Here is a 72,089-nt window from a genome sequence, read left to right on the forward strand (position 1 = left end):
GCTCCTCCACGGGCATCTCTGTCCTCTTGGGATTCAGACCATTTGGTACTTCCAGAAGAGATCACAAGGTAGAAGAAGATGGTTTTGTCCTCCACAGCATTGTAGTTCGACTTCTTGGAAAAGGTGGAACCTGGGTTCTAGACCCTCCTCAAATGTGTACGTGTACATGTACATGTATGTGTGTGTGTTCATGTGAAAGAGTGGGGGGGGGTGGCATTGTTGGGGGTGGCATGGTGGCAGCTCCTAGTTTGAGGTAGAGGTTCTGCTCACCTCCCTGCTCCTGGGAATATCAGATAGTCTCCATCCCTTTTGCTGAAATTTGAAGTGACATCAAGGGACTTGCAGCAAAGGGGTTTTTTTCAGTTGTGTAAGAAGCAGTGTTATTCTGTGGCCACTAGGCTATACTGTCTACTGGAAAATGAAAACCATTCTTTCACACCTTTGTGGGGTAAAGGATGCCTGCAATGCAACAGCAACCAGTTTGTCCCTGGAGGTCAGTACGTAACGTCAATTTTCTTAAGTGCTAATAATGGGTCATTCTTTGTGTTCTTTTTTTTCAGTGCCAGTTGGTAACATCGTCTGTTAAAGATGAACATTACACACTTATAAAACTATAAAGAGATCATTTCTAAACAGTGACTTGTGTGACTCAAAGACATTGATGACAAAAAAGGTATTTTACATACTTTATTGGTAGTGAAAATATTCCTCAAAGACATGATTCCAGTTACAACTTGCACAGCTCTGTCAAGAAGGAAATAAAGCTCCTCTCTTTTCTCTTACTTGTTGAATAGATTGAATATCTACAAACTGAGGAGGATGTTAAAATTATGTCACCAGAAGTAGTAACATCCTCTTAAATACTGCTCAATGTTCTTGTGAAGTAGAAAAAATGAAATCAAAGACTTAAGAATAGTCTTGAAAAGAACTTTAAGGAATAAAAACATGTAGAATTTGTAAAAAAGCTAGACAAATAATACTTTAAAAACCCTGACCTTGAATGATAAAATACTGTAGTGCTACACTTAAAGCATGTATTAGAATAACTCTTAAAAAAGTGTACCCTGCTTCTTGCACATGTCAGGTTTTCTGTTTGTATTGCTGCATTAAGTTCAAGGCACAGTTTTTATGCTTTTCGGGTTTTTTTGCAAAGAAAATTATACAAAAATACACTACTAGTAAGGCAAATATTAAAAATAGGATTAAATCCAGTATACTCAAATATCCATTATCAGGTATCTTCTGGGCATAGACCAGAAATTAATATAACGTTGTCCACTCCAATTTCTCCAGTTTTGCCCTTCCCACGTTCTGATTCAAAGGTTACCTGCCATAAGAAAAGAGATGTATTGTCAAAATGTCATTTATCCAACCATTTAGCAACTCTCAATGTTAATTAGTAATAATGCTATATTTGAGGAATGTTTTATCACAATACAAGACTTAATGACTTAAATCCTTGCAGTTTTTAGATTTTCTGTGTATTATTTGAACTAGATTGATAATTCTCTGCACAGATTTACAATACCAAATGGATTCCTTTAATAAGATTACTTCTTTTCATTGTACAAAGAAAATGCAAATTGGGTGAAATCCTATTATAATAACATAGTTTAACTGCAGTATGTGATGTTAGTGTACTCCTTGAAGGCATTACAACTGTTTGTTTTCAATCTATTTGGATCCTTAGTTTTGAGGTATATGTACTTTAGATATACTACATATATAGTGTATATACTACGTATATTTACTCTCTATCTATAGTATGTATAGGTATAGTACAATATGTATACTATATCTAGAAAGTAGGTTCATTTTTATGAATACGATGGCTGGGTTTTTATTTTATAGTCTGATTTTCATTTATGTAAGGCTTTTCTACATCATTCCACCAGTGCAAAGAACCTTGAAAAGAGCTTGCATTTGATTTATACTCCCAGTATTCAATTATGCAGCGGAAGCCTTTACACAGCACTGAAAACGTCCAGTCACATAAATGAAAACCAGACCCTAGAATCTGAAGGAGAAACTTACTGAAGCTCTGATTGAGGCAGTTTTCAGACATACATCAGTGCACAGTGTTCCCGGTTGGCTAGTATGTCCTGCTTCTAGGCTGATTGCCCACCCTTGGTTATACATGATGTCTCCTTTTGCACTAATTTTCTGGTTTAGTGTGGTTTGAGAGCATCCTCTTCTATGAAAAAGCGATAATTTTCATTTTTCCATCAACGTATGTATGTTTCTGTTGCATGAGATATTAAATAGAGATTTTCATTGTTTGTGTTAATTTATCGTCTCATGCAGTTTTTACAAAATGACAGGATTACTGGCATCAGTGTTCTAACCAACTGGGGTAATTCAGTTCTGAAATTACAACCAGATAGTAACTTTTCTGCCTCCTAAAATCTGTGCTTCTGTTTCCCATTTCACATAAGCCTTTCAATTGCCAGTAAGTGATGCCTATAAAACAGTTGGTGGACCACTTGAGGATTAGGAAATTAGGCTGTTAGGTTGATTATGGTAGTTGGCTTAAAAATTATGCTACACTTACACTGTTGGTTGTTTCAGCCCCCTGAAATATATCTATTTTTCCAGTTCTCCACCTTTCATCTTTTCCTTTGTTCTGCTCCCAGACAGGAGTGGTTTTTTTGTTTGCCAGGAACACTCGAAGTTTCCCCACTCTCTCACCGGCAAGACGATAACTGAAAATCAAGCAGTAGCTGCTCTTTGGTTTGAGGTCAGTGAGGAGAAGTTTTAGACGCCCCATATCCTTCTTGTGCCCCACAAAGGCTGGAACAGCCATGTAGTACCCATCACCTTGTAACAAAAAAAGAAAAAGACAAATGCATGTTTAATGAACTTGTGTTATTTATTAGCAAATTGAATATGTATTTGTTAAGAAAATATGTGGAAACTGTGTTAATTGAATAATTTAAAATCAGACTAGAGAAAAGCAGCAGGAAGCGTATTTTACAAGGAATAGGCTTGCACCGCTGGAAGTCAGATCAGTTTACAGAGGAGATGAGTTCATATTTCACTGGCAATTACAGTCATTCTTCCTTGTGCTATCTTTCAAAGGCAAAATCATCTCAGTTTTTCAAATGCAACAGCCTGAAACGTGCTGCTGTGCCTCTGTGGTCAGACCATTTTCAGTACTTGAGCTAGCTCAGTACTTTCTCCACTGTCCTCTAAAGGAACTGATAATTTGTTCCCCAGATCCTGGAGGACCAATGAAATGACAGAGACCCACAAGGTGATAAAGAGCTAAACTGTCTGGGCCCATAAATAAAGTCATAATCAGCAGATGCAAGTTTGGGGAGACAGGGTAAGGTCAAGGTAAACTCTTCCTGAAAGTGACAGGACAGAGAAGGGACTTGGGAAAAAGGAAATATACACAGCAGGAGAGGAAGGATTAGTGAAGAAAGACTGGGACGGAAAGACCATGAGGGAATGTGTGTGTAGGAACTGGAGCAGGTAGCCTGCAGGATCCACCAGTCTCTACTGCAGTGTCTTCTGCAGCATTTCCTCTGTCACAGGGGAAGAGGCATCCTTTCAAACATGTTTCTTCAGCCCTACCTTTTTATATACATCAGCACAGCAGTCACCCATTGCACCCATGGAGCTCTTTCTCAGGTTTTAGCAGGCCTGGCATGGGTACCAGGTCAGGTATCAGTTGTTCTTGAACAGCCCCTTGCCCTTGGTTCATTCCGAGGAATGCTGTCACTAGTTTGTGACTAGTTTGCAGAGCTTGAGATTTCTGAGCCGTTATCACAATGTTATCTAAGCCATGTGAGTGACTACGTTGCCACCTCCATCTACATGGCAGACGTGTGGTTAATTGCCCTAACAGTCTTGGAGAGACACAATGCGTAACTAATAAGGTTTCCACTGCCTTGTACCTTACAGTTCTGAGCAGTTATATTCTAATCCCTTTTCTCTGTTTGTGTTGAAATATGATAGTGATTACCAGTTGCCAACTCGACATTTAAAATAAACAATTTCCACTCCCAGCATTCTCTGCCTCCTTTTTTTTTCTGTTATAAAGATAACTCACTGATAGGAAAGCTAATTCCTGATTCTCTTTTCCCCTCCGTCCCCCTGTTTTTGGAGGGGGTGAGCCATCAAATCAAAGCATAGCTAGAGGACAGATATTTAAATACCTCTATCTCGATCAGCAGGATTCCAGTCAAAGTCATCATCAGCATCTTGTTTCCAGTCACAGACCCCTCGACTGAAGCTGCAATCAACTGAAAAAAAAATTGACAATGGAGACTCATAGATAGAAGGAGCACTATATCATAAGTACTGATAAAAGCAATTTGCTCTTTATTTACCCAGTTATGAATTCATAGGTCATTCTAAAATGATCTACAATCTGAGCTCAGATAGCGTTGACCTACATTAAATTGCAGACAGCAAAACATTAGAATTTACGTAGTAATTCTTTCTTTAACTCATAGGAAAATCTGCTGTGTCTTTTTACTGCTGATCTCCCATCTGCACATGAGTTTATATGCTGTGACTTCTCTATGAGTGTTTGCCGATCAGCAGGTGTAGTTGGAGGTGTTAGTTTTGAACTCTAGCATCGTAAATGGTTTAGGATCTGCCAACTTTAGAGCTTTCCTCTCCCCATTTGTTGCACTGCTGTAGTTGTAATCAGCTGAGATGCTCGAGCTCCGGTTTTATCTATTGAAAGAAAGGTTGGCCCTCCATGAGAGGAATCCTTTATGTCCACACTTGATACTTATACTTCATGGAGCTGGCAATAGCCCAAATCAGTTGAGCTTTAGAGTACACTGAAAAAGGGTGTCACCCAGAGCACACCACAGTCTTCGTGACTGTGGAGATGAAAAGCATCAGATACACAGAGAAAGAACACTCTGCAATGCAAGCAAGACAGATCAGATTAAGAATAGTACGTCAGCCATCTGAACTTCCTCAGAAAGAAGCATCCTTCTTGTTCTTTTCATGTGTTTTATCATGAGATGGAGAAGTGCAGTACATGGCATTTAGAGAGCTTTACTGTATAAATCCATTGATTCTGAGACTACTGCTTTCTGAATTGGAAAAAAAACAGCATCTGATCCTTAGTGTCATCCAGCACACGAGTCTGGTTTGTTTTGTTGTATTTTCTTTAAGATTTGGAAGCATTTGTGGATTGCTTTTGGGTGAAACCCACCTTGTCCTAAAAATAATCTCAGTTCAGCCGATCCCAGCCTTTCACCCCCTGCCCACTTGGCTGGTAGTTCCCCAGGAGGATGCTGTTGCCCTGTAAAGGCATCAGCTCAATACAATCTCTCAGTCTCCCCTTTTGGATTCTGCTTTTTTTTTTTTTTTTTTTTTCTGTGGCTCTCATAAGCAGGTCCTTATAGTCAGCTCCATGATTCTGTCCATCATAGGGAAACTGTTTCCCACCAGGAGAGAGGGGGACAGTGCCCTTTCTTCTGCTTTTATGCTCTGCTTTGACCAGAGCTAGGCTGCAGTCTGTTGTAGTTCCCAAGAGGCAGTGAAGTTTTCTGTTTGAAAATGCATGAAGCAGTTTCCTAAGGCATGGCAGAAGCTTTAGTTGTTTGTGAACAAAAATTGGCAGGTCTTGGACCTTGTATCAGTCAGCTCCCCTGACAACAATTTTTTAATGTGAGAAAGAACAGGTGGTATCATCCTACTCTGATATCCACAGGACTTACTGATGAATTGGGCACTATCATAAATTCACAGCCAGGCTATTTAAGATTCAGGGTAAATATTTATTCCACCTTGTTCAGGGGAAACTCCTATTGACTTCTGACAGAGGACCAGGAGAAAAAACAAGAGAATATGGCTGAAGGACATTGTTAAAGTATGTTTTGAAAAGGACAGAAAAAAAGCTTCTCACATTGGAACTGGCAGAATGATTTGGCCAGATACTGTCCCTAATGCGCTCACCTAACCTTTGTTTTATGTTAAAGGCTTTTAAACTGGTTCTGGCTTGGCTAATATATGTTATGAAAACACACAATGCACAGGAAAATAAATACTGTAGAATAAAAATAATCTACCTTCTTGCTCTGGTCTCGACACTGGAACCTTCCTCTGTGCCAGGAGAGGTCCGAAGGCAGCTGCTTCTTTCACCTTGGGAACTAAGGAAAACAACTTATCAAGTGCTGAGTTATCATGGGAACAGAAAATGGAACTTTATTCCTTTACACCAGTTGCCATCATTTATTTAAAATGGTTGGGGTATGTGTTTTCCACTCCACCACCACATTCACATTCCTAATCCCAGTTGGATCGAACTCTGAATTTTAAAACTTTGTTTAAATTGCTGTTTTCCACAGCACTGTGCGTCTAAGCTGTGGGCAATGGAGCTGTAAGATTTATGAGGTGATAAAACATTGAACATGATCTTTCTTTGGTGTGGTGATCTGCTTTCTTGCTACAAAACTGCAACCAAGGATCAAAGTACCTGAACTCTACCAGGCAGCAAAGGTGTCTGGTAGAGCTTGGCAGCACTTTTCCAACAGCAGCCTCAAAAAATGGGTAATGTCAAAGACTTTGTAAAAGCCATAAACATTGATGCATCAAAGGCCCACAGCTCTGTAGTCAGGTAAGTGATAGTTGGTGCTCCTGTAACAGAAGCCCCAGAAAATAATTTCTCTGAAGCCATACTCTCTTCTGGAGTACATGTTCTCCTGTAAACCTGACCAGCTCTGCTGTCTGTTGGGAAGGAAGGCTGCAGCAACTGCCCTACCTCTTCCTCACCCTCCCTGCAACAGCTGGCAAGCACAGCCTGATGTTTTGATAACCAGTCCTGGTGGAAACCCCCAAACAAGTTCTGTGGTAAAAATTCGTTGACGTGTCTTATGCCAAACTGGATGAGTCAGTAGAGCAGCACAGTCAATGAATGTCAGGTGCATTCTCTAAGACAATTACTCAAGAAGGAGTAACTAAAGGAGAGAGTTACTCAAGAAGTACTATGTTTCAGCAGCAGCCCCAGAGACCAAGCCAAAACCTCTCCTGTCTGATGAACTACAAAGATATAGAAGCTTGCAAACTCTTATTTACTCTAAGTAATACTCTAAAATACTAAGTATTTTTAAAGTTCTGTGATTAAGCTTCTTTTGTACTATTTTAAGTGATTGATAGAGAAGTGCACTCACCAAAAAAATAAAATAAAAAATAGTCTTGACTTCTTTATGCAAAGCCTGTGTGAATAATTAATCACACATGAGATAAGGGGAAGATCTGCTTTCACTGGCAGAGGATTCTATCCTTCGCAAACACATATGCAGATGATACCTATGATATATGACACCTATGAAAACAGGAGGAGCTTAAATGTGCCATTTTAGAGGAGGACTGAGGAAGGAGCCTTTGGATTACTGCTTACAAAAGAAGTTAGTGGAAAGCCTGACAGACTAAAGTTCACTTTTCAGCCATACCACGTGGGCAGCGCTAAGAAAAGCTTAGACTTCCTCAATGCCAGATGATAGGAGCTATGGAAATGGAAATTACTTTTCAATAACTTTTCCCTACTCAGCATTATATCATACATGCTATTAGAAAGTCACAAATGCCAAATATTCTAAAAGTTATTACTTTCACATGCACACATGTTTGTTCAGAGGGGAGTTTGTTCCCGAGTTCCACTGAGCTAGGGCTTTCCATCGAAATGCTCCAACATACCCAGTCATAAACACATACTCAGTTTTAAGAATATACTTACAACCTAATGCAATCCAGAGCCTCCTAGCACCATATAGACTACGCCATCTACTTAACCTTTCTTCTCCTTCAAAACTGTCAAAAATTGCTCTGTGTGTACACCAGAGGAAATACACTAACGAAGAGGCCCTGGAGGCACTTCCAGAGCTGCTGAATTGAGCCAAGAAAGGAGACTCATGCAATCTTAAGAGCTTTCTGATGAATTGCCAGGAGCGTGTCCTCTCTTGTTGCCCTTGCAGCCTTCCTCTCACCCAGACCTTTGCTTAAATCACCTGGATAATATTCTTACTTAAGGCAAGGATTAATATATCTTTCTCCAAATTAATATATGTCTACATATACACATTTAGCAACAGGCACATAGAGATTAGGTGTTAAGTTCACTGTCATGCCATAAACTTGGCCTCATACTTAGTGAAAGAGGCTCAGGTTGTGAAAACCCTTGCCAAAATGAAGAGAGCTATTAAAATATGATCAGTTCTGGAAAGAGTGATTTAACAGAAGACAACAGCTGCCAGAATGAATTATTTATTGAGTTATTAAATTACACTTGAATTCACTTGAGGGATATACATGCAGGTGTAGCTGTGTGCTGCAGATGCTTCAAGTGAAGAATTTTCATGCAGATAAGAAGAACCAAATTTTGTATTCAAATCTATTTTTGTTTTCAGTGTCAGGCATTACACTCAGGTTCTCCACTTACTGGACGATATCACTGCATATTATGAGAAATTGTAAGCTTCAGCTTACAGAAAAGTTTCCAAGAAACCTTACTTCTTGGAATGGGCCTACGTTTTACATCAGACCATCATATGACATACCCAGGATCCAAAGTTTTTCCTCTCCTAAGTACTAGGCAGGAGTTAGGATTGCTCCGTACAGCTCTGCTGCTGTCAACTGGTGCTTTCAGAAAGGCAGGCCTCATCTCATGTTCCCTAAGAACATACTCTCACCAACAAAAGCTCACATACGTCCCCCTTTAGGCACAGCAGAGTCTATCCTTCTTTCAATACTGCTGGTGCCCAGCCATCTACTTATCTGCAGCACTATCTACTATATAATCTCTACATATACAACCCTTCGTACCGTGGTGCCACACACTTCTATCCATTTATGTCATCATGATACTCTTACGAGGTAAGACGGGTTGATCATATGACCAAGAATTAGTGGCAGATAGAACTAACACCCAGGTCTTCAGAGGTATCTATCTAACTAAATACCACCGATTTCCATAGGAGTTGTGTCTATGAATGTCTGTGATAAGCTGACCATAAGTAAGTTGGTGGCGTTCTGGTCATGAGAACAGCCACCTTGTTGCTAACACAGGTTCATTTGTCTGCAAGAAATTCAACGTTGCTGTCTGAGACATGTATCTGAATATTGCCCCTGTTCTGAGGAGGGACAATCTCGTTGAGCCATGTGAGATGCAGTTTGTCTATTGTATTATATATCAGAAACTGCAGCAAGGAAAGAGACTTTCTGCCAAATAGAATAGCCCCAGCCAGCTCTATGTGGATGAAAGTCCTTCCCTGAAAAATAATAGAGGACTCACATAGAATCATAGAATGGTTAGAGTTGGAAGGGACCTTAAAGTTCATTGAGTTCCAACCCCCCTGCCATGGGCAGGGACACCTCCCACTAGAGCAGGTTGCTCAAAGCCCCATCCAGCCTGGCCTTAAACACTTCCAGGGATGGGGCACCCACAACAACTCTGAAACTACTGAGGATGTCTGCAATCATGGAAACACTTCTTAGCAATAGCCTCAGAAAATAAGAAAGTAGGAGCATTGAGACATTGTTCTGGTATAAATGAGCCTAAATACAGTGTCATGAAGGGGATTTAGGAACAAGTTTATACATGAAACTAGAATTCCACTTTAAAAACACCAGGCTTACTGGGAGTGCTGCACATAATGAAATAGATGAGGTTGGAGAGCCACCTCCTAGCCATCTCCCTGTCCGCGGACTTTTAGATAGCTAACTAAAGGAAGATAACAGACTGCCACTTAAAGAGCTAGTTAGGTTCAAGCGTATCCTTTCATACAGTGCACAGCAGGGTCCTCTGAGAAGTGCAGGCAGACACCAGTTCACTCTGCCTGTCAAACAGGTTTGTTAGCACTGGTCTGCCAGTTGTGCCAACTCTGATTACATGAATTCTTGTTTGAAGCTGGCCTGCACCTGGTTTGCTTGGAGCACAACTGGTGTGAGCTCAGGTCCACCTGAAAAGTAGCACGTAGATAGACCCTCAAGTCAGTCTATAAGTCAAATAAGGGGCAACGAGATCAAAAAAGCAATAGGAAGCATCAGGAGCACATCTGGAAAAGCACTGCTTGGACTAAGCTGCAATATTAAAAGGTTCAAATTTAAAAAAAAGAAAAAAAAAAAAGAAAAAAAAAAAGAAGCCGAAACCCCAAACCCAACAGGCAGAAGCTCAGTAGAATAGGTCTGAAGAGCACTGTTTTATGGGCACCCTTCAGAAGCAGTACAAAAGCACTGGTAAGTGACCGGTAAGTGACTTTGTGCTAAAAGAACTTACTGAAAACACTGATAGATTTTCCTTTATGTGCACTTGGTTTCACCTCCCTGCTTTGCCAACTGCTGTACATAAAATTACTCCTGTGCATTTGGAAATGACATTTTTGTCTGAAAAATATGGCTTGGTTTATAGCTTGGAAGTAATTTTCTGTTTGTCTGCAGTAATGCATGTGCTATCCTCAAGCTTTAATTCCCTGTTTTTTCTTTCCTGTTAGTGGGACTGTATTTCTTATAAATCATCTGTGGCATCACACTGAGCTCTTGCTGAGGTAGCTGTACTGGAAGAACAGATATACGGCAGAATATACATATAGAATATGCACACGTATTTAAGTGTGCTAGTTGTGGGCAATGTGGTATATTTTTATTTCTTGTTACAGCTGTTTGATTTTTCTGTCCCCTGGAAAATGCCTATGCCTGGTTTTGCCTAGGTAGGTTAGTCTACATGTAAAAAATGAATGTAGTTATTTTGTTAGTCTAAAGGTAAAAATAAAATACAAAATTTGGGAAAAGTAACTCACTTTCGGTAATTCTAACACATAGAATTCTAAAGTGCCTGCAACTGCAGCATGTGGGAACTCTCACAAAAATGGTACTTGCTGTCTTTCCAACACTGCTCTCTGATGTTCAAAGCTCATAAAAAACCCTGAGAAATATAGAGTGGGCACTGTAAAAAAATCAAATGAAATACAAGAGTTAGTAAAATGAAGACTAGCTTCCTATATATATAGTACATCACTACGTTGTACTGAAATGAATATGCCACGTCTCTGCTACCGCATCCTCCTCTGAAAGAATTACATTCACCAGACGCCTGACATCTTTTGAGCCTATACAGCCTAGACATCTATAGCTGTGGACTGAACTTTGGTCTGAGCATTATTTGCTTACACAGTGGTCTAATTATCAGAAAAGAATAAAAGCAAACATCCTGATTAACTGAGAGAGTGCTCTCTTTCAGAATTAAGAGCCTAGAACCTATAAGGGAAACAGCCCACTTTCAGTATTGCCAAATAAACCAGAAAACCAAAACCTTTTTATCATTCTTGGTGCTACCAAAGGAAGAGACTCTGTAATTTACGTAGCTGGCTACATGATACTAGGGGAGTGTTTGAACCATGATATGAGTTTTGTAAATTGATAAAGTACAGAATATGGAATTAGTTGCAGTTGGCAATACCATTCTGGATTATCAAAGGTCCACAAAAAGCAGCGAAACATTAGGAAATGTCGGAATTAAGGTTGTGCACTATTAATTCACCTCTAGCTTGAGTGTAGCATCTGTACAGTCATTGCTTATATAACCAAGCAATTTGGTCCACTTCTCTGTGTCTTCTTCCTCATACAGAGAGGACATGTCTTCCAGAGTAAGAAGCTTTCCAGTGCTTTGGTTTACTCTCATTTTCTACACATCTGCAATTTTTGCAATCAGTAGGACAGAGTCCTATTTATTAATCTGCTCCTTCTTTCACACTGGACAAGGTAAGGTAACCATGGAAAATAGTCATATAAAGTCATTACAGACTGTATCATAAGGTATAAAAATATAAGAAGAAAAAATTAAGTTTTCACAGATGACCTTAATTTTGACATTTCTTCAACGCTGGGGGCTTCACATTGCTACCTTTAACTATTGTGGTTTTTTAGAAAGCTGTGAGTAGTTGTCTTCTTGAAGGTCCTGTATTTTGGTAACTGGCCTATTTTAATAATTTCAATATCCATACAGTAATTGCCTTTTTCTCTACAGTATTTTTCTGTAGCTCCCGATATATTTATTATGTAGTAAAACTACTATGATAAAATAATATGTAAATTTAAAAATAATAATTAGGATCTCTAAAAAGCACAACCTATACATTTTTCCTAATTAATCATTCTTCCTAAAAAACAAATACCAATATTAATAATACAAAAGGCAGATGCTCTGTGAATACTTGAGGGCATTACATGGAGTGACATAATGTGGTAGTAAAGGAATCACTGCCGAATAGACATCAGCAGAGGAGGAAAAAAAAACAATGTGTAAATTTACTAGCTGTAAATTTGAGCTAATCATGTACTCCAAATTATCATTAAAAATGAAAGTTTTTAAAGCCAATTATGTGCCTGAATCATGACTGAATTTTTATAATAGCAAGAATCAACTATAGCATATGAAAATTTAAAAGGAAAGGAAACACAGTTAACATATGCAACCCATTCTGAAAGAAAAATGCAAATGGAACAATGCCTTAAGTGCTATACATAGTTGATATCAAGCAAGAAAGCCATAAATAATACAAGTTCACATACTTAATGAAACTACATCTTGGGCAAACTAGTATGCACATCAACCTTCTGCCAGTATTCCCTGGTGAAATAAAATCTCTCTGGCATCTTCAGCATATAAATCCCTTATATTAATAATGGAAAATTCCAGCCAAATGTGACTGGAACAAAGACAATATAGGCAACAATACAGATAAGCCACAGTGCTTTAATATTTTCAAGCAATCATATTAATTATCATTGCTGTCAGTTTTAGTGGCAATTTTGTAGAGACGAGTAGTCTCTGCCTAGCCCAGGTATATGGTGTTCAAATGTCCTGGTTTGGTTGAGAAAGTCCTTGAAAAAGAATCTCACCATATATCACAGCAAAAACCTCTTGTATATTATTTTGACTTGGCTTTCCTATGGACAAAATTCTTCCCCGCGTTCCCTCACTCAAACTGAAATCTGGGAAATTAATCTATTCCAAATAGTGTAGCATCAAGTATTCAATGGGAAGGTTATATGATCCACGTTTTGCAACTGCATCAAGTCACGTACAGGAGAGCACATTCCCCTTGTCACACCAGGCACAGAAAGCAGAGTTCTATGTCCTTTAAACCAAAAAAGACAGTAACCCTACCCTGGGGGCACTATTTCTGGCATCCTGAGCATTCAACCTGAGTATCTTGCTGTTCTCTTTTTCTGTTGACCTGTATGCCTTCTGTCAGTCAAAAGGTTTGAAGAGAGCTCTCAATCCACCAAGGTCCCACCATGGAAGAGAGAGCTCTGTGTATCATTCCCTCACTTTGGTATTCCCACCCTGAGCTTTTCTTCTTTTGCAAGGAAGGGCTCAATGTGGAATGTCAGTCCTGAATATTTTCACCATTTGGTCCACCTAAGACATGCAGAAGTGTATTTTTGCATGTGGCTAGGTGGCAGCTGTTTTGATATTTTGGAAATATCACTGATTGTGAGCTTATGTGCTTACAGTACCAGAGGGGCATCAAAGCATCTTCCAGGATGCAGGTCTACACACACTGGATACCACTATTTTCTCAATTGCTTTGAAATGCTCTTTTGAAGGTATAGAATGAATCATAGAAACATGTAAGTTGGAAGGGACATCTGTAGGTCACCTAGTCTGATTTCCTGATCAGGAGATTGCTCAAGTTCCAGCTCAGTCATATTATGAATATCTCCGAGGATGGATATTTCACCACGTCTCCTCATACCTGTACCAATTTTTGTCCATTTTCATTGTAAAATATTCTTTTCATTATATCTAATTAGATGATTTTTTTTTGTTCCAACTTGTGTTCATTACCTCTTGTCCTATTGCTGTATATTTACAAGAAGAATCTGGCTGTGCCTTCCCTGTTGAAGACAGCTATAGCATCTCCCCTTAGCTTTCTCCTCTTCAGGCTGAAAAAAAAATTACTCTCAGATTCCCTTCATATACCATGTTCTCCAGGCCCCTGACCTTGGTAGAACACTGCTAGACTTATGCCAGTATGTCCACATCTGTCTTGTAATGGAGAGCCCAAAACTGGACATAGCACCTCAGATGTGGTCTCACACGTGCCAAAGAGAGGGGAAGAACCACTTCCCTTTTTCTGCAAAGCTTCTTCCTAAGCAGTCATCCCATGTCTGTAACAAGGTCTGTAAAACCCTCTGCATGAGGCTTTTCTCTCCCTTTGCATTTGCTTTTGTTGGAACTTCATAATGTTCCTGTCAGCCCATTGTCACAGCCTGGCCAGATCCCTCTTAATAGCAGCTCTGCCCTTTAACGGAGGGGTCACTCTCTCCAGTTTAGAATTCTCAGCAAACCTGAAATATACCGTTAAGCACTCACTGTTGATATTTACAGGAAGGAAGGAGTTTGGGGAACAAAGACCTGACTCGTTGACCTGACCTGACTCTGTTTATCAGCTCGCTAGCATAATTCGGGCAAGCAATATTTATTAGTCTATATCCTTAGCCTGAACTGAAGCAAGCCAATTATCACTGAAAACCAAAAAAAGGCAATTTTAGGAAAATAGTGCCTTTGGCAAAAAACCTTATATTCTCAAATGTAATTAGGTGAATAATCACATTTTTTCTTGGCTTTCTTACAGAGGCAATATTACAGATCATTTTTTCCAGAGGACTTTAAAATCATCTTTCCTTTAAAAAGATTATACTTGTGTATCTTTTCAAATCAAATAGCAACAATTTGAATGCTAAATTAAACTTCATTTGTGTGGATTTTTATCATTATGAAATACGGTGAATAATTTTAATTGCTGTGAGATAGTATTTATTATTTTTCTATACTTTGGAAAAGAGAAAGCATCATGAACAAACTACTAGCAGGGTGGCTTTTTCATGTTACATATTTTCTCCACTACCTTAAAGAATGTTTGACTGAGCCAGATGTATTAAAAACCAATAAAATGCATTTGAAAACTTTAAAGAACACAGCAAGAAATCGCATAGCATGCAAGATAATAGTTAGAAGGAAACATCTGAAAGCAGACTGAGGTAACCTATATCAATCTTCCTGATAAATGACTGATGTCAGAAATTAAGCAAGACTCCTGCTCAAATACCATCAAATGCTTTAAATGTGAGCGTGCCCATTCAGATAAAGTCTGACATTTAAACAAAAGGGATAAAAAAAAGCTCTGTGTTTCACACTGTTATTTCTCTGTTGGGAATGACATGAACAACAGTAGTACCTATTAAATAGTCTATACTATTTGAAACACAAAACACCAAAGTCTGTGTTTTTCCTCTGAACAACGCACACTACTTAGGATGATGACTATGCCTACCACGAATCAAAGCTAATTATTGTCTTACTCGTAATGAAGCAGCACACTGTCTTGTTTTTGCTGGGGCTTCTGTGAAGAAAATGGGGAGAAGCTGTGTGCTACATTTAAGCTGCTCTGAAAGCAACAGCCTGCAGAAGGGCTGTCAAGACAGCACAATCCCTCTCTGCTCACATTGACTGGAGACAGATTACCCTAAAAAGGAGATTAGGTACCTTTAGTCTCACCTGCAGGTACGTTAGGTCGATTCTCACTCTCTACAAGTAAATTCTGATAAAATGGCTGTAATGTTTCGTGATGATTTTGTTAGTGTTTATATGTATTTTTACATTGAAACCAGATTTTTTTAAAAATGAAGAAACTTACAAAAGACATCTCCTCTAAGGCTTCGCTCATGCTCAATTTGATTCTCAAAATCTTCCTTCTCCTCTTCGTCTGACTCTTCTGCCTCCTCTTCTGTAGTAGCTTCAGTTTCTTTCCCTTGCCTGTAGCTTCCGCCAAGATCAATACCACCTTCATAGTCCAATAACTGCAAGTGGGTCTTAGAAGCTGGTGTCACGGCTGCTTCTGGGATCACGTTCTTGATTGTTTCATGCTTTTTCACACTGTTTTTATGTGCAAGAAGTTTCTTAATTGTGTCCTTAGCTGTTCCAGGGATTCTTGCAATTTCCTTGACTGACTTTTCAGGGATAACTAGAACCAAGAAGAAAATATTAAATATTCATCTAAGGAATGGCAGCATTTATAAATGGCACCATGGTGTCCTTACAATGTCCTGAGACCCATGCTGCCAAATTCTCTACTATGAGATATAAGCTCAGCTCTGCACAGAACTGAATATGCATACACGTGTTTAGCTCTTGTATAGACAACCCTCTGAGTTACAAGAAGACCAAAGTGACCCTCTATTCATAACCTCATTTGGACTCCTGTGTAACACAGGCCATAGAGCTCCTTACATTAATTATTTTTATATTGGAGCTAGGGTTAAAAAAAAATATCCGTCTTCAATACATGGACTACTAAAAATTGTCCACGGAGGTACAATTCCCTACAATTCCCTTTGCTACTAGCAAAGAGCATTTTTCTTAGCTGTCTTTTGTGAACTTCTCTGGCCTAACTTTACTTGCACCAAAAGCTGGAAGCCACTGAAATGGAATGCATTTTGAGAGGAGATACCTCAAGCAGCTCCACCACATTTTACTTAGCTCTAAAGAATATTTAGTTTTAAGGGTAAACCCCCAAAACTTCAGGGAGCCCTCCGAGAATGCCAGATTTTTATCCTCTTGTAATTCCAAGGTGGACTAGAACATAAATGTAAAATTTCCTGAGATTTTTACTATGTTATTATTCCTCTTGGCTAAAAAATACTAAAAGGATAACCAGCCTTATAGTATCTTGCAACTTTCGATTTCGCTGAGAATCATAAAGTCTGCCAGAAATAAAAAACTTAGGAGTGGGGTAAAAGTCAATTGAGATTGTCCAAACCTGTAAAATGAAAAGAAAAAAAATCTGAATTTGGAGTTTTCCTTATTATGAAGTATAATGAAGACAAATATCCTCTATATCCAGGCAAAAAAATTCAAAACATTAATTGTTAAGAGGACATTTTTATATTTATATGGCAGGACTGACTTTCAAATCATGCTTTTCTTGTCAATGCATTGAGCTCCAAGACACAAGCCTTTAATTTCTTTTAAAATTCAATTTTTCTCTCTACAATCATCAAACTATGTTTGGATGCTTGAATGAGGGACATTTTTCATAGGAACCCGCTTGAAGATGCATTTCTAGGGATGTGGGGATGCGGGATTGATTTTCCACCAGTGGTGGGACCCAGTAGCAGCACAAAGGGCTCCTTTGAGACAGTGTGTTGGCCAGCTGTTCTCTGTGTTCTCTTAAGATAGGAAAATTGTCAGTTTGCATGAAATTAGGAGAGATTTCAGTTACATATTATGAAAAACTTGCTTACTGTCCTTGCTGTAGGATAGTAAACCACAGGATTATTTGAACTGTATCACTAGAAGTTTTAAAAAATTGTTACGCTATGATCTGTCACTAATATGCTGGATGTGATCTGCCTCAGAGGAAAAGAACAGACTAACTGATCTCTTTTAGTCCCTTCCAGATATACTCTTCTGTCATCTGACAAAGACTGATGGCTCTTTGTGCTGATGGCCAAATCATAATTGAGGGATAAAACCAGGGCTATTCAAATCAGTTTGTTCAAGGTATGTGTACACTACAAAGCATATTCACAGGAGAAATTATGGCAATACTGCAGTTGTTGCTTTTTATCAGCAACATTAGTTGCTGCTCAATATCAGTAGAGGAACATCACTGAGCGAAAACTAGGCCTGGAAGGGTTTGTGTGAAAAATATGCAAGTTTTAGAGAAGACATAAATCTGAGGAGTTCTAGTTTATGAGATGATACCACCCCACCATAAGGATTCCATGAGAGTTAGCCAAGTCCCTACCTGTCATAGCACCAGAGCTACTGAGGAAGAGAGTGTCCTTTAAAGGGGTTTAAAGTCCATGGCAATGGACTTTGAGACAATGAGGCTTTTGAATCAACTCAAGATTTCATGACTGCTATGACATGACCATGCAATTATATACTCAGCACTCTAACGTTGGCCACAGCCTGAATCTTTGTGGGTTGGGAAGAAGGACTGGTAAGTAGGATAGCACAACCATATCCTAAGCTACTGCAGTTTGACAGCGTTCTGCAGTTTGAGTCCTTTATATGAAGTATAAAGGACATGGAAATAATGAGAGCTGAGCAGTTTCAGTCTGCTGAACAAAGACTCTTCCATAGATGGAGACCACTTCTACCAGTGTGTCAGAATGGCCTTATATACATTGCTTCCTGTCTTTGGTTCTCCATCAGTATTGATGCTATAATGCGTACAGCCTTTTGGGATCACAAATGGTAGGGAAAGTCAGCTATTTTTATTTCCCTCTGCTTTTGCTGTCTAGTGATTGCATTATCAGGGCAAGAATGTGTTCCTATTTTGCTCCTCACTTTGTAATAATAAAAACCTTATAGTAGCATTTTGGGACAGATGGACTGGATTTATAACCTTGGATAGGACTTTTCTCCGTGTGCTTCTTTTCATAGAAAGCAGATGCCAACCTCCTGTCCCTGTGCTGTGTTGTGTAAAAATACTCTGGGGATGATACAGGAGAGGGACAGACAGTGACCTGTTTTCCTCCCACACATTCTGTGACTGCAGCCAGTGCTGGCTGGGGCTCTGAACATAAGGGGACTGCAATAGGAGACAGCTTGCTCTGCACTCCAGCAGGCACCGCACTACTTCCACCTTCATACCCAGCAATATATTTAAAAATTCGGTAAGTGACAAGCCCAGGAGATTGGCTTACAAGTCCTTTTGTAGCTCCCTTTGTAGCTTCTGTATATAAAAGCTGGAGAGGGGATGACAGACACAATCATTTACCATATTTAGGGGTCTGTAGATGTGAGTAAAGATTAGATCAGCAGGACACAGTTTCAGAAACCAGTCTAAAAAGTCCTCAACCTCAGAATGAAAGATACCTCTTTTAGAGAGTCTTAAGAGAGTCTGAAAGTTTTCATAGATACATTAAAAAACAGATTATAGACTATTATTCTTTTTTAAGCACCATGGAATATAATCTACTAATATATATTCCTAGCCTGTTTTATTTCTAAAATTTTTACCATCCTATTTAGGGAAGGGTGCTTTGAGAAATCAGGGCAAGTTCATCATGCTGAACTGTGCTTAATACATGACGACACCAGCCAGCAATGTTTCCAGTAGGAAATGTGGGATGACAAAAGTTAAAGTGTTATTCATTAAAGGATGACTGCAGCATTGGCTCCATAGTGAAGTGAATCATAAGAATTTCACAAGTGAGAGGACCAGAATCACTTTTTAAGTTTTGAAATTTTATGATGTCAAACCCAACTCAGGAATGGCAAGGTAGTAAGAAAGCAAAGTCATGTATGAGTTTTTTGGGGTTACCCTATGAGTTAAAAAAGGAACCTGAGTAATACAAGAGGGACAAAGAGAGCTGTTGTAACTGTATGGCCATTTATATATGCAGCAAAGCATAATGAAGAATAGTAATCTCTTCCTCTAGCCGGGCAATAACAAGAGTGCCATTGTTGAGCTCCAAAGAGTAACGCCTGAAGGTTGTAGGCTTTAAGTTAATACTGCTTTTTCCTGTTATTTTGCAGCTTCCTACCAGAAACATGAATTAAAAATAGCTTCATTTTTCCCAAGGAATCTTAATTGCTTATGGAACCTTGTGAGACCCTACTCTTAAATAAAAGCTGGAATAGACATAGAAGCATGCGGTGAGGGAAATGTGGTTTTTCAATGCACAATAGGAAATCAGGAAACACATGAACCTGAGAACAGCAACAGATTGCAGCAAGATAGAGGCCAGATGTGGAAATGGCTAGGACCCTTTTGGGGAGCATTTGAAAGGTTATACCTCTATGAAGTCTCAAATTAAATGTGTGCTAGAGACAGTGCAGCAATAGCCTCCAACATTTCATGTGTATAGGAGTATTGAATGACAAAAGGGTGCCTTAACAATCACAAGTCATATCCGTACAAGCAGCACTGTTTGCAGCCTGATGTTTCAGCAGCTTTCTCCAAGTTAGTATACTGACATACAAATTAAATTTCCCCCACCTTCTATGCAAAGGTGAATTTTACATGACCTCACTTATCAGGTTATTTGTTAGCACGAGGAGATGTAGCCATAGAAGTTTCATTACGAACAATGAGCTTAGTTACTCTCATTTCTTACTCTGAAAATAACACTATATATTAAAATGCTTTTCATTTGTTATAAAAAGCTAACACTGCTGCCATGGTAGCCAAGTTGTTATATACTAGAGACAATTGCTATAACGGACTAATGGTTCGCCGTGGAAATGAGATTCCCACCCTGTGAGGACAATAATATGGAGTAGTGAGGGTGTATTCACTAAGCCTTTCTTTTAGCTGCAGCACAGTCCCAGGCCCATTTGTTGGGTGCTGGGATGGGCTGCAGGAGCTGCAGCTGCTGCCACCAAAAGAAACGTGAAGCCACAGCCTCCAGCCCCCAAATTCTCAGGATGGTGTTACCCTGTTAAACCCAACAGCAAAACTTTCTTTGATTTCAGTAGAGCCAAAGGTTTTCCACAATTGCTGTATGACACGGAGAACACAGCATTTCAGTGTAGGTTGGTACATCTAATTGGTGTTTGTGTCACTACTCAAAAAAACATTTTCCCTAATAGCAAAGCACATGTCCTACCCCCATCAGTTATGCAGATCAGACTATTTTGAGGATTGCAGTAACAATCAACTACTGAAGCGTTCAAGGTTAAAAGAACCTCCTCTTCTTTGCTTAAAAAAACCAAGGTGTATGTGTGGGAATTACCACCAGAGAAATTTAGCACTGACTGTATTTTTCCCCCCTCTACTGTTCCATACGTCTTTCTAGCTAGACCCTTGCCTTTTGACCTTCTGCTTATGGCTCTGATTTCTCTCATTATTGTGTTTTATTCTTCTGTCCTCGCTTGTATTAAATCTTTTTTCCATTTAGTATGTTCTGCTAAGTTTATGAATGCACATCCTCTTCTAAATATCTATCCTCTTCTAAATAACTATTGGACTTCAGTAATTGGAAATATGACATGAGGAAGTATGCACAGAGACAGCAAAGAATTTTATAGACACACCAGTGAGAAGAAAGAAATCATCTGTCTTCAGCACTGATTTTTTTTACAGGGCTAGACATTAAAAAATGTGTCATATCCTCTCCACAAGCTAAAATATTTCCTTTGTTCATATTTAAGCAAGCATTCCTGTTGAATCATTTCTGCTTGAGGAAAGAATATTTTATGCATAGATTTAGTCAAAAAGAGAATTTCCTTTGAAATTTTCAGCTTCTCATTAAAAAGAAAAAAAAACCCAGACCTTTTTGCTCAAAGATGTATTTGTTTAACATTTAATCTATGGTACATTTGTTTTAACAGAACCATACAAAGATGTGTCGTGACAGTTTGCTTTGATATTCAAGTCAGGTCTCAAGCCCCATTGCATCCTTCTGTTGCAGTGAGCTGCAGTGACATGTCACAAGGGATGTGGTCTAGCAAGGAAACTGGCTCATAACACTGAATTTGAGCATGAAGAACCTTCTAAACAGCTCTACTGTGACAATCTGTGTCTGAAACAACCCTTTCAGTACTAGTCAGGCTTTTGTATGTTTAGTTTTTCTTGCTAAAAGTCAACATTTTTTAATGGAAGGAGAAACTTCATGAAAGTTTAACTATTGGTGTGATATTGGAAATTTCAATTACTATTATAATGGGAGTGGGAACATGATTACTGTTAATGTCATGAGAGAGACTCATAGACTATATCTCTAACCATGAAGTATAATTATAATACATATCTGATCAAGAATTACTTGACAAAGACCCAGGAAAAAAGGTTTATACATTACGTAGGCTTCATTTGCTATAGACAAGAACTTTTAAAGTTTTCACAATGTCTTTTATTCAAAAAATTTGAGCAGGACTTAGAGGTCCTCCTGAGGAAAACATCCCAGGATGTTACCGGAGAAACCTCTGCCAGTTTTAATAAATGTATTAAATAAAAAAAAGTTCATTTTAAATATAAAGACAAGAATAGCCTGCCTTTCTTTCTTCTTGGAGGGTCATATTAAATTAGAACCAGGTAATGACATCTTTATAGGAGGTCTTCAATATTCAGTAGACAAACAAAGGCAAAATTATGAGTGAAAACAGTTTAGCACAAAAGTCATGGCTTTCCTCCCTTCTCTCACTTTTTGCTAAGTTACCTTGAAACTCTCCTGGAAGGCACTGCACAGGTCTCCAAGAGGCTGGCCATGGGAGTTGAAGGGAAGTATACAGTAGACTTTTAAAAGTTATTTTCTCTGTTTCTTCAGACGAAATTCTCTTCTCCATTCTATTTGCAATTCCTAGTGATACTATGAGATTTGGGGACTCATTGGCAAAATAAATTTGAACAAATATTATTTGTATTAACTATGCAATGACTTGTACAATTGTTATATTATTTTGTGGAAAGGTCCTGCTTAGTTGGTATTGCAGCACTGTTCAGAATGGCATTTCCAAGAAAATGACTTTTAACTATCAATTATTGGAGAAAACCAATATAGCACTCTTCCTATAGTAGGACATCCAGTGGTACTCACCAGCACAATCGAATCCACTTCCTCGGTAGCCTTGTTTACATTTGCATTTGAAGGATCCTTCCGTGTTGAGGCACTCTGCATGGAGATTACACCTGTGTGTATTTGTCACACATTCATTTACATCTAGGGAAAGATAGAAATGCTTCAGTGAAAACTCCGTTGAAACTCAGGCTTCATGATAGCCTGTTTGTGCTGGCCATCTGTTTCCAGGTATTGTAAACACTAGTATTAGACCAAGATGGTCCAGAGACCATAGGAGGCAAAAGAGTTCACACTAGGAGAGAATACTGAACATCAGCTCCAACTGCACAACTATTGGCATATGCATCCATGGAAAATGTAGAGCATCCCAGAAAAGACAAAGTGAACGTAGTGATTTTCTGACTGAGCACAGGATTCAAACTGTAGATTGTACACACTCTTCTATTAACAAAATGCAAAAGGCATCAAGACAATATGTGACATCAATTAAAAAACAGTTCACCAAATCTTTCTCATTCTTTCATTCATTCTAGAAGAAATGCAATGGAAAGTAACCCTGAGCATGCCAAGATGTTGAGATCTTCTGTCTACCTCTAACATTCCAGCATACACATGATGCTGTATGAAAAAAATATAATCAGGAAAAATCCAGTAGAAAATATTAAGTTCAACTCACAGCAAAACGTACAGGCATCAAAAGTAATTGATTTTGTTCTCCTTTTCCATTATTTTGCTACATCACAAAGATGTTTCTGATTTCTCCACACGAGGGAGCCAAGTTGTTGCACAAATTTTTGCACCACTTGCATTTTTTCCAGATTGCTTCATTTTTAGTAGCTGACAGGTCCTCTCATAATGTAAGTCAGATATGAGACAAGCATCAGGAAGATTGCCTTGAAAATATGGTATGTCTGAGAACGAGATTCAGGTTTGCAGGTAAAATCCTGACTACTGAGACATCCCCAGTTTTTCCCCCATGCACACATATTGTATGAAAAAGTAAGTATTTTTTTTCCACTTTGTAACTTCCAGGATTTACACACAACAGGATATGCAAACTTGAGTCTCCAAAACCTGCCTTATGTTCTCCCTTCCACCCCTAACTCCCAATACCAAGCAAATATAAACAAAACCCATGAATTCTCTTTTGTATGCACTTCTTGTAGTAGTTCCATCCCTTCCAGGCCCTCATGTAGTCAACTGCTAATGGATTGAAATTCAGCTAATGGATTGAAACAGGAGTAAAGGTGTTTTGACATTTGTTTTAACACCTGGGCATGTCAAGATAACATTTTGTCTGTATTTATTTTTGTCTGGGAGAAACTTAGGCATGCAAGAGAGACCTGAAAAGTAATTAAAACCTACTGTTTTCATAAATTTTTTTGAAGTTCTGTACTGTCCATCCAACAATTGTTTTTACAGTCATAAAGGCACGTGATTCACTTTTATCATTAAAGAAAAAAAAAAGATTGTGGGACTGCTTGTTCATCATATATTGGAAGCCAAGAGGACAAAGAATGGCTCTTTACCTGTACTAGAAGTAGCACATCTTTGTAGTCAACTTTTGCTAATGTACTACAAGCCCTTGCACATCTTGACTTGGTACAATGAGGCAAGTTAATTTGCAAGGGCCAGTGATTAGGTTTTTCAGAAGGCCACAGAGAAAACCTAGAGAAAAATTCAAAGCGCCATCAAGAATATTCTTAGTGTGACATCTTTTATCCATTTCTGAGGCAATATCCCCAGACTAGGCCAACGCGCTTCAGGCAATGACAAGAAAGATGCATGACGTGGGAATGAAAAAGAATGAAGAAGGAAAATTCATGGGCTAAATCTTACCTACACAGTCATAACGGCCGCTGACGTATTTCAGTTCATAACCAAGCTGGCACTTGCAGTAGTAGCTTCCAAATGTGTTGACGCATCTGCGGTTGTAAGAGCAGACAGCTTTGCCAGTGGAGCATTCATCAATGTCTAGAGCAGGAGAAGGGATGCTGGTCAGATCCATGAGAAGGTAAAATGGGAAATCAAGAGCTAATTGGACTTTGCACAGGAATGGTCTGGTCTTGGCTATCACAAGATGTTTAATAAATAAGTCGTACAATTTCACACTTGGAACAGCTTTTGCAAACGAAGCAGAAAAATGTGAACTAACTTTATGGAAGATTGAGACCTGGCACGGTAAAAGCTAAGGTAACCGGCAGTGGGGATTCTCCCTGCTGAGGAAACTGATTTGCCCTAACGTCATGGAGCAGGGCCAGAAGGAACTCCACAAATTCCATTATTTCCCTGAGAAAGGAAATGTCAGAGAATAGTTTGAGAGAAAGCCCCAGAAACAGGAAAACAAGAGCAGCAGCAGCTCTTCTACTGAATCTCTGCGATTCCTCTTGCTGGATGAAGTCAAGATATAGTGGGGAGAGAGTTTCCCACTGGGAGAGTGGTCTGCCCAGCAAAGCAGATGACAGGGACAGACGTTTTGGAGCAAGAAGGAGGAAGCTTTGTATGGGAGGAGCCTAAGAATATTATTCAACAACCATTGTAATTAAGCGTTACTAATTTGATTTGTTTTGTTGTAACGTCAAATTTAAAATAGTGCTAATTATGACATTTGGCATTTGTCCTTCCCTATCACTTTTTAGCACACAGCAGTGACACAGCACACTGCTACCCTTTACAGCTTAGAACTGCTGTGGAGTGCTGCTGGACACCACAGTCAGTCTTTTTATCATTATCACCTAATATACAAAAGTATAAAAATAGTTGCCCGAATAATCCAGTAAGATATTTAAAAGAACCACTCATCTTGTCTATTGTATGTAAATGCATATGTCTACAATGTCCACCTTCAAATAGCTCTTACATAATTCAAACATGTTAACTGTGACTGGTAGTAGTCCAAGAGCCCTGCTGATTACTCAAAGCAGGACATTTCCAATTACAAACTCATTTCATTTGAAAGAAAGAAATACTGTTCTCATGTTGGAGTGTTTATAGTTTGGAAGTTGAGCCAAGTATCCATATGGGTTTATTTGATAGCTCCTAAAAGTGATAAAGTAGTCCCAGGCCATATGATCTTCATACATGACGACATTACAGCTGTGTTAAGGAGAACAATTCACACAGTAACTGTCCTTCTACACAAGCTCTGTCTCTTGGTTGATGCATTTATTTAATCTTCTCTTTGAAATGTTAAGTATAATGTTTTGACCACTGGAACTAAAATTAATATTTTATGTTTGAATGTTAAACCTCTCAACACCTAAAAGATCCATTAAGCTGCAGAAATCATTCAACCAGTATGTATTGGTAAGCAGCATCCGAAATGGATTAGCTACTGTTATTCTTCGCCTGTAAGGTATCATGTTCAACCTGCCTTTTGTGATCTGGAGGACTTGCACCATCGTGACAGAAACAATGTAAAAATATGTGAAATCGTCAATATCATTAGGTATGTTGCTAAAGATGTTTTAGTAAATAGCATCTGTTGCAAGAAGTTTTCTCACAGAATCATAGAATGGTTGAGGTTGGAAGGGACTTCTGGAGGTCATCTAGTCTGCTCAAGCAAGCACACCTAGAGATGGTTGCCCAGGACCACGTCCAGGTGGCTTTTGAATATCTCCAAGGAGAAATTTCCATTCTCTGTCTTCCTTTGTATTTTGGGCAGCTCTGGGAAATAAAACATTTCCCAGCTGTAATTTTTATGCAACTTTAAGCAATTCCTATGTTGCCTGAGAGGAATAAAGGTTAACCCCGCCCCCCCCCCCGCCAAATATCATTCCCTGGGGTTGACTAGGGTTGTTACCCTAGAGGCCAGGTGAGACTAGGAAAGAAAGGCAAGATCAGGAAAGAGGGAAAGTAGGAAAAAAGGAAACGAAAAACATTTTCTGGCTGATTGTTTTTCCAAATTAAAATTGTTCAAATGCTACAAGTTAGCATTTTGCAGCAAAATGTACTTACTGATTCAAATGTACTTAATGATTCAAAAGGACAACTTGCATTTCAAGAAGTAGCTAAAGCTATTCTGAAAAAGAAATCCTTTGTTTTTTCTTTTGTTTTTTTGTTTTGTTTTTTTTTTTTTTCACATATGAAGCTCTGCTACTGGTCCTATTTTAAAATGCAATTGCATAAAGTACACATAAAGTGATATTTCCCTTAAATTTAAAACAAAGAGTATCTGGTGTGAAAAACAAACACTTTCAGAAACTTTCAGGTTTGCCTGTGATGAACAGCAACAAGAATATTCCAGCATTTGGAAAGATGCCTGTACAGACCCTGGACACAGGGCACAGCTCTGCAGATGCTCGGGTCATTCATGGCTCCTGGATCACCCCGTCCTTAGGGAACTCTTCCCTAACATTCTCTTCACTGCCCATTATTCTCTAGGTGATGGATTGGTCCCTGCTTTGGAGGGTTTGCTTCATGTCTATCAGAGTTTGAAATGAGTTAATTTAGCTTCATTATTAAAATGGATGCAATTTCTGCACTGGATTACAATGCACCGCTTTGTCAGATGACAATGTAAAACCACTATCACAGAACACTACCAAGTGATGTAAGTAATACTTTCTTCACCACACAAGAAACCCACAGGTAAAATGATGTTGATACTTCTGGAGAAAATTCCAGCAGTTTGTATTGCGAGTCATCACCCTCCAAGCACAATCCCCAAATCCTCCAATGCATTATGTCAGGAGGACAGCTTCCTGCAGGCAAAGCATTGTAGACCTCAAAGCAATAGGGAGAAACTGAATCTGTTAATGACTCCAAATTATGTCAAAACATGTAATCATTTATTGGGGATGGGACTACTCAAAGGAATTACATGGCCAATATTACAAGAACAGTTTTTTTAAAAAGCATGCAAACTTTACATCACACCGTGAGTAACAAGAAACATTATTCAGGCCAGTGAGGACAGGTAACTACTTATTAACCTTTCCCCAGACTCTTATGTTTTTTGAGATCCTATAGAAAAGAAGCTGAGAGTGAGCTCTCTAACCATACCCATGCACGTCCTTCCATTCGGTCCCAACTGAAGGCCACCTGATGGACAAAGGCACTGTACCTCCCCTTTGACTTCTTCACATCCATATTGGCAATTCACCATGGCACATGTTCTGGAATCTGAAAAGAGTATTTAAAATAACAAAAAGAGAAAAAATCTAGGCTGGGATCACACACTTAAAATTTAGATCTGGATGAACGCAGAAAATTAATAACAACAACAGAATTCCATTCATCATTAACAAAGCTGTTCACACATTAACTCATTAACAATACAGCAGTCCATGAGACAGATCTTAGATTCCCTCTCCCTTCACTTTCTACTTTCCTTATCTGCTCTTCTTCTTCTATTCCAATTTCTGTGACTTCTTACTATTGCCTTTTTGATTCAGACTTAGAAATTGCCCCTTATTTTGATCCTTTATGGAACAGCTATCTGAATCTAAAGACACACTACCCAAGAATACATCTTGGCTGCCACAGATTGGCAAGGAGTGTGAATTACTGGAGATGACTGCTCAACCTCTAAAGAGAATTGTAGGCGTCTAGATCTTGTCTGAGAGACCTATGAGAGGTTAGAAAAGTAGGACAAACGTATTAAGTATGTAGGGAGATACTTCTAAAATCATTAGTGTTTTGATGCCAGGGAGAGAAGTAGTATTTGGAAGTGTTTACTCAGTAGATGGAGGTGTGTGCAAAGAAAGTATTTCCAGCTACTTCACTCTGGTAGTGTTCAGGTAAACAAAACCATGTATAGGTCCTTTGCAAGTGAAAAGCCTGGAAAGTTGTCATTTTACTAGAGACGGAAACCAACTGCGAGAACTTGAATACTGGCTACTGCTTAGGTAGGAAAATATATGAATTTTATTCCAAAATGCAACATGTTTACTGTCAGAAGTACCAGCACTTTCAGAATGGCGCATAATAACAGAGTGTATAGAAAAGACAATGATGTGTGCAGGTGCATATATAGCTACAGCCATATTATTTGTGATTTGAATATAAAACATAGCGCATATTAGTTCTGTGTGCTATTAAAATTGATCTGTTTATTCTGTGCTAAAATTATTTTTCTTAGGCTGGTTCGTTTAGACTCTGTGGCTAAGTGATAAATATTCAAGGCCAAGAATTCACCGTATTTGCAAAAGTATTTTACTTTTGTATGAACGAGAACATACACAGTAGCAGGAGGTAAGAATGAAAAAAAGACAGACTGTAAATCATAATACTTTGTCATATTATCTACTTCCTAAGTGGCAATAAAGAAACTTACTAAATATTATACTTCTCTAACTGGTAATTGTTTTCTCTTTTGTTTGAAGCTTCTGTTGCTGGCTTTGGTTAGTCATAATATTGGTTTAGATGAACTGTTAATCAGATCTAGTATAGGAATTCCTGCAAAATTTGACTGATTTTCTGTTAGGTACTATCCAACTAACTATTTTAAACAATGGTTCTCTGTGGCCCAACACCACATTTTTCTGATACCCTTCTTTCAGCTCCACAGTCCCTTGGCATGGTTGCAGATAAGCCTGACTGCTCAGACTAGGTGGACTTCATCTTGTGAAGGAGACTTACAGCATGGAGAATTTGATTCAAAAGGAGCAATAATACACTCAAAATGTTTTCCTGAAAAAAATTATGAGATTCTACAGCTGGTTAAATAACCCAGCATTTCAGCCAAGCACAAGCTTAAGTTAGCATCAAGTGAAGTTAGCATCAAGTGAAATGGGAGGCTAGTAGACTTAACCAAGAATAATTTCTACTTGAGTAAATAATTCACTACTTCATGTCATAATCATATTTTTGCTTAAGAAAATAAAGGCTTTTCAGAACTGGAAGGTGGCAGATGGGTTGGGTTGATGAAGTACAAGCTGGATGAACATAAAGGGTTTTGCCCACTTAACAAGAGCTGTGAAGAATGAAGACTTCTGTGGGAAATCTTTTTTTCTCCCCTGAAATTTGGTTCCATCCTGTGTCAGTGTTTGTTGGGGTTGCACTGAGAAATAACATTTCTGTGTGCCAAAGTGAAGTGCAAACCTCAGGGCTCACAGCTGCTCAGGCAATTTTTACTTGACACTGGCCACTACTGCCACTGAGAAATTCAGCGTTTTGTGCTGGCTCAAGTAAGGGATGGTGCAACTGCCAGTTTGGTACAAATGCAGTGTTTCTTAACTCAGGAAAACAGTTCTGATCTAAGACTGCCTTAAAAATAATCAAGCAGAAATGGTTAGTAACAGCCTGGATCTAGTTTTCTGACTTGGAAAGATGAAGCATGGCTGCAGCAAGTGCCTGTGCTCAGAGCAGGAGGAGTAGGGGACAAATGGGACAAAGCTGCCGCCGGGCTCAAAGCAAAATGAGGCAGGACAGCTTCTTGTAACTATAGTTCCGGCTTCTGCCAACTTCAGCTGTCCATAAGACAGCGGCCTTACAGAAAACTGCTTGGCATATGATGACAGCAGATATATAAATTATCTTGGCAGAAATGGAAGGAATACATATCCATTTCTCAGGGCCCCGCAGCTGTTGTCTGCTGGTGATACCCACCATGATTAGTAACGCAGAGGCACAACCCTGAGCTGTGATGCAGGGAAGGGAAACCCTCGAAACGCTCTGGCCTCAGGCACTTTTTGCAGAAGTTTCAGTTTGCCTGCCATAAGAGAGAGGGAGTAGGAGCTCTGGCTTTTCTGCCTGCCCCAGAGCTGCAGACCCTGCACTCCTGTGAGTGTTTGCCAAGGCTGGGTATTTTTCCACCTATCCCAAAACTGACAGCAAGCTCACCAAATGGACACCCTGCCTGCTGTGTGATTGTCTCCAAGGTTTGGAGATTAAAGCCTTTCAGAGTTTGTGGTTCTCTGACACATCCATGGGAAAGATTGCACTGCACCCCTTACAGCGAGGTCCATTGCTTTACGACAGACCTCTCAAACCGAGACCGGCTAGCTTTCTTGTCCAACTGATGCATCTGCTCTAGTCCAGTGGACTCTAGAAAGGGCTGTCACCATGTTACTTAGAGTTTTGTGAAATTCAAAGCCAAAACATCTGTATGGAACAGCACAGGTGAAGAAAAAATATAATATTTTCTACAAACAAAACTGTCATTGAAAAATATGAAGCTTCCTCAGGTCTGAAAAATCAGGTTGGCTAAGAAGCAGAATACTTTCCATTACACACTGGCCTAAAGACAAAGAAAATAGGTAGAAATACAGTTTAGATAAGCCTTAGCTCAGTGAACAAATGTTTGTAAGAAGCTGGCGGCAAGTGTGGGAAGCATGTTAACACTGAGAAAAAATAAAAGAGTCAAGGAGCACAGAAAGGTAAAGTAAGGAATAATGACATGAAATTCAGCACAGTAAAAAGTAGCCTATATTGGTGCTTTGCTTGGGTAGGTTCACTTGTCGTTATTCAACAGATGAAATGGCAGGACTGAGATTATACTAGCTGGCCTTCATCTGAAGTCACGCTATCGAAGATTTTTACTTCTAGCAGGACAAGAATTCCTCTGAACACCAAAATACAAGTGTGACCTAGTTTACTTTATCCATGTACTGCCAAATACAAAGCCTCTTTCAGCTGCTGATAGTCCCAGAGAGCTGAGGTAAAGACCCTATCCTGAATAAGATAAATCCATTCATCACAGGAAGAAAATCTTCTGGGATCAAATGCCATTAGGTGATTTTGCTATGCTTGTCCTATCAGCTCTATTACTTACTTGCACATGTGCCATCTGGCATAAGCATGTACCCGTTGAGACAATAGCACTTGTAGCTGCCATGTGTGTTCATACATCTGTGTTCACAGGGACGTGGTTTCAGTCCACATTCGTTCAGATCTGCAGAAGTCATTGGAAAGAAGTGAGTGCTGGGTTTATATACATACATGCATACATATAGGTGGATAATACTGCCTAATGCCTTGAATTCCCCACAGTAAAATCGCCTGGATTGGAAATGAGCCAGCCTCTTGCAAGAAGAGAGTTTAGCAGACCATCTGGCTGAAAGACTGCTAGCAGAACTAACATACACAGACTTCTACACCTGAAAAACTAATGCAAACTCCGGCCACATCTGGCAGCTTGTTAGGAAGAGGGGTGGGGAGAGAATTGCAGTTACTCTATTCTCTGGGAGTTATTCTTCTGGATTTCTCTGATTGTACCTGGAGATTTCAGTCCTCCAGCTGACCTCTGTACTAGAAAGGCAAAAATGTGAGACTAAGAATAGCAAATCAGCTTGAGATAAAGTGAAACAAAGGTATTTTTTTTTGTGAGCTACACATTGGTATCAAGGTCATCAGGGCAGGGCTGCCTAGCAGAGGTGAAATACCATACACAAAAATCATGTGACTTTAAGAATAAAAGTTAAAATCTCACAAATCTCAAAAATCTCAAAATCCTGAGAATAAAAGCACCTAAATCCTTCTCAAAATCTAGGATTTAAAAGGCTTTTCAGAAGCTAAATTAATTTCAAATTCCCAATAGCTATCCTACACAAGGAGAAAACCAGAACCCTAAAGAGTTTGACTTGTGTGGTATGGGCTGACAACGCTATTGGTCCTATGACAAGGGGACAACATCTGTGCTTGTGACTTCCATGAACTGACACCTCCACTTCTTGTATTTCAAAACCTCATTAGTAAACAGACAGAACTCAGTAACAGGATGCGCCAGCATATGCAGCCCAATCAGCATGTGTTTAATGGCACATACGACCAATAATATAATTTCAATAAAGATGCAGCTCTCCAAGCACTGAGCTTGGAGAAGCATCTGTTCTCATGTCTATGTGCCCTGCAGACCACAGAAAAAACTCCATACCATTCAAAGCATAAACTTTTTTGTGGTTATATGTGTGCAGGAATGTGTGTTACAGCTCCGTCCAGGGAAGCAAAAGAAGTTTGCATTCTATTATTTAAATATAGGGTCTGTTTGAAAAAGGACAACCTATCAGCTTGTAAATCACATTGGATTTTTGTGCTACTGCGGCTCCACCAAATAACCAAGACTCTCTTAACAAAGAAACTAGAGGGGAACAAAAGTTATTCCATTTAGACCGTACAATTTCAAAAGTGCTTAGCTCCCCTATCTTGCACAATGCGCAGTAATGCACAGCATACACAGCTTGAAAAAAAGAACCAATGGAGATAAGACTGATTTAGCTCAGACTCGGTGGGAGACTAATACAGTCCCCCTTATCTCTGTTATTTTAGTTAGCTCATGTTGAACTTGCTTAGCAGGGCATTCTGCTGTAAGGACAGACCAAGGCTACATCTGCCGGTAAACTAAAAGTGGCTCTGAGCATTGCTGGCTGCTGGAATATGCCCACCTATATGACTATACTGTTGAAATAGCTCCGGGACATTTCTGGCCTGTACCAGCCACCACTTTACTAAAAAATTTCTGGCTGTGCTTCAGAAGGCAGAACACAGGGCTAACAGGCAATTTGCACATGTAGGTCTGTGCGGTATTTTCACCAAGCCCCAGATTTTGACTCTACTGCAAGTGTGCAGAACTGATCTGCTTGTTTACGGAGGGCACATCAAATCCAGCTGGAGCTACTGCACAGAAAACGCCTAAAAGCTGGGGGCTTCTCTGTTGCCTTTTGGTAACATTTCAGATGACAAAAAAATTTTAAGGTTAAACTCCTGGGTTTGGAGGATGAAGTTGTAAGTGACATCTACATATCAATTACACAGAACCACGGCTGCTGTTTCACTTCCCTCTCTAGCGGCTCTGAGGAATTTACTTCTTCCCCTGCAAACAACATCAAAAATGCAAAAGACGGTTTTCCAAAATACTTAACGCTATAGCTCTATAGCATATTGTTTGAAAGATATTGTGGGTTGTTTTGACTCTGAAAAATGTGGTTTTAGCATGTCAATGCAATATTTTCAAGCGAAGACTGCAGGTGCTTTGGAAGGTGGCAAGGATAGACCCATCCATTCATGTGGCCTTTATGTCATGCTTCCCTCACAGCACCTGCAGTTCACTCACCTGCAGTGTAGAGGATGGACTCGCTCCACATGCTGTGACCTGCTCCTTTCATCTGATTCAACACAGGGGTCTCAGGTATTGGAAAAGGGGAAAAAAACCCCTGAGTTCTCACTAATGTGTTAGCTGAAATATTTCAATGTCTAGTTGCAAGTTTATGGAGGGCAAGTGGCACATCCAAAGTTTCTGAATACGCAATTCTAAAGACTCCTGATTCTGTTCTCAAAAATACCAATCAGCATATGCAAACAGATGGCATTGGGCCAGGCAGCTTGAGAAAATTACATGTCTAGCACATGTCTTTCTGATGAGAAGGTTAGTTAAGAAAGTAACATGGGCTGCTAGTTAAGAAAATGACATGGATTCTGGATTTGAATTCCAGCTCTTCTAATAATTTCCTATATAATCTCTCTGTGCCTTAATCCTCTGACTATAAATATGACAGTTTGCCCTTGTCATCAGCCTGCAGGACATACATGATATAAGTTCAAACTTCTGTGTGCTAAAGGAGGCTTAGAGCTTGCCTGGGATGCTGGAGATGCAAAAGTCTTAAAATTTAAGCTCTCTTATGTAAACAAGAACATATCTTGTCGTACTATTTTGGAAGATGACACAATCCATAGTACAAGATAAGGATATAGAATATCAACAGTCTGCTTTCTGCAGTAATGCCCCCATGTGTACAAACCTTGATTACAGGTTTTCCCTGTAAATCCAGGGAAACATTTGCACTTGTTTGGTCCTGTGCACTCGCCATACTTGCAGCCATGTCCACAGATAGCTGGACGAGTCAGGCAGGGAAAAGAGAGAGAAAAAGAAAACGTTAGAAAGACTTTATTTGAGAACTTTGGCCCTGCTAAATTGCCTAAATACTTGTTGCACAAGTTCAACATCCTCCATACCGCTCCCTGTAGTTCGGGCATGGTAGCTACTGATCAGCACTTCATTTCTGCTGGAGAAAAGTGACACTAGTATGGCTTACATGAGTGTCTACTTTTCCAGGTACGTAAAGACTGGAAAAGAAGTGAGTCCTTTCAGCTCTCTCCCTTAAGATCTTTCTGCCATCCTTATGATTCACATTTAGTTTTTCCTATTTTTAAGAAGCCTATGTGAGAAGCAGCTAGCCAGCAGCTCGACTTGCTACGCTTGGCATCTGGAGTAGGAAAGAGGCAACAGCACTCTCCTGCAGCCAAAGGAGACACATTATCCTACACCAGTTCTCCAGTCTTGCATCTCCTCACTTACAGCCGAGGCACATGTCCATCCCATAGTGGAACACCCCGAGTACATCTGTCAAACTATCAGGCAACTATCCTTACCACACATCCCAATAAGTATAATTGCATCAGGTTTACAATGACTTGAGATGGCTGGATGCATTAAAAAATAAAGGTTTTCTCAGCCCACTGGATCATTAGGTAGAAATTAAATGCTGACTTTTATAAGGCTTAAGGCTCCTAAATTCAATATGAGGGTTATTCAGGAAAACCTGGAAAAAAAGCAAAAGAGTATGCACCAGGATGTGGATCTTGCTACCTCATGTAATTAAGCTGCTATGCAAACTACAGGAAATATGAAAGTCACAGTGTTAGTTACTATATAGTAAAATTCTTAATTAAAATACACACTGCTGAATTCAAGTATCTTCCCTACATTTAAAAATTCATTCAGATGTACTAGCTCTGCAGATTAGGGTATATTTCAACACTATCCATACCCCTGAATGCAATGTGGCATAGTGTGAGACCAGCTGAGTATTAACGCTGAAGCAAAGAACACCACTGCATCTGGATTTACAATGCAGAATTACAGTTGGCTTAAAGAAATCTGCCAAACAAGAATCTTAAAAGTTTATGAAAAGTGAATTTTTCTAAGAAAGCACCCTATTGCTTTGCAACAAGACAACTTACTCCACTGGTTGATCAAAGTTACATTTGCCAGTTGTACTTCAAGGTGTTCATTTGCACCGAAACTAAAGTGCTATTACGAAATGCATAAATATTAATAAAGGTATTAATCAGTTTTTCCTTTTTTAAGCTGTCATGCTGTATATACAGAACAGAGACTTCTTGGCATCTTTCCCTTTTAGACATCAGTCTGTTGATATTTCAGCAATGAAAAATTCTAAGCCTCTGTTCAAATTCACCAGATACACAGTGCCAAACTCTCTGGGACAACAAGTGCAATGTTTCCTGAAACAACTATTTCATCACTTTGCTGTGTTTTGCCCAAGTACAGATAGAGAGAGATTCCACATCACCTTCTCCTTGGGATCTATAGACCTTTAACAAATTAGAAATGTCTTAAGAGACATCAACTCTTCATTGAGCCAATGATCCCTAGACCAGAATTCTGGCTGGCTATCAAAGCTCAAGTCAGGTGCACTTACTGCTTGAGTTTATTTATATTTTTAGAAAGTTAAAACCTCCTGATTCTCAGAGGCTGTGCTTCTGAAGATAAAGGATACCAACTGATTAAAAAAAAACACTTGAGGGGTCCGTATGTAGCATTAGAAGACATTGCATTTTTGGCACTTACTTGGCAGCTGTAACAGTATAGGCATTGACCAGGGCCGTGCCAAAGATAAGAACAGACGGTGCCTTCCGGACCTAAGAGCTTTTGAATATGTATTTTATTGTTTGTTGTTATGTACCCAAAGTTCTGCTTTTTTGAGGAGACGGTCTCTCAAACATGTTTTATTCACTCTCTCACAGTTAAGAGATTTCACCCCTCAGAAGGTTTCTTTCTGTAACTTCTGCAGACGTATGTGAAACCCCTTTATTAGTACCAAGTACACAGCCATGGAGAGGAAACAAGAATAAAATTTTAGTGTTACCTTCACAGTGGCCCTTGTTGTTCTTTTTCCAGCCATAACAGCAATCCAGCCTAGAACCATAGCGACACACCCCAGGCTGGTTCACAGTCACCAGTTGCCGATGAGCTCTTGAGCTGTGTAAAGAAGGATAAACACGAGCTCCAGCAAGCACACACACTTTAATCCATTGCTCCATGTACTCCTTTGTACATTTCCCTCACGTTTTATCCACTCTTAGGCATTTTCATTTCACCAAACCTTGGAGCATTCGACAATGTTCCTAGACAGGAATGCAAAGTTGCATTTGGTTGGAGAAACAGGGAGATGGGAATGTTTCGCCTGCAATAAATTAACTGTGCAACATAAATCCTTTCTAATGAGAAAGATGGCAAAGGCAAAAAATACAGCCAGGTCGCCTGCTGGAATGAGGCTTTATAAATATCAGTGAAGTCAATGGGGCTACTCCAGCTTGTGTCACATGAAGAATCTGGATTGGATATATGATGCCATACCTGACAGCGCTATTGCTTTGGATCATGAAATACTGGTTCTACAGAGAAGCAGCTTTCTGAACATCAGTCAGTCACATAAAAGCTACTGACTTGTAGGCTCATAGCCACTGCATGAGTGCAGATTAATTGCATAAGCTCGGAGACTCATGTGCATTCTGGTTGCACCGGACCCTGCAAATTAACGTTCATTTAATCTGTCAATAAGTAACAGCTACAACAGTTGGAAAACCTGCAACGTTAGTTGCCCAAATTATAAATCTGATGGAAATCCATAGCCGTCTAAGTCTTCTAGACCCACTCTATGCTGCAACGGCTGCCGTGACTCTGGTTCTCTTCTCCCTCTGCTTGCTGTTACTTAAGCTCTCCATTACCGCATGCCTATCCCCTTTATGAAATTCTCTTCTTTATCCAAAATCTTCTGTCCCCACTGCTTTTTCCAAGCCATACTTTAAAATGAATTTTCTTCAAGAAGTCCAAAGTGGTGTTTCTGACACAGAAACTACCTTATCTGCGAGAGCTTCACAGCAAGAGATTTGGGGTATTGAGGGGGGAAATACAGAGCAACAAACATCCCTGTGGTGGGAAAAAAAGTCAACAGGCTAGGAACTTCTGCACTTTTTAGTCTGATGCATAATAAAGGCATTGCTTTATCACCTAACAGCACTGCTTTGCACATATCTTCCTGTGCTTATCTGTAAGGGTTGCAGATGGATTGGAACAGTTACTGCAAACATCACTAGTAAAATAAATATATGCATACACTTCAAAGATGTAAGGTGTTACTTCAGAGTTTTCTTTAGTAGCAGAACCATTGGAAAGAGAAGGGGGTTCAGAGGAAACGCATAAGCTCATGTATCTGAAATACCCTGAAAGAAGAGATGGTTGACTTCAGTGTTGGAAAAAATTACTCTGAATTCACCCAGCCTTTGACATCCACCCAGTGATGCAGTTTACAGGACTACATGTATTCCACCTCCAGACAGGAGAAAAAGCATATTGAACAGCTACAACTCCTGTCTATTAGAAGTCAGCACCCTGCCTCTGTATTTATAGATAATAAAATAACTCTCTTTCATTCTGCTTATCCAAATGCTGCTGGCTTACATCCCTTGCAAGTATACAAGTTAAATAACATATGTCCTGCTTACATGCTAGAAAGTCCCTTTGAATTCACCTGGACAGTAAATGTATATTCAGCTTACACCCCAGAAAATCCCTTGAATACAGCTGGATAGTGCTGTGACTCCCCTGGAAGGTTAAAATGCCTAAAGCTTGGAGGAAGCAGGATCTCTTTACTTTCCAAAAAGAAGTATTTCCACAGGAAGACAAACTCATTCAGTAACGTTTTATTTAATAATTCACTTCAAAATCAAATAAGGAAAGAATCTTTATGAAGTATGCAGTATCTCACAAGATTTCAGTACAAGCTTGTCTTAAAACTGAGAATTGTTCCATAAAACTGCAAATAAAATGAACGTAGCTGAACTTTATAGATGCTGCCCTGGACAAGGTCTTTCACTTGTTTTGACTTACACAACAAGCACCAAGTTACAGCCTACCTTTGAAAGTGGCAAAGGTCAACTAGATCACTGAGAGCCCACCTGGATCCCAAAATCTGGGGGGAAAATCAGTTTCGCCAAGTTAGTCCCTCTGACCCGTGAAGAACCACCAGCCATCAGCTCATCTATTGCTGTCAGGAGTTCAGCATTTTGTGCAAAAGAAAGATTATTTATAAAGAGAAGATCCTTTCAGGCAGGCAGGCAGATCCCTTATGGGACAACGTCACATGGACCCTCCTGGATGCTGGGGGAGAAGTAATGCGGACTGGAGATGTAGGATGCTCCTGATCCCTCCTTATATGACATTCGTGTAGGATTTCATGGTGAGTAGCTAGAAGCCTGAGTGAGGTTGCTGTGCTTGTCACTGTCTGCTCAGTGTGTGAAATACACCTGTCCTTGAAGAACCTGTAGCCTAAATACATAACCAAGGTGAAAGGCAAGAGAGGGTGGACTGCACAGGTTGCATCACTGTGCAGGTAAGTGGCAAGAGTGGTCTCCACATTTCTAGTGAAGAATTCTGACCTCTAAGAGTCAGCAGCTTACAGCTCCAATGCTAAAGGTAACAAGCGGCAGACTGAGCCATCCAGGGTGCCCAGGCAGCAGAGAAGTAACCAATTTTATGTGGCTATGACACTGTTGACACTGGTAGGATGGCATTTAGCAAAGAACATCAAAGATGAATAACAAGAACTCCTACAATAAGCCAGGGCCTCCTTAGTTGAGGTGGGAAAGAAGGAGCTGGTTGTATTAGCTTGATGTCACAAGATCACTGTGAGCCACTAGCACTGTTATAAAAAAGGTGGGAATCTCAGGTGTTTTGGTCAAAATTCCAGAAAAGTTTTACTGCTGCTGTATCAGGTTCTATTGTGTACAGTTCTTAACATCCATGTTGAAAAAATATGAATTATATTTGGTACATATGATGATAAAAACTATGAAGAATGAAAAACCTGTTTGAGAGAGGATGCAAATAACTTGGCTTCAGTTGAACAAACCAAAAACTGAGAGGGGGATCTGATCACTTCCTACTACATGTCAGTTCCAAACAAGAAAAAGAAGAGCTTGTTAAGAGAAAGGCCAATTTATATACGTTTGCTCTTGTACTGCTGTCCATTAATACTCTGAGGGGGATATGAATCTTGAAGAGCATTGAAGAACCAGGAGAACACCTCCTACCTAATTTTAAGATACGTACTCTCTTTCACAAACTGAGAAAGACCTAATGTTGCCTGTAATGATACAAACATAGGCATGAACGAAGTAACATCCCATTTACTCAGCTGCTGCTGAAAAAAATTGTTTCTCTCTGGAGTGATATGAAGATTATGAATTCTATCCCAAAAGAAGTCGGACCAATTCAGTGCAAAGCATTCAGACACTGTCCAGGATCAAGTAAGTACATAACTCTATACCTACAGTGGCATGATCAGTAGACAAAGTAAATTGGGTGTGTGATGTGAGGACAGACCTTAAACTGCTACACAGTACCTCTGATTTCTTGCAGTGATTTACTTCACTTGATATTAAAAAAAGTAAAACTTATTTATTTACAATAAAACATGTTCAGAAAGTTCACTTGCTCCACTGATCAAGTGGCTACATAGACTTCCAGCAGAGAGGGGTTGATTGATAGAGTAAGACTGATACCCCAATAGCTTAAATACACAAACAACTGCAAAGGAAGATACTGCAAGTACAACAAGCAGTGAAAGAGGGGGGAATAAAGGACACCTGAATGTAGGGACTTGCTTACCCAACAGACTCTCCCCGCCACCCCCTACTCCTCTTTTTTGTTGTTTCAGTCTTGTCATGGTTTAACCTCAGCCAGCAACTAAGCACTACGCAGCCACTCACTTACCCCCCCTCTAGTGGAATGGGGAGGAGAATGTTAAAAAAAGAGTAACAGTCGTGGGTTGAGATAAAGACAGTTTAATAGGACAGCAAAGGAAGATATAATAATAATAGTAGAATATAGAAAACAAGTGATACAATTGCTCACCGCCACCCCACGGATGCCTAGCCACTCCCTCAGCAGTGGCTCACCCCCTGGCCAACTCCCCCCAGTTTATATACTGAGTATGACATCACACAGTATGGAATATCCCTTTGGCCAGTTGGGGTCAGCTGTCCTGGCTGTGTCCCCTCCCAGCTTCTTGTGCACCCCCAGCCTCCTCGGAGGCAGGGCCGTGTAAGAAGCTGAAAAGTCCTCGCCTAAGTGTAAGCACTGCTCAGCAACAACTGAAACATCAGTGTGTTATCAGCACTATTCTCATCCTAAGTCCAAAACACAGCACTCTACCAGCTACTAGGAAGAAAATTATCTCTATTCCAGACGAACCCACGACAATTCTATAAAATAAGAAAAAAGTTCTAAGTTGCATCCATTTCTCAAAATTAGTTATGATCTCGGCCAAATCCAAGCTACTAAAAACGTCTGTATACCAATGGGCAGTCAAAAATTTCAAATATAATGACTGAGCTGCTAGTTGTGCTGGACTGTAATCCTCATTAGCAGCCATTTTACCAGTAATGGCTAAAGTACAAAGAAGTAAAAGTCCCAACAGTGAAAAAAGGTACTTGTCATATTTTCCTGACCAGTGACCATGAGCAGTGTAAGCCCTGCCTGAGCTGTGTTATGTGACAGTAACAGCTGCAGGGGATGAGTGAGCACGTCTTCAAAAGCCTGATTTAACCAGGTAGGTAGATAACAAATGTCAGGTATGATTTGAGTTAATACAGTTGTTTGTTTTCAGGTCCTATTAATATTCTGTCTTTTACTAAAGTTTCCTCTGGAAAGGAACATTTATGAGCTTTTACTTTTTTTTTTTTTTTTTCCCCCCCTCAAGACACAGCTGCTGAATAGATTTAGTGCACTGTTTCCATAAGATCTCTACAGGACACTTTTGGTCGGCTCTTGCCCATACAATAGCTGCCTGCTCCTGGGGGGTGGGCAGGGAAAGGCCTCAATTATATTATTAGCAGCTTCCAGTTAACTTCAAAGACAGGATATTATCCCTTTCTTTAATTTTCCTCTAAAAAAAAATCCACATATTGTTGCTAGCAAAAAACAACTAGCACCACACCTAAAATTTTGATCAACTGGTATATTCATAAGGACAAAAAGATGGTATCTCACAACTTAGCAACTTGGAAGAAATTCCTAAAAAGTCTATTATAAGCATATGTCATGCAGAGATAAATTTGAACACTTTGCCAAATGAAGACATAGGGGTTTTTTGTTGGGGTAGTTGGTCATTTTTTTGGTTTTGTTTGCTTGCTTTTACACAAGTTTATTTGAAGGGTGACTTCCTTCCAGAAAAAAAAGTTCACCTATAGTCATAGTAAACAAACCCAAAAAAGTATCACCTATTTAACTGTGTCATCTATATCACTGTTTCAGATATCCCCTCAGCCAGTTTCAGGCACTTAGCATGACAACAGTTCTGCTCCACTGTGAGTCCCTCCCAAAACACCAAAGAAGTTTAACTGGGCTTGCAGAAATTCCTTTCAAGGCTTCATGTGCCCACCAAACTCCTTAAGGGAAGTGCTCAGAGCAGAAAAGTCCAGACACGAAAGCCACACTTCTAAGAGACAAATCATAATAATTATTTTTTCCCAAACTGATTCTAATTTTCACCATTTCCTGTTTCTTCTTCCTAGCTATTCAGAGCTGATAGGATTTCTTTGATCTCAAACTAGAAGTCCTTATCATCTGAGACTTCCATCAAGATGTTTGAAAATCTCTTATTTCCCCTTCCTTCCAATGGAAAGGCAGAATGACAGCCCTGGCAGAAAAGAGAGATGCCACCACCATCATTCAACATCAGCTTGGACAAGGCAGGCTGTAGAGCAATCAGACTTACGTAGATTGCAGGTTTCCCATATGTTTCACAACTTACTGTCAAATAATATCATTTTTACCAAACACATCCCTCTTTGCTTCAGCTAACTCCAGGCCATACTTTTTTTCTGGAAGGAGATAATGCTCCTATTTTGTGGCTTTACACCTCTCAAAACGCTTGAAATGCAAATACGCAACATCAAAAAATAACTAACAAGCATTTAAACGGAGCTCTGCTGTGAGAACAAAAGTGTTTTCTATAGGAGCAGGCCTGGAGTTCATAAACTTCCCGTTCCTGAGGAGCTGACCACCTGATAGCCCTGCGCGTGCTGGCACAGCACACTGCCACTTGTTGATCATAAACATTCCCACTCACAAATCTGATACTAAACAAATAAACCACGCAACATCTTGAAGGCTTCATCCCCACTTGCTGCAAATTCTTTTAGTAGCTACTCCCTTGCTGCAGCGCTTGTGGCTTCTGGAGAACTGGGAGGGGGAACACTGGAATGGCTTGATCTGGAGGAAAGGGCTTTATTTATCGTCTCCCGAAATCTTACTCTGTTTCTGGAGGGTACCCGTCTCTGCAGAAGGTAACAGCTGTCTGGGCAGGCTGGTTTCAAAGCGCCTGTTTAGAGAAGCAAACCAAGGACTAGAGCAGCTCACACCTTTCGATACGTGGTGCAGCTGTGCCCACATCTGTATCTCCAACAGTCCGCTGCAGTTATTGTTTCTCCCAGACTAAAACAACCCCACAGCTTCGGTGTCACTGCTGCGGGGCAACCGGCACCCACAGCGGCTGGGAAACCCTCACCGCTCCGCGGAGGGCGTTGAGCACGGCGGAGCCGGGGTCGCCGCGGTACCCGCTCGGTGGTCCGGGATGTGCAGCGCGGCCCTGGGGGACCTGCCGCCGCCGGGGGCCAGCCCCACGGACACGAGTGGAGGAGGGGCTGACTTACACCCGCGGCAGTGGGCGAGCACGGCAGTCCCCGGCACGGCCACCCGCGGAGCCGAACCCAGCTCTGGACCCCATGCAGGAGCGGGGCGGCGCTCCCTGTGTCCCCTCCCGACCACCGCCCCGCCGCATCCGCTCACCTGCCCGCGGCGGCCAGCCCGGCGGCGAGGAGGGCGAGCAGGGCGACCCCGGGTGCCGGCACCATCGCCCGGCCGCGGGGAGGCAGCCCCGGCCCCGCGGCGGTGAGGCGGCGGCTGGCTGGCCCTCGGCGGCGGCGGGGCGGGAGGACGGGAGAGCGAGCGGGCGGCGGGACGGGGCTGTATAACCTGGCGGGGCGGGGCGGGGCGGGCCCGCCTCCGGCCGCGGTCGTCAGGGGGTCGTCCATACCCCCCCAGCAATGGGGCGGGCAGCCGGTACCGGCGGGGCAAGCGGCTCCGTCGAGCGAACGGGACTGGGGCGGCGGGCGGGATGCCCCAGCCGGGAGGAGGGTATCGGAGAAGGGTACCAGGCTGCCCCGCGGGTACGGGCACGGAGTCACTGCGGCGTGCGCCCAGGGAAAGCCGTGTCGGGGTCGGGAGCGGGCCCGGGGACCGCTACCCCGCCGTCCCTTCTCCGCAGGAGGCATCCCGGCATCCGCCTGGCACCTATCGCTGCCGTGGGTTTCCATCACGGGGGAATCGCATTCGCACTGAAAGATTTTTGCAGGTTTTGCCTTTCGGTTGTAGGACCTTCCGTGGCCAAACTTTGTTTAAGCTGCTTAAGGCAGCTGCCCCTGGGCTAAGTTTTTATTTAAGCTGCTGATGTTAATTGGTTGCATTACTTCTTGCTAGCTAGTCCTTCGGCTTTGGTGTTGCTGCCATGGTATGGGAAATGCCTCACCCTCTTGTACGTCCTCCTGAGATAATGCTTGCATTTGGGGGGTGCTGGGTTTCATATTACATTTGAGGTTGGTTTTTTTCAAGATTAATTAAGGAGTCTATCTTTTTTAAGTGATGGAGAAACTTGTTTAAGATGTGATTGATGTTTGCCAGCAAATTAAAATTTTCTCAGTGCAATACTGGTAAGCTGTGTTCTGCCTGTGATGTATCCCTTGATGCCTTCCTTAAAAGCACCCAGCAGGAGAAGGATATGTCTATATGTCTTTTTTTTTTTCTTTTTTTTTTCTTTTTTTTTTTTTTTTTAAATTATGCCGAAGTTCATACTAGTCTACTTGATAAACACTTTTTGGCAATAAGGAATATTGTATCAAAAAGCATTGACCCTGTTTCCCGTTTCCAGATCCTACTATGAACAATTTTCCCAATCCCAAGCTCTAGACAGTTGTTCCTGTTGAAAGCAACCCTACTGTATTGAGCCTATGGAGAGGGCAGCCAGAATCAGCAGAGATAGCATAGCACCTGTACAAAGCAGGGGCTATTTAGTCAGAGTTAGTGTTCTTATCAAAAGTATCTGGTTACTGGATTCTCAGCCCATCTTTAGTTGGACACATCCAGAATTAGACCAGGGAGTGTAAAGAGCAGCTGTTACAAAGACTAGTTTGATGGAAGGTTATAACCTGAATAATCACAAGGAAGCAGTAATTCGTACTTAAAAAACCCAAGTGCTGACAATATATGTGCAATGTAATATTCACAATCAATGAGTTGACTCAGAAAGCAGACATATTTATAAAAGTAGTGTTGAAATAAATTTGAATATTTGAGATAATTCTGACCTGAAATGAGTCTCAGATCATGATCCACCCTTGAAAAGAAGGGACAGAGTGAAACAGGACACAGATATTATTCACACTTACCATTTTAATTTGGTTTTGCTTTAACCATCCAAAAAGTTACATGTGTAACTTTGCCCCAGAAGAGGTCAAGGCTCCAACTATACTTTTATTACCGATGATTTTGGGAAAATTCTTAAATTATGCTTGCCTGCCCTGGTTATAACAGGAATGCAAATGTTTTAATCAGCTGATCTAATCAACCTGAGCCACAGTGTGTAAACCATGATTTCCATCAGAGTTTAAGCATGCTGATTTGCCAGTAGGCAATGCAGATTTATTGGGACTCTAGAGAAATTTTAGTCTCGCACCTGACACCCTCTCCTCTTCATTCTCACTGACCAGTGTGGCACCCACTCTTGTGTCCCACCGTGCTGTCCTCTACCCAAGGATCCCCTTGTCACATCTGCAGCTGGCTCGAGAGCAGCTTCTGCTCAGCTCACAGTCTGGAGCCCATCCATTTGCCAGCTGGAGAAGCCACCTCGCTGTTGCCTTGCAGTGGAAGACAAACTCACATTTGCCCACTGTAAATGTTTACTCCACTGCCAAAGGATCACTTGTGCTTGTCCATAGGGAGGGCAGTTTATTCAGAGGACAAGGTGAAAAAATCCAAGATTTTTTTTCAGTAAGACTTTGTTCTCTTTGTTCTTTTTGCCATTCAAACACACTAACATTAAAGTTCAGACCTAGGTAGGTTTTTGTTTGTTTGTTTTTTGTTTGGGTTCTTGTTTGTTTTTTGTTTTTGCTTTTGTTTTTGTTTTTAATTTGGGTAGCCAGAGGAATCTGAATTTGGGAATGCCTTCTATAAAGCTTTTCAGTACCAGTGGAAATGGTGACACAGCAGTACAAGACAGAAGAGTTGAGAAGAGTGTTCAGTCCTTCTTATTTGGGATAATTTTGGATAGAAAAGTAATTTTTAATGAAAAAACAGAGGAGAGAACAGCATGGGTGTTGCAGACCATTGTTGGAAGTGCTTGTGAATGTCAGGACATTTTACTTTCACCTGGGGTGCAACATTAACCCACCAGAGCAGAGCACTTGTTAAACCCAAGGTGGAATGTATTTTAATGCATTTATGATTTCTCACTCACCTCCCCAGCTACTATTGCCAGTGTTGACATACACAGCTAATCTCTACATGCCTTTAATCTCTGGTGTGTACAAATAGAGAAAAGAAATTGTGAGGTGAGAAAAAGGCTCCACCCAGACTCAATTTCTTTTCTGTTACAAACAAAACACACAGGCTCAATGTAACTTCCTAACGTGACAGATTTATGTACAGAATGTATATTCTATCTATATTCCTCTGAGTATGAAAAGTACTGCTCTGGCAGAAGGTGAAGAAGAAGCAGCAGCAACGCTGAGGGATTATCGCAGCTAGCAGAGCTAGGCTGCACTGAGGAAATGACACACAAAATGCCCAACCTATGCTTCACACATATCCGTTTTTACCTGGCTCACAGCCAGGAAGCATTTGGTGGGTTAATATGTTAAAGGGGACTAGCTGAAGAATAGGCAGTCTGGAATTTCAACATACATTTGTAAGACTATGCAAAATCTTAACAAATTCATTGCAAAAGCTAAGTTATTTTGACATTTGTTTGGAAAATGTGTGATTTAAGCATGTATATTTCCAAATGCATTTTAAAATACATACATATTTTTCCCAAATGGCAGTTATGAAGAAGAAATGTTGTTTTGCAATAGATATATAAATGGCAGCACATAATCACTAGCACAGCTGCAGAGCCCTGATACCACAACACCTTGTTTCCAAGGAGCAGCAACACAAAAACCTGTAGCAAAAAAAAAAAAAACACTAGAAAATAATTTGGGAAAGAAAATTGAAGATGTGAAACAACTTCATTACTTAAAAGAAAGGTATCTGAAAAGGAAAGTTTCTGCAATATTTTTTTCTGTCAAAGGACTTATTGCCTGACAAAGATTTTGCTTCTTCTCACTCATTAGGAGACACAGCCTACTGATGAATGTCAGTAAAGTCATAAACACAAGCAAGACTCTATTATAATGCCTTTGTTTTGCTTTATAAACCAATTCCAAAATAATGATAGGATGCCGTGAACATAGCAAATATGTGCTTTTTTGGCAGTAATCCTCTGGAAATGCACTACCTAGTACAAACACACTTCTGTATATTCTGTGGGCATCTGTAGGATGTGTTTCTGTTTTTGTCAATACTGCCGTTTTATAACAGTGAATCTGCATTGACTTTAGAGTAGCAAATTTCAGTGGAATAACGGCTTATTCACACCTGTAGAAATGAGAGGAAAATCCCTGTGGGGATTTCTCAGGGGAATACACTGACTTTCTGGGCTGCTCCCAGAAGTCAGCATGATCCTCTCCACTGTCTGTCAGCCCTGGTGGTCCCTGCTAAGTAGCATTTCACAGCAATGCCTGCTAGGATGGGACTGGCCCTGGGTTTACCTGTGACTTATTAGGCAGCTATTTATTGGGCTGTAGTCATGGCTGCCTCCTGTATGAAAGCAGTTTTGGACCATCTTCCTAATCTTGCCCCGAGCCCTCACAGGGGCTCTTTTATGCCAGGCTGACGTAAGAGTGGCCCTTGGCTTCCAGAGTCATATTTATCTTGTCTTGCAGGAATCTCCCTCAGCTTTTAGGAAAACCCTTTTTTACTTCGTGTAATCCTGGTCCCAAAGCAGAGGTCATGGCTCCTGTTGTCCACATATTTTTTTTTTGAGATCTAGAATGCAAGATGAGAAATTAATAGGATGGCAATGACTCATCCTGTTGCTAGAATGAACACCGTTCATGTTACAGTTTCATGAAGCACTGCCCCTAGTTTTAGGCGTTAGCTATGTTTTATACCCCAGTTTGTCATCTCCCAACTCAAGTGAGGCCCCATGACGGGAGACCTCTTTGCCCGCTGAGGATGCAGTTTCCTAAAATGAAGTGAACAGATGTAACAGCTTTGCATTTGAGGGGTGTGTGATGTGGTGGTGGTCCAGCTCACCGCCCTCATATCCTCCTTTGCCCGACTCACAGCCACACACTGACATCACTGGCCCCTACTGCTGCGTGTCAGACTGCAAACACGATGTTGGAACGCACTAAAATGTATCCGGGGAAAAAAAAAAAGTAGAAAAAAATAATCTGCAGTTTTGGTCAGTTAACTTGCTTTAGTAAGGTCTCCAGTGAGCACCAGGGCCAGCATCCATTTGCTGCTGGAGGTGGGAGGGAGGAGCAGGGGAACAAGATGCCTTTCTCCTGGCAGGGTAGAACGTGGTGTCTGCACTTGCACAGCAAAGTAAATCCTATGCCCCTCAGTGGTGTGTTTATGCTGTGTGTGAGCAGACTACCAGGGTGGAGCTGTTGACATTTCAAATTAAAACCTTCAATCAGGTTTATGTCTGCTTGACTTAAGTATTGTATCTCTACAGCTGTCCAATCATGTCCTCCATTGAGATATGTGTGAAAATGTGCTTATGCTGAAGAAGTGAAAAGCCTGAAAATCTGACCCATTCTGCAAGCCCATTTCTGCTTGTTGCAACATTGCAGCACTTTGCAGTTGATTGCACTAAAGGCTTGGGCTTTGCACGAATAGGTCGAAAAAATACAAAATTTTAAATTGTACCTCCTGCAACTCAGTGACCTCTATCATTATGAAATTAAACATCACAGATATGACATTGCTTTTGTATTTAAAGCAAGTATTGCATGTATAAAATAATAATAAAAAATACTGCAAGATGGATTTGACCCATAAGGAGATATGATTTTGAGATTAACTAGGTTTCTTACTAACACAGAATAATCGCCTGTATTTCCCTTGTCAGTCACATAAAATGATTACCATCACTATGTTTAATAGGAAACTTTCAGTCCTGCACAAAATACTGTCAGTAAAATTGCCTGGTCACTAAAAATATAATGGAAGAACTTACTTTCAATTGGTTTACAGGTCATAAAGATTGTAATGTTTTACCATAAAAAGGCTAAACTAAATTATGTATATTTTGCCTTCAAAAGTAAAAAGATGTGTTTTAAAGCAATTTTAGCATACAGATATGCCATTTTATCTTAATCAGAAATAATCTTACAGTAAAATTGGCACAACCTTTATGGTCATTGATTAAAGAATCAGCTATTGCTCTCAGTAATCACAGGAGAGTTTCCATTTTAGGTCATTCACACAGTTCCTACGAGTAAGGTTGAGTAAGTTTGAGCCCCAATGTATAGACCAGATTAGCCACTAGAGAAAGCCACCATTCTTTTATAACTCATCATCATCATTATCTATCATCATCACCATTACCAGTGACAACCCCTATGAAACTGGGATTGAGTTGGTGTAGAGAAGCATTTTCAGAATCTCTACAGAAAGATATCTCTGGCCTTTAAGCACCTAAGATTCTCTAGGGTCCGAATTTTAACCATGCTTTTTGAAAATGCCCATTAAGTGATTTTTAAAGGCACAAGTGAAACACACATGCTTTTCTCTTATTAAAAGTTAGTGGGAAGTTAGTATTTATTTTCTACTTACAGTGACAAGTCAATTACTTTGGCAGAGGTTTTGCAAAGGCCCTCACTGATCACTCTTGCCAGAAACCGGTCAGGTTTCTAGTGGACAAAGAACCAATTTTTTTGCAGATGGTGCCCTCTTAGCTTTTATGTCAAAGGTGTTTCATGGCTCCAGGTGAATGGCAGTGACAGTAAACAGAAAGAAAATATAAAAAGGGAAAATGAAAACTGAAGCTGACAATTTTTAACAACCGAAAATATTTTTGAGGGCCTTTTATGACCGTCAATATTTCTGCTGTCTTTTCAGCTGGATTTAAAAGCTAACTATGCTATAATGTAGTTATGGTCATTATGACAGCTGAGAGAAGGCTGGTGTCTCTCACATGACTACTTCCTCCTCTATAAGCGCTGAATCCAGATTCGAGGTGAAAAAGTTATTTCTTCAGCTTGATGCATCCAGGCAATTAAGACCTTGAGTCTCCTCATGCACTTCAGTCTCCTCATTGTGTATTTTGCAAAGTGCTGGCAAATCCACCAAATGTGTATTTACTTAGGTTTTTCCCACTTTTCCTACTTGCTGCTTCCCCTCTGAAAGTTACTGAGGAACCACTCTGTAGACTTATCGACCCTGGAGCTCCCATTCAGGGGAGCAGATTCAGTCTCCACAATGTGCTGAAGTGCATGAAGTACAGGCACTGATGTGACTGGACCATGCTTTTCTGCGCTTTTTCCTCTGGGGCACTTGCTCTTGTACTCAAAGGGATGGAAGGGTGGGATGGAGCATGGCTCACTCAGGCTATGGAAGAGCTGAGTTAGGTTTGCCCTTTTCTTTCCCACACTTCAAGTATCCCTTCTGACAGAGAGGAAGGAGTTACATTTTCAAATTAAACCTTGAACTCTGAAAAGTGCTGCAAGTCCCGTGTGAAGAACTCAACACCAAGTATCTAATACGTAATACCCCCCATGTGAGCCCATGTGAGCCCTTGTTTCCCATCTGGCCTATTTTAATTGATACCTACACAATCCATGTACATATCAGGGATTGCCATTTCCAACAGCTATATGAACAAATGTAATAAGAGATCGCTGTGTGGATTTTACTGAAGAATTTTATAAGTATAAATTCCTGGCTTGTGATGTGATTTTCTTTAGTTTCAGGTCTCCCGCCAAAAAGATTTAGACATTTTTTTTCTCTTATTATTTTTCTACATATTAAAGCACAAGTCTTCCGCTGCTTGACTACATTAGCCTATAACAAAAATAATTCAATCACTGTTGATCCTCTTATATATAACACTTTCCATATGGTAGCCCAATAATATTGTACTTCTCTCTTAGGAGTTTGGTTTTTCTCTGACAGAAAAACCAATGACTTTAAAGTTTGTCCAGTAATACTACATTTAAAAAAATGAAAAGCTCATGTAATGTACATCTATATTTTGTCCTATTAGTTAAATGTTAATTGACTGTCCTGTAATTCAGTGTTTTGGAGCTTTAAAATTTAACAATTTGTTCTTTTTATTTGAATGGTCAAAATGATGATGTGGCAAAAGAATGAAAAAAAGTCAGGATTAAACCAGATAGGGCCAGACTGAACTTATCATGGGTCTATAGCTGCTGCTTTTCAGCTTTTGCTAATTTGCTGCTGCCCTTTGGCATTACTGTATGGAGAATGGCACTAGATTTCTGCTAACTTGGATTCTCAAGATGCATCCTTGTTTGTTCCCCTTGAGCATCGCAGTACAGACATGCTCAGTAACAAGGCAAAAATATTAGTTTAGTGGGGAAGCACAGACTGTCTTCCATGTAATAGTTGTAACTTTATAGAACTGATAGAGGAAGGAGACTGTAGCAATCTGAAATTCATAGGTCTGACATTTTATCTAATTTTTAAAAACTCCAAACACTTTCAATTAAATTTAACAATTCTAGGAATTTTTTTTTTTAATCTATAATGATATAACCCTCTTAGGATTGTTTTTACTTTTACCGTAATGGTTATTATTCTTTAACATCTCACTTGCATTATTGCTTAAAAACCACAGCCATCCATAAGCTGTTTTACAAACTCTGTCACAGGAAGTACTCTTCACTCTAATCATAACAATTAAAAATTTAAATTATGAGACAGACTTAAAATCAGTAATGAATTTTTTTTTTTCTCTTAGGGCTTTTAGATTGAAACCTTCTCTTCAGATAAGAGGTATGGAAAATCCTTTTATAAAAATTACAGCTACATCTTTTCATAATCCCTTGACATTTTAGGGAAACTGCCAGTGGTCGTGAGGTACCCAGGATGACAGGAGTGAGAAGAACAAGGCAGCTGGGCTCTGCATTTATAGGGGGAAGCCAAGGATCTAGAGATTCTTCTCTGCCTGTATTTTTCTAAATGAACATATCTAGCTTGAAAACAGTTCTATTTTTGAGAACCAAGATGTAGAGCTGCTTTGCAGAATTCATCAAGCCTCCTCTGCATGTTAAAGTACTCAGTTCCTAGAGCAGACATTTTCTCACATTGCAGCTGAAGTTACTTGTAGACTCAATGAAGGTTTATATCTGTCAAAACAGCGAAATCCCTTTAGTCCACTGAGATAATTAAGTTATGTATAAAAAAACATCTGCTATGTGTATGACCATCTAAATAGTTTTGGACAGAAAGCTCTCTCTATAGCAGGGTAAGTCCAGTTTGAGAGTGGCCAGAGACTTATTTCCCTGTGCAAAGGTGTATAACTTTAAGGATCTTTGTGGTTTCACATCACAAAGGCATTTAGTTGTATGTTCTCATCTAACAGACAGTTGTAGTTACGATGCTAACTGCAAAGACTACACAAGTTATGTGAGTTGCAGGTTCTCTCTGTGTCTTATTAGTGGCAGTAGGTGTTGTTTTAAGATTCTAATTATTCTTAGGCTGAAATATCAGTTTCCTAATCTCTAATGGGCAGTCATGAAGGACCAACGAAGTTGAAATAGAAATACTTTAGCTAAGACATTTACACTAAGCTTTGAATAGAGTGAAAAATAGCTCAGCTAGAGTATTAGGATTGAAATATTGCTATAATAGCAATCCTGACTATGTCCCTTTCTTTAGGTTACCGAAGTTTCCACTTGCATTGCCAAGTAGTTTCTGATCAAGTCATTTGATGGAGTTTTCATGCAGTAGAATAAACAGAGGATTAAGAGCAAACTATTAATTTCTTGTTCCCATGAATCTTTCTATCAGCTTTAACAGACTATTTTGAAACACTGAAAAGTCATGAACGGAATTTCTGAATTGGATTAGAATCATAATTATAAAATGAATTGTGATTCCATTTTGGTTTGGCTGGGTGAGTCTCAGAAATCATTTAGTATTGCTTCAGGCTAGCTTGAGAAACAAAACGCAGTTGAAAGTTGAAATTCTTGCAGTCACTTAATTAGGATCTGAGGCTTTAGGAAAACCATCAAATATCCAGAGATTTATCAGACCTGGTAATGCTGCTTCACGGAAACTATGCACATGAGGAAAAGTTGGCAGACTACGTTGTTAAAAGTAGAGCACCGGTATTAACAAACCGCTGTTTGACAAATGACTTCTTGCTTTGGTTGCTTCTCTTGTCAGCATACATAATCTTGGTGTGGGTTTCATTGTTAGTGATCAATCTGTTCATAAAAAGAAACTGGCATTTCCAGTAGTGTATCCTACTTGAATGAGATTTTGTATTCTTTTTGGTTTTGATCATTTCATTTGGTTTTGATCATATAACGTCTTCTAGAATGGGATGTTTCATTCTCTTTTGTTTTCTCCTGGGATATCTAGTTTCTAGCCCTTTGTTTTGAAGTCACCCACTGACACCACTGTTTCACCCACTGAATTCTCTGTTCTTCAAACCCACTGATACACCTCTACAAACTACGTTTCTGATATTAATCTTCCACTTCTGCAGTCAGATTCTTGGAATTTTTTCCTGGCTCTTTGCTGATATTACTGGGGTCATCCCAAACATCTGGCCAGAACAAGAAGTGTAGTGCCTGTGAGATGATTTCAGTGCATTGCTCTGATGGGTGCACAATTCTTTATTTGTATTTATCGCGGACAGAACAGAAACCATTGATTATTATTTTGCATGCTTTTTCCTTCTGATTAGGCTCAGAATGATAAAAAAAACCCCAAACAATAGAAAAGGGAAAAACAAGAAATTATATCTCCAAAGTTTTGGGGCTCCTAGGAACACTTGCAAAAAAATCTCTCAGCCCCTGAGTATACAATGACTTTCAAGTACAACATACTTCTAACCCTTCTCGTGGCATCTTCTGATGCTTATAAAACTGGCTAGAAACTAACCAAACATTCCTGCACCATCTATAAATTAAGAGATAGACAAAAAGCATGCAAACATTTTGTGATTAAAATCATACTTGGAAAGGAAGAGTCTCACAGAGATTTTGTTGCTTTAATGCTCTAGCCACTGCCTAGCAGCCATGCAGGAATCATTCAGGAGTCTGGAGTCCAGTTGAGTAAGATACTGAAATGTCAAATGAGAGTTTGGGAGGAGATAATCTTACTCTTCAGCTGAGGTTTCTAAATTCCCTCGACATTTGATCACTATCCTTTACCTCCTTTTCTCCATAAATGTTATGACCACATCTGCCCTCACACAAATCTTAATAGAATCCAGAGAAGTTTCAACAAAAAATAGAAGTGATGCAGAACTAATGAAATGAAAAAAATGAAAAAATTGTCTATACATGCAATATTTTATAAAATTTACTTTGCTTTTCAGTAATGACTGTTCACATAAACATACAGTTGATATAGTTTCAGATATACAAGTGCACACATTTAATTCTTTGTTGTACCAGTGCTTTTGGAACTGTTATCATTGGCTTTGGTCCCAGCCTGAGATCTAGGCAAAAGATCTCTGAGTTGTGTTTCATCAGAATCAGGACTGTCCTCTTGAAGTTGATCTGCTGTCTTACTCCCAGGGCTAGAAATCTTTGCAGACATTTGGAGTTCAAAATTATTAATTTCCTGAGGTAGTGCAGGCATCTTTCATCACTCAGCACTTTTGTACCATGTCACTCTGTCTTCCAGAGTGGCACTTAATCTTATTGCTCCATTTGTATTGGTTAGTAGACACCCATCTCTTTGGTCTTAAAACACCCTGTCTTGGAACTTTTTCCTCCAACTTGTATTCCTCTCCTTTAAATTTTGCATGTGAGCCAGTTATTTTTTAAGCCTATGTGTGGAGATGTATAATTATGGGTATTTTTACAACAAGCATCTGTTTAACATCTCTCTGTTGCTAATATGAGCAAAGTAAAGCTAAGTGTATGCCTTACATCCCTCCTGGAAAATATTTTTCTGCCTTTTTTTTGGGCTTCTCAGCTGTGTACTTACTGTAAATAAATTTGTACTCTGAAGCCATAATGTTTATGTCCAACTGTCTTTCTCCCTCATCCATCCCTGCTCTCCTTTCCTTAAAGGTGGCTATTCAGAAACATCTGCTTTCTGTTACTCTCTGTGTCAAACAGAAAACAATCACAGTGCTCATTAAGAAGTTTCCATGTTTAGCCTTTGCATGGCAACTTTCAGAGAAAGAGGACCTCCCAGCTTTTTTTCCTGAAGAGCTTTGTTATTTTCTCACCATAAAGTCTCAAGAAAGCTTTCAGCATCTCTTCCATGATGCTTGGTTGCTTGCCTGGAAGCTCAACATTCTGAAATATCCCATTCTTATACTCCTCAGTCTTCAAGTCACATCAGGTGGTGCGCTTACCACAGTAATCGGAAAATGACTGCTGTTAAAATAATAGCTGTTGTTTTAAAACTTATGCAATATTTCAGAACCTCCTTGTTCACACCACTAACAAGCAGTCTCTTCCCATGAATGCATAGCATGGTTCTCAATTAATCCAGCCAGCTGATGAAAGCTTGAAAGCAATCAGTGTTTCTTCCTGCTTGGTAGGTGTACTTTCATTTTATCTAAGGTTGCTTGTGGTCTGAGTTCAGGAAGATGGAAAAGCTCTGCTCTTTCCCATTGTCCAAGAAATGTTGAGGAATGTGTGTTACAGGAAAAGGTCCTTGATGGAAAAGGAAGTTAATAACACTGTATTGACAGATATTAATTTCTAGAAAACTTTATTATTTGCCATAAAAACTTTTGAACCCTTTTATTTATCTTTATTGGACAGGTCATCCTTGTGGACCTGGCTTTACAGTCAGTATAGTTGCTGCTACAGAGAAACTTGTCAGTAACTGGTGTAGCAAAACTCAGTGTAAGATCTGAAATGAAGGGGAAAGCGAATATTATTTGCAAAAGCTCTGAGCAAGTTGATTTTACTCACACTCATTCTCTCACTGATTGTCTTCATTCAAACTCTTCCTTCTACTTACTCACAAGCACCAAGTGTGTCTGTATGTGACACAAAGGACCAGGGACACTAGCTACTGGGTCCTCGTCACAGCTCTGTGGTTCTTCATGATTGGCAACAATGAACTAATTTTTGGACAGATCTTTCATGTCCGTTTAGGAATAGCGTTTTGCTGTTATCCTTCTGTTGTGATAACAGGAAAGAATGGCGTATGTGATGTTCTGCAGCCTTGTTGCCATCCATTCTCTTGCTCTGGGAGTGCCTTCCATTAATGAGTCATTTCTGCTGTGGTCTTATCACAGTGCACTGTTTTCTGGGTTTGACACATTCCTCAGTGTGATTGACTGGGAGCAGGGTTCTTCATTAGGTTTTTTTAACCCTTGTTCTGCTATTTCTTCTGGTACTTTCTCTCTCACACATACATTTCCATTAGTATTTAATTCTTGCCAACATCTATGCTTCTGGTACAAGTCTCTACATCCTGGCTACAGTTCTAGGAAAAACTCGGAATTACAGCTGTGCAGGACTTAGGCATCACGAACCGGTGCTCTCCCCATACCATGAAAAGACAAGAGTGGTATGTGGTTCATTATGAGAGCTCGTTATGGCAAACACAGCAACTCAGAAAGCTGCATAACTCTAAAGCTTGTAGGAAAGCACGATAATAACCAGAACCCACACCTGCTCCTACTTATAGCCACATGCAAAAAAAAAAAAAAAAGCTAATGCAATATTTGACAAGGAGAGGTGATCTCTCTGTCCCATTTAAATACTACCAGGTCATGTGTGATAATGCTAAGACCTCCAGCTTTTAACCTCCACCTTGAGGATTATCTTTCTTTTGAGGAGAAAAAGAATGAGAACATTACCCATACCAAAGATTTGAAGAAAATAGGCATTGCAGACTAACAGTAGGGGGCAATACTGACTGATGGTAGGATTGATTAGACAGCTGCCTGTTTGCTTTGTAAAGTTGTATCCCACTGATATCTGCTGTGCTTAAACATGTAAGAGCCTTCAGTTTTTCTGCTCCTACTGTGGACTGGATTCCCTCCTTCTCTAGGTGGGAATTCTTCCATTTTGAAATCTAAAGTACTTCTCCATTACATAGCGTTTAATATTTACTCTTCTGTAATTCCGTGCAGATGGATTTATATGCTGTCTGGTGCTTTTTTATCCCCATTTCTTTTTTCCCATTTGTCTAAGCTGGCAGGTGGAGGTGGATAAGTACACATGCAGGCTGAATGGATGCCAGATATAGAAAGAATCTGTATGATGTAATCTGCAGAGCTCAACAGTGCTAGTAACAAAACCAGACTCATAGCCCTCATATCAGCAGTTACAACAATTACCCCAGTGTGATGTTACTGGGCACCGTGTGCTTTGTATATCATCATTCTTGACCATGCATAGTAGCTTCAGACAGTTTATAAGAATGAGCAACAGCTAATCCTGCCCTGCTAAAGAAAAATCCAGTTTAGGTTGGGTGGAATTTACAGACTCTTTGTCACTGCTCTGTAGCTGTGTTTGGCTGTCATATTGTCCTGTACTGTGTGATCACAGTTCCCCTGGAAGTAGCCACCATGGACAGGAATGGACACTGGGATTTTTTTTGGCGAACAGATGCATACAAGCATCTTAGATCCACATGGCTAAAATACTGTTGTGGGATTACTATCATTGTTACAAGCATTTTCTAATGCCATCTCCTGCATACCAATAATGCACAGCTTCTAAGCAGATGAAGTGCACAGATTTCAGAAGCTTTCAGGATGAAACTGAGGACTGGAAATGTTCATTGACTTCAGCTTTCTCTGTGCTTCTTGCAGAATCAATCCTCCTTTCCCACTAAGGGTCTGTGAGTATGTGAAGGGGAAATCAGAAGTATATCTATACAATATTTCTAGGTAATTCAGTCCTCTATGAGAGTGCTTCCCAACTTTTCTGCACCAGAGCCCCACCTGAGAGGAGTGAGCGTTCTGCACCTCATGGTGTGCTAAGGAACATGCAGAGGAGAGCAGGGCCTGTTAGTTCGTCCCTTTTCTCATGCGCCAACTATAGTGTGCTTCATTACTGCCTCACCAGTGTGACCCCAACCCTTCAGTTGGCCAAAAGCCTGATCCAGATTTCACAGACTATACCTGCAATCCCATTAGTGCCTTGTTCAGGGGTTCCCTTAATCCTCTCCCTTCTGTTAGCAGCTTGGTGGTATACATAAATTACCAAAACTGGATCACTGCAGGTGGAGGACTTTAGTCTTCTGTATAAACAGCTTATCTACTCTTCTAAAGAAGAAATGCAAGAGATCTTTTAAAAAGCTTCATTCATTTCGCTGCCTTCATTCATGCAGCTGCCTTTCGAGACAGCTCTTGATGCTTGGTCATCTACAGTAAGAAGCAGTGCAATAGCAAGGCACAGGTGTTATTGCTCAAGTGCTATCATTTTGAAAGGCATATATCTTTTTCAAGGCCAACTCTGTCTGCCTTTTCTTGCTGCATTTTACTTTTAAATCATATAATCACTATTTTATGGAAAAATCCCATAAGTAGGAGTCGATTCTTTGTCCATTGACTGTATCTTGACAAGTGTGTTCTGATAGGAGGTGGAAAAGGAAAACTCATCATTTCCAGAAAGACATACCAGTCATCTACCTGGCTTAATAATTTGGAATTTAATTTCTTTATCATTATTTTCAATCAGCCCATTGAGGAAATCGAGTTTCTTCTTGCTAGAAGCAGCAGAAACTGATATGCTGTGGTTGGGAATTGCACTAGCAGCCAGTAAATCCTTCTGCGTCCATACGATTCTGAGGCCGGCAGGAAGCTAACATTTTGCAGCAGTCTTCCATTTCCAATATCATTATCAGTAAAATAGACATGTTTATTAAACTTAAATATAAATCATATGATACACAGTTTGTTAAAAGGGAGAGTTTGGCCTATGGGAGGCATCCAGTGCATTAGTCAGTGGAGTAATAGCAAGCTCTGGTGACAGGGGAAGCTGTGCAGACCCTGTGGGCTATGTAAGTGGCAGGGTACATGGAGAAGGAGGAATAAAAGGAAAAAGATGAGTTGTGATCCAGAACTTCTGACTGTCCAGGGCAGATTGGGCATCTTGCTCAAAAGAGGGAAGGAGCCTGTAAGAACTTCAGAGTGTTAGAAAAGTTTTGGTTCATTGTTTGAAGTGGGCTGTCTTTGTCATTGACCTGTAGGAGATGGGCTTTTCCTTTCTTGAAACCAATGCTGCTTGCAGTTAATAATGTACAGAGAGGCAACATTGTGTTTGCATCTCTTGGAATCAGAAACCAGAGTACAGCGCCCTGCTTCTCCCCAGCAATCTGTTTAAGAAAGTTACATCTCCTGTCTTGGAGAAGAGTGGTCTCTGGAGAGAATCTCTTCTCTGGAAACAGAACTGAATGGCTTTGTGTCACAGAATTTTCACTGGTTTCTGGAGGAGGATTATAATACTGAATAAATGTCTGTGTCTGTCTGTGTTTTGATGTGCATGTTTGTGCTGGTTCTCTTTATTTAATTGAACATTTATTTCCCAGGTGTGCTGCTAATTGATAAAAGAGGCCCACGTGAGAAAGAAAGACAGGAAATATAGAGCGGAGAAATCCCAGCCATCTCACCACAAAACCTGTGCTTTTTTGTGCTGTGCACAATGTGTTGCATTCTTTTTTTCTATTTCATAACTGTGTGTGTTTTATTTACCTAGGATGCAGCTCTTGATTTAGAAGTGAGTAGGCCGGTTCCTGCATGTTGGGAGCATTCCTGAGAAACCTCAGCCTTCAAGCCCTGGTCTATGACAGGAACTAAATGGCTGAGCATGGATTTTGTGACTCAGGTCCATGTAGGAACGTTACACTAGATCTCTTGAACAACTAATTCACTGAAGAGGTCACTCATCAGAAAATTTAATTTTTCTTAGGTTCTCACAATTTTTTCTTTTTGTTCCTTTCTCCTTGAGGACTAGATTAACACGTACTTCTGGTTGAGGAGGATTTCTGCAGGGAATGAGAATGTGAAATCCTCTTTGTATTTTCTAACAAGCCTCATGTTCAACAAAACACAAAATTAAATTACTGATGGATTCATGTGGTACAAATTCAGTTTGGAAGTTTGATATTTAGGGAGTGTGCACTGCCAGTCTATCAACTGTTGTGGTTGTAAACATGATGCAGGCAATCAAGTTAGCAGAGAGGTATGAAGACACCCTTAAGTTATCAATTCTGGTGCAATTGTCGAGGAAAGTCATTCTCCCCCTCTACTCTGCACTGGTGAGGCCACAACTGGAATACTGCATCCAGTTCTGGGCTCCCCAATTCAAGAGGGATAGGGAACTACTGGAAAGAGTCCAGCAAAGGGCAACAAAGATGATTCAAGGACTGGAGCATCTCCCTTATGAAGAAAGGCTGAGAGAGCTGGGACTCTTTAGTCTGGAGAAGAGAAGGCAGAGGGGAGACCTTATCAATGCTTATAAGTATCTAAAGGGTGGGTTGAAGGAGGAGGGAGCCAGACTCTTTTCAGTGGTTGCCAGTGAGAGGACGAGGGGCAACGGGCACGAGCTGGAACATAGGAGATTCCACTCAAATATGAGAAGAAACTTCTTTACGGTGAGGGTGACAGAGCCCTGGAACAGGCTGCCCAGGGAAGTTGTGGAGTCCCCTTCTCCGGAGATTTTCAAGACCCGCCTGGGTGCAGTCCTGAGTAGCATGCTCTGACATGCTCTGGGCAATCCTGCTTCGGCAGGGGAGTTGGACTAGATGATCTTTATGGTCCCTTCCAACTCTAAAAATTCAGTGAAATTCAGTGAAATTCAGTGAAATTACAGCATCTGAAGGTTGCTTCAGGCAGGCCAGTGGCAGAAGTCCCACCATGATCGTTACTCAGCCATAACAGTTTGCTGCTTGCATGTATATTTCACTTAACGTGAAAATGTGGCAGGACCATCAGGCCAAGATGAACCTACTGATAGCAAAAAGATAAACAGCCACAACTTTGGAAACACACAGCTTTTTTTATGACGATATATAATTTATGCATATGCTGGCTTTCTCTCCTGGGGTGGTACTGCCTGATTGTGATGTTTAGATTCTCAGGGTCAGGATGGTAGCATAAACCAGCAGATATAGTCTGTAATAGCTTCTAATTTGCTTCTGAGAAGAGGTATTCATTTTGACTTACAGGTTGTGATCACAGACACATCAAAGATAATTGGGGATTGGTCCATTGCCTTTGGTTGGCAATTTAAACCAAGGTTTATGGTCATGGTGACACCAAACTGTCTCTCTGTATCACATTGATTAATGACATTCCTTACTTAAAGATGAAGAGATTGGGTTGCAGGTTGTCTTTAATTGGATGCCTTAATGTTGCCATACCTTTTCTCCACCTTCTCTCATCTAACATAACGTGACTTGGTGATTTTTTTGGTATGATTCTGCAAAGACTTCCAGTCTTTTCCTTCTGGGATAGTGGCATAGTGACCTGAGCAGAAGAGAAAATAAGTTTTGGTAACTTTGGTAAATTCTCCTCCAGACATCAAAACATTTGATTTAATTTTTTAATTTATTTCTCTCAAAAGATAGCATGGCATGTAGAACAGTGAGTAAATGTCTTAAACAAAACTGGTATAAAAATCTATGTATATAAATGACTTGAAACAAAGAAATCACATATCTCCTGTCTGGCACTCCACAGCTCAGAAGAGTATCTTCCTTTACTGTGTGTTTCAGAATCACCAAATACTTCACCCTGAAGACTATCTCCTTTTCCATTACTATGAAATCCCTGGGTAATTATTTCTCTTGTCTCATTCTTCTACGAGAGGCACAGCAATGAAACTCACTAATCTGTCCTCCCACAACACCCTACTGATGAGCTATGTAATCATAAATGATTCCTTTCAATTACAGTATTATTTTTTGAGGGAAAGAAGGAAAAGGCAAATTAAAATGGTAACCTAGAGAACAACCGAATATCAGCTTTACACATCTTCAGAGACAATTTTTATTACTATAATAATACTAATAATAATCCCAGTTTACATTCTGGAAGAAACCTACCTTTTCTCACTCCTTCCATTCTCAGACTTTGGATATAGGTTGTGTGTGTGTGTATATTAATAGTTAGCTAGATAGATCAATCAATTGATCTATTGAATCGTAAGACAAGTTAGGTTGGAAGGGACCCTTGGAGGTTACCTATTCCACTCCCCTGCTCAAAGCAGCTCTAATTGGACCAGATTACTGAGGGCTGTGTCCTGTCAAGTCTTGAACACCTCCTCCCACAGCCTCTCTGGCTCCATGTTCCAGTATTTGACCACCCTCATTGAAAATAAAAATAATGTATTACTTGTATCTACTTGGAATTTCCTGTGTTCCAAGTTGTATCCATTGCCTCTAGTCTTATTCCAGCGTATCTCTGGGAAGAAGCCTGGCTCAATCTTCTCTATATCCTCCAGTAAGGTAGTTTTAAGGCATGAATAAGGTCTCCCTTTAACCTTCTCCTGTTAAGGCTAAATATACTCAGTTCTTTCAGTCTTTTCACATGTGATGTGCTCCAGGCCCCTGACCAGCTTGGTGACCCTCCATTGAATTTCCTCCCGTTATGTCACTGTCTTTCTTGTACTGGGGAATGCAGAAGTGGACACACCACTTCAGATATGGTCTCATAAGTGCTGAATAGATAGAAATTAATCCTTTGACCTACTGGCCACACTCTTGGCTAAGGCAGTCAAGGATGCAGTTGGCCTTCTTTGGTGTCAGGCCACTCTACTGTCTCTTGCTGGCTTGTTGCCCACTGGGAGACCCAGGTCCTTCTTCTGCAAAGTTGCTTCCAAGTCTTTCCCCACCTGTATTGCAAGGCTTTTCAAAAGGGGGCAGAATTTAAAAATTAGATTTTAGTTCACTGAATCAGGAAAATACTGTAGGCAGGTCATATTATCTTTCCAATTTGCTTGAATTCATGCAGTAGAACTTCAGAACACCCCAAAGCATGGCCATAAATGCTTCAGGCTTATAGAAGGTTTCTAACTTTTGGAACACTTTTGGAGAGTAATTTGATGTGCATTTTTCTGTCAGCAGTTTTGGGTTGAACATTTTCCATCTCCATCTGCTCATTCTTGTCCTCAGAATCACTTGTCCTGTTATAGTTGTTTTGCAAATATCTGACTGTATTTTTCCTATAAGATATTGACATGGAGAGAAAGAGAGTCAGGTCTCAGTTACAGAGAGATTAATGAGTTGCCTGCTCAAAGATATTTATATGTAAGGTTTTGGTTTGTGTATTTTGAATTGGGACTCATTCTGCTTTATTACTAAATGATGCAAGGAAAACTGCCAGAAGTGCAAGGAAAACTATGTATATCCTTAATTCTGGCCCCAGGGAGGCAGCTGACTTCTCTGTACTTTTATATTTGCATTGCTTCCATAGTATCAATATGGAAGAAAAAAGTCTCATGGTAGAGAAAAATATAAAGCCTTAATTAGCTATCACTACAGCTTCTTTCTTTTTTTTTTTTTTTCCTGTGGTCTGCTTAGTGAGCAAAATGGTAGATACATTCCTATTTTTTTAAATTCTTACAGAGCTAGCTTCACTTTTGTGGTTTTGATAGACTTTAAATAGATGCATCTTTAACTTCACTTGGAGAGACACTGGGAGTAGCTAAGATGCAATAGAGACTGAAAAGAGATTGAAAACTATTTTCCCTTTGTTTCTAAAGGGGGAATTATTATTATCCAATTTCTTCCTCATCACTCCCCAAATTGCACTTTTAGGGTTTTCTTAAAGATGCCAGCTGTAATGAAATATACTTGAAATTTGAGAGATACTAAGCTAAACACATTTTTTTCTTTCTTTCTTTTTTTTTTTTTTTTAAATCTGTTCAAATTAATGGTAAAAGGAATAAACAGTGTTGTTTCCTCAGCTTTGAAAATTACCATTAAATCTGTCAAGAGGATTATTACAACTACAAAGCAATCACTTGCAAAATGAGTTTCTATAGCAAATGTTGCCTTTGTAGAGTTGGAGGCATGTCATAACATCAAAGTTATAACCTTAAAATTGTCAAATTGAGATAATCTTTTTATTAAATCAGGACATTAAATATTGAATATATGCTCCACATTTTGACAGTATGTGCACAAACCTGCTCCTACATTACTGCTTATCTCTGTGTGGATTATTTCTAGAAAGAGCTATAGGGCTGGAAGAAGGAAACAAAGGGTGGAAACAAATTTTATAGCTCAGCATGCTGTCTCCCAGGTTTGTGGGGAGACCTTAAAAATAGCCTTTTCTTCATAACAGAATTGCCTGCCATGGCAGACCTGAGCCTATGCCATCACATTATGAAGAGAAATAAAAACTCTGACTAAGCTTATAAAAATGGACCTTGAATCTGGTCTGAATTTAGATTGAGGGGATGTTCAGGCCCATATCTAGTTTAGTAAAAGGAGGTAGAGTATTTTGCTAAAGTTCTTGGACTGAAATTTGGAAATTTTGTGGTTTTAGAACTTTGTTCTACCATTTGTTTCTGGTATGATGCTGGGTAAACCACAGGAGAAAATTACGTGGTCACAAAAGTTCATTCTCTGGTTCTCAATGGCATGGTTGCATAAATGCTATCTCATTTCACTATTCTAAATAATGCTATCCCTGCCTTTTTTGAATTGAAAGCAACTTCTCTGTTCTAAGATCTTACAGTGTCTCCAGAAAAGCCTTCAAAGAGTAGCTTTCAACGAAAAACAAGCTTGGGAACTCTAGTTACAATTTAAGAAAAAAAAAACCAATAAGAATTTCATGGCCAAAATCATTGTCATTTTTAGTTTTCCAAGTAATTTATATTAAGACTATACTAAAGTTAGCAAATGGTGAGTCAAGCTTGAAAATTTCAAAACCTGAGATTATAACAATGCTTTAGATTCCTTTTCCTGTCTGAACAAGAAGGATAGAGTAGATCTAGGTTTTTCTTTTTAAAGATTTGTCAATAAAATGACGTGTTTGAGAATGATTGTTCTAAACTCTATAAAGCTTTTAGTCTTCTTGATTCCCAGTCATACCCAAGCAGATACCCTTACTACCTTTCCTTCAGGATACCTGGTGGCAGTGTGTCCATAGCACAGGGGAAATGCCCTGCAGATGATGAGCTAAACGAGGACCCTGCATCTTGTTCCGACTTGGCTGGACAGTGGATATTTGGCCACAATGCCCATGTGTTGTCGGTTGAGTGACACCTTTCAGCCTGAATCTGACCCAAGTCCCAACAGTTGTTCGCTGTAGACAGAATTGCTTTACATGCACTGAGCTTTCTGAGAATGCTACTGTGAAACTGTGTCTGATGGTATACATAAAATTGGATGTATGGTTGTGTTAATTCTTGCTTCTCCCTGCTCTGTTAGACCACACCAAGGCTGTCACAGTCAGGGTTTGCCAGAGCTCTTAATGGGTCTCGTGAACGTAGTCTTTAAACAGAGAGGGATGCTGCTTTCCACAGTACAAGAAAACCATGTTTCATGGTAATTATGAACACATGAGCACATGTTTAATATCACGAATGTCTATGTTACTGTGTCTCTGTAGTAAAATATATGTCTCAAGGTACCATTTACCCTCTCTTAAGTACCAGAAGAGGAAGGACTATGTTCAAAGCATTGTTGAATTGGGGATATGGAAACTAATGGAGACTAGTTCAAATACTTTCATGCTTTTGTGCAATGTCCATTTCTTGTGATATTATGTTATGCTGGTTAAGGGTATCTGTGCATTTCTATTTTTGTGTGCTTGGTTCACCAAATTAGGGATTGATTTGTAGCAAACTTTTAAAGTAAGAGAAATTAAATGTTATCATTTAAATGTATTAATTCCACACAAGTCTGGCATGTAAGTAGGAAACTTTGACAACTCGTAAAGAGTGTTCCGGTTCCAGTCCACCCACTAATAGCCACCAGGAGACCGGAGAACAGAAAAGGATCAGATCCTAGTCTGGGGTGTATTATGGTTTATCTTCTCAATGGGAACTAAGTGTGTATGTCTAAGTGAGGAATTTGGCCTTGCAGCAAGGTTTTTCAGACCTGGCTGTATGACGAGCCTCCTGAGACAAAACCATAAACTATATTGCGCTTGTTGTGGGACTACACTTCTTGGAAAAAAACCAAACCAAAACATTTTTCTCAGCCCTGTTCTCATCTGTGCAATCATCTGTTCTACAACTTAGCAAAAGGGGTTTGAGACACTGTTTCTTTTGTCTCTATTGCTTTTTTGTCTCCATAGTAGTTAGTTTTCTTCCGTATTGTTCTGAAATGTAAAACCATATTTCTTTTAGCTCATGAAAATTCCTAAATATTTGCCTTCTCTATGTTGCCAGGCCTCATTTTAGCATCCCAGAAATGCTAATGGATGTGCATACTCAAAAGGCTGTTAAAAGGAACCCAATAGACAGTTGTTCTTCCTTAAAAGTGTTGTTTCTAGATATATCATGTGCACCAGTTGCACTGATTGAAAGAACTTGTAGAGAGGTAGCCCATTAATATTGCCAAGCCTTTATTATGAGGAGACCATTCTTTAATATTTAGAAGCTTTTTCTGGAGAGAATTGACTGAAAGTTTCTACCTGATACTTGATTTTATCTGGTGGTGGCTTCACACTCTGTGGGATGCCAGTTTGACTCTTTTAGATTTGTGTTAACGTACAGCATTTAGCTGCAGCTTAATACCTAGAAAAGAAGTTGAAGTCAGTCAGTCACAGGCAATGTGATTGCTACTGGGTGCACTCTTCTAAAATCATAGCTCTAAATTCATTAAATATTTTCTTGAATATAATTAGAAGTGAATGCTTGCAGCATTGAAGTAGTTGCTCTGCCTCAAATTCTGCAATACTTGGTCAGAATCTGTCTTGAATCTTATTACTTTGGAAAAAGGAAAAGGTCATAAGTTCAGTAAGTCTGTGAGGTACTATACAAAATCCACTGCCAAGAAAGGGAGCTGAAGCTTGTTACTCACCATGGGTGGTGCAGGTCTTACCCTTGGTTTTGGTGATAAACATTTGTCTATTGAATTTCTTTTGTTGAAAAATTCCGTGTATGTAAAATATGGGAGCAGCACAGGAATTACTTTAGTCTGTTGGAATGTAAAATAAGGAATAAACTGTAAGCTTTTCATTCATATTTCTTTGGCTTTGCGGTTAAATTGCTAATAGCTTATGTATAGTCATACATTTAACAAACTTAAAGACAAGATTGCTAAGTCAGCAGTGGGATAGCTGAAGGAAACCGCTGCATAGCTCCACTGCATAATAAAGGTTGTAAAGAAAGATGCACAGTCTGAAGATCTTTGAATGTCCTTGTACTGCAACAAGGAGTCTGTTGAGAAAAGAGCTCCTGAGCTTCTATTACCCAAATATTGAGAAGCTTTCTGACTGAGGTAACTGCTGAATGACCAGATAATCACTTGGATAATCATCTGGCATTAGCTGTTGAGCTCCCACACGTGTTCTGTTAAATAACCCTCTACCCCTGACTGAGGGGTGGTGGTTTGATTCATATGAAGTTGTATGAAAACATCTAATTGGGCGTGAAAGTGTGATCTGCCTTATCTAACTCTATCTGACCAACCTCAGGTTGGAACGTGTAGCTCTCTGAAGGTGACTATGTCCTTGCTGTAAAGTGAACCAAGGATAAGTAGCTTGTGCATAGGCTTTCAGATGCCCCAACTAGGAAAGATGACTCTCAGCTACCATTGTCCTTCACTGTACCCCAGATTCTGGTTCAAATCACCTCCTTACACATACCAGTTACCTCTAGCTTTCTGGTAGATCCAAATCATCATAATCTCGATAATCAATCATGCACATTATTAAATTAAATAGACAGTATCATCTGCCCCTTTGGGAAGCATCTGTCCAAAGTTCACAGAAATGAGGCAAGGCTTCTAACATATTTCCAGATGTGCCTTATCTGGTAAAATCCAACAACTTAAGCTGATGAACTACTGTCTCCCCACAGAATGGCAGTATTCCAGGCACAAGACACTTCTACCTAGCTTGCACTAGAGTTATTTAGGATTTTCACTGCTCACTATCCAGCTTGTATCCTTTCTGTTCTTAAAACAAGATGTACTTTAGGTTGAATACTACAAATACACAAAATAGGGCTTGTGGATTATGTCAGTACTGGTATTTTCTTACTTGTCTGAAAGAAATATCTTCACTGATGGCACTATTTTAATTTGTGTATAAGTGGCTGTAGGTATACTCTGTGTGTTTTGATTAGACTTCACAAATTCTAAATGTGTCATGCATCTGGCAGTTCATTTAGTCTTCATGTCACATACATGAACTGCTGTGGAGGTATTTTTTTGTTCACTTTAGTGGATCTAAAAGTGCTACCTTAGGAAAGGTGGTCTTGGGGTATACACATGAGATAGATAGATCTGACTGAATTTTGATTAGGGAACCACTAAATAGTTGCAGGAACCTCTGCAGTGGAAGGAGATGGTGAAAAGCTGAAAGGGAACTTCTGGATTTAAGCTGGGCTGTGGAAGAGTAAAACAATTGAGTTGTGGTGTTATATGGTCTCATAACTAGAGAAATGCAGGTCTTGTCAATGCAATGCAGTTTAGTGGCTGCAAGAACAACTTTTAGTTTTAGCATTTCCTCATTTCTCACTGATTAGCTAAGGAACGTTAATATTTCTACCAAAGCTTTAACATGGAATTCATATGCTGTTGAAAAGTACTCTGACACCCTAACTTTTTGAGCAAAAATAGATTAAAAAGAAGACTTCAGACTATTTTGCAACATGATATCTGAGGATATTTGTGAAGTGTTCTCTGGATAAGAAACTCTCCTGTCGGTACAGAGTTAATTATTCTTTGCTGTTGGCTGCTAGGCATGCTAAGTGTCATGAAACTGTAACAACAAACAGATTTTTTAGGAGTCAAGATATACCAAGAGCCTCAGAATGACCTGCAGCTTTATGCCTTCAGCTTATTACTTCTGCAATAATAATATTTTGTTACAGATTGTATGTGATCTTAGCCTTTCTTTTAACGTAAGTGCAGGAAAATTTAAGCTTATTTATAAGATACCTTAAATATTAAAATTCACAAGACCAGATACAGATATGAACTTACAGCACACTGAGGGACAATGAGCGAGCCCAGTTTAGCTTGTAAATAAAAGCCTGTGAAAAGGGAGAAGAAAAATCAAAGATGTAAAAGATGGAGGAAAAAAAAAGAAAACCCCAAACAGTCTGAAAGAGCATTTTGTTTGGGACCATGATAAAGGATAAAAAGAACATTTGAGTAATGTACTGTCAGGAAAAGGTGCTTGGAACCACTAGCAAGGATTGATTTTTGCTGAGTTTGGGAAACATGGCTTTTGAAATTGTAAATACTTTTACAGCACTGCATGGGGGCAACATCTGCATCTTGGCAGTCTCAGTTTCTACCTACACGACCTTGAATTTTTCTTTTGGCTAGCTGTTCTTGCCTAAAACATGCTCAGGCTAGTGGGAAATTGTTAGCTGAATTTACCTGTGATAAAAATTATCCAACTACAACATTTAAAAGATAGATTTTTAAAAAGTGTGCGAAATTATATCCAAAAACCATGTTATCCCATTTCAAATCAAATGCTTTGAGAAGATGTCAGCAGTGCTTAACATTTTTAACAAAGAAAATAAGATGTTTTTCATTTGTAGAAAAAATAGTCAGGCCATTGTCATAAAAAGTGCCTTGAAAGCACAAAGAATATATTTCCAGTGCTGTACTTGCTGGCATGCTTCAGCTGTGAACTACATTAACCTGTGAAATATGTCTTTAATCCAGCTCAGAATGTTTAGCCAAGAAAATTTTGATAAAATCTTTTGCCCAGTTTATAAAACACCTGGCAATATTTTTGAGCTACTGGTCTGAAGAATAAGTGTTAGCTTTGAGTCACCGTCACTGGCGGGAAATATTTGTAAACATCTCTACACCTCTTCTGAACTGAAATACTTTCAGCCTTCACCTTCCCCTTTGCCTTTCTGGGTAGGTTGCTGAGCTAATACATGCATGAGTATTCTCAAGAAGTATGCATTTTGTGGCCTGTTTCCAGTCTAAGTGCAGCAGTCTGATTTCAGATAGGACACTCAAGTGATTGGATAAGACTGAATAATTTTTCTGTTTTACAGCTGTAGGTACCCGACCAACTGTTATAAGGAACCACAATTTATATGTATCTTCTTACAGTGAAACTATAAGGAAACGGAAATTTTGCAGAAAAATTGGGATCAGTGAGATTTTATTACTAATCTTTCTTACTATGGTGGCATCTGCAGACCCACCAAGACTGAAACTCAGTTCTGTGCAAACACATAAAACTGAATATTTTGTATTTCTTGTATCAGTTGATTGTCATCAGACCTGGAAAGTTGAATTATATACCTTTTAAAGGATTGTTCCTAAACCAAAGCTCATTAAAGTCAGTAGAATGACTCCTATGTAAACTTAGTTGATTTTGACTTCAGTTTATCATGAAAGCGTAGCTTCACTATTCATGCTCTGAGTTGAAACCTGCACATGTCTTTATTGCAGTGAGCATCTTCTCCCAGTTCCCTCCAAGCTGCTCTTCCTTGGCTTTTGGCACTACAGAAAGCAGCTCGCAGGTCATACAACCTAAAGACATGGAGTGATTTGGGAACTACCAAATACTGACCTCTGTGACACACAAACCACCTGCTGCTTAGTTATTTTTGTAAGCCGCCTTGGCAGTCTGTCTGTTCAGAGTCATGCTCAGAGGTATGGATACCAATGACCCTCTGAGATGTTAATGACACTATTGTTAGCATCCAGAGAAAAATTGATGGCATAAAGTGAAGAAGCCAAATCTAAAAAGGGCCCTGTCAGTTTTGCATGTAACTAGGAAGATCATTGCTAGTTAAACTAGAAAAAAGTCGAGTAATTTCATTTTGCCACAGCAATCTGTGAATGTCTCCCTCTTTACCTTGTTGCCTAACTGTGGCTGGATTCCTGAGAGGGGCAAGAAGAGACTGCTAAAGATTTCACATGTGGGAATATATGGCATATGTTTCAATTCCGTATCCATATATGTACGTACATCTCTTGCAGACGGACGTAAGGTCAGTAGTTGTCAGTTACTCACAGACACATTCGTGTCTTTTATCACTATTCACATCATCTTGAAATTTAAAGCCTGGAAAGAATGTATTTTGTAACAGCAAACATCCTTCCAGCTCCAGGTGCAGAGGAGTGTATCCAGGAATGCTCCAGGCTAAATGCTTTTGAAACTGCAGTTTTGTTGCCTTGGAAAAAAAGAACTGACCATTGTTTAAGGGAGTTGGCTAGAAGTAGTCTTTGATTCCTGCTCTGCTAAAAGATGTGGTGTAACTCTGGGTAGGTCACCGGAAACCCATCTCCTGCGAAGAATATGAGGAGGGGGGAAGTCCTACGGTGATTTGGACGACTTCACTTAGTAGCAGACCTGGTTGATGTTTTAAATTTTTCACAATTTAAAAAATGTTATGATCAGCAGTGCTCAAGGCTGTTTCCTCAGCTGGTATGTAGTTCCAGACTTAGCCAAAAGTGCTGGATTTTGAAGAAGCAGCCTGGGAGAAATTACACATTCACAACACTCAGCTGATGTCAGAGGAGCTATGCTGATTTACTCTTGCTGAGTAGCCGGCCAGTTTCTTTGCAAGTAACTTATCCCAAAAGTAGTGCTGTGGAATGAGTGAAGTAGGAGTCAGTTGGGTTTTCCTCCTTTCAGCCCCCCCACCCCCTCCCCCCACCCCCCCCCTTTTAAAGAGGCCAGTAGCAATACTTATTTTTAACATCTCCCTTGTTTTCCTGAAATAGAAACTAAACTCAGAGTGATTTTATCTTAGAGTATTTTTTTTTCATTCTTCTTCTCTTAAAGTCATTATATTGCCATATATAGCATTGCCAAGTGATTGCCTGTCATTTATCTGGGAAGATAAAAAAAAAAAAAAAAAAGCTTGGGAAATATTAACCCCAGTTATTACTGTTGTCTCTTTGCCAGAGGTTTTTACCACCTCAATTATAGTATGGCTATAGAAATAGCAGCATTGGGATTAGGTGTGTTTGAGGGTGTGAAGGCATCTGCACAAGAAAGAGAAAAAGCAGGTGAGTGTCTAGGGAGCAGACAGTGACCTGAAGTGGATCTTACATTAATAGATGAAATCTGAATTATTTCAGAAAATTATCTGCTGTTGGGGTTTTCTGTTTCTGCAGTTGTCCCATGCGTCCAATTCAGTGTGTGGCCTGAGGGAGCAGA

At 39.9% G+C, this 72,089-nt stretch overlaps 1 protein-coding gene across 1 annotated transcript; it reads right to left on the minus strand.

Moving 5' to 3' along the window:
* Nucleotides 1–680: 680 nt before the first annotated feature.
* On the minus strand, nt 681–43,410 carry EGFL6 (EGF like domain multiple 6). Its single transcript, XM_074155055.1, has 12 exons — nt 43,319–43,410; nt 36,333–36,445; nt 34,185–34,277; nt 31,223–31,342; nt 27,511–27,630; nt 24,346–24,480; nt 22,525–22,647; nt 15,669–15,995; nt 6,039–6,119; nt 4,161–4,247; nt 2,552–2,817; nt 681–1,327 (listed from the first exon to the last, which is right to left on the minus strand). Exons 1-12 carry the CDS (start codon nt 43,381–43,383, stop codon nt 1,232–1,234), a joined length of 1,626 nt encoding a protein of 541 aa, XP_074011156.1. The 5' UTR covers nt 43,384–43,410; the 3' UTR covers nt 681–1,231.
* Between the last annotated feature and the right edge of the window lie 28,679 nt (nt 43,411–72,089).

The sequence above is a fragment of the Numenius arquata genome, chromosome 1 (assembly GCF_964106895.1).
Source record: "Numenius arquata chromosome 1, bNumArq3.hap1.1, whole genome shotgun sequence".
NCBI classification, from domain to species: Eukaryota; Metazoa; Chordata; class Aves; order Charadriiformes; family Scolopacidae; genus Numenius; species Numenius arquata.

What these genes read in the sequence shown, in the direction of transcription:
- EGFL6 (XM_074155055.1), bottom strand. Translation starts at nt 43,383, where the DNA reads ATGGTGCCGGCACCCGGGGTCGCCCTGCTCGCCCTCCTCGCCGCCGGG. An exon ending in GAATGGAAGGACGTGCATGG is followed by an intron (nt 24,481 to 27,510) that starts GTATGGTTAGAG and finishes CTCCTGCTCTAG; the next exon opens with ACATTGATGAATGCTCCACT. An exon ending in TCCTGCTGATCGAGATAGAG is followed by an intron (nt 2,818 to 4,160) that starts GTATTTAAATAT and finishes TTTTGTTACAAG; the next exon opens with GTGATGGGTACTACATGGCT.